The sequence below is a fragment of the Zea mays genome, chromosome 5, assembly GCF_902167145.1.
Source record: "Zea mays cultivar B73 chromosome 5, Zm-B73-REFERENCE-NAM-5.0, whole genome shotgun sequence".
NCBI classification, from domain to species: Eukaryota; Viridiplantae; Streptophyta; class Magnoliopsida; order Poales; family Poaceae; genus Zea; species Zea mays.
Window position 1 is genome coordinate 207,280,225 of NC_050100.1, and position 71,111 is coordinate 207,351,335.

General features: G+C 47.0%; 4 protein-coding genes across 7 annotated transcripts; 2 read left to right on the forward strand and 2 right to left on the reverse strand.

Annotated features, from left to right (window-relative positions):
- The first annotated feature begins 34,294 nt into the window (after positions 1-34,294).
- On the forward strand, positions 34,295-38,173 carry LOC100191236 (uncharacterized). The gene is made up of 6 exons (NM_001136670.1): positions 34,295-34,431; positions 34,701-34,807; positions 36,293-36,804; positions 36,899-37,069; positions 37,283-37,400; positions 37,815-38,173. Exons 1-6 carry the CDS (start codon positions 34,357-34,359, stop codon positions 37,852-37,854), a joined length of 1,023 nt encoding a protein of 340 aa, NP_001130142.1. The 5' UTR covers positions 34,295-34,356; the 3' UTR covers positions 37,855-38,173.
- A 1,138-nt stretch (positions 38,174-39,311) lies between these two features.
- LOC100282255 (uncharacterized) lies at positions 39,312-42,914 on the forward strand. Of its 3 annotated transcripts, NM_001371846.1 has the most exons (5): positions 39,332-39,373; positions 39,585-39,599; positions 39,924-40,447; positions 41,015-41,260; positions 42,198-42,817. In NM_001371846.1, exons 3-5 carry the CDS (start codon positions 39,929-39,931, stop codon positions 42,609-42,611), a joined length of 1,179 nt encoding a protein of 392 aa, NP_001358775.1. In that variant the 5' UTR covers positions 39,332-39,373; positions 39,585-39,599; positions 39,924-39,928; the 3' UTR covers positions 42,612-42,817. The 3 variants fall into 3 exon arrangements, with proteins under 3 accessions (NP_001358776.1, NP_001358775.1, NP_001358777.1); NM_001371847.1 differs by lacking the exon at positions 39,585-39,599 and having other exon boundaries at positions 39,312-39,373; positions 42,198-42,914; NM_001371848.1 differs by having other exon boundaries at positions 39,352-39,599; positions 42,198-42,798.
- Positions 42,915-44,005: 1,091 nt separating this feature from the next.
- Positions 44,006-53,584, reverse strand: LOC103627584 (pentatricopeptide repeat-containing protein At1g31920). Of its 2 annotated transcripts, none has more exons than XM_008647888.4 (4): positions 52,743-53,584; positions 51,318-52,648; positions 51,051-51,175; positions 44,006-44,351 (listed from the first exon to the last, which is right to left on the reverse strand). In XM_008647888.4, exons 1-4 carry the CDS (start codon positions 53,253-53,255, stop codon positions 44,329-44,331), a joined length of 1,992 nt encoding a protein of 663 aa, XP_008646110.1. In that variant the 5' UTR covers positions 53,256-53,584; the 3' UTR covers positions 44,006-44,328. The 2 variants fall into 2 exon arrangements, with proteins under 2 accessions (XP_008646110.1, XP_008646109.1); XM_008647887.3 differs by having other exon boundaries at positions 51,318-52,651.
- LOC109939994 (uncharacterized) lies at positions 46,768-50,816 on the reverse strand. Its single transcript, XM_020538652.3, has one exon. The coding sequence runs from the start codon at positions 50,684-50,686 to the stop codon at positions 47,903-47,905; it is 2,784 nt and encodes a 927-aa protein (XP_020394241.1). The 5' UTR covers positions 50,687-50,816; the 3' UTR covers positions 46,768-47,902.
- Positions 53,585-71,111: the final 17,527 nt, after the last annotated feature.

The following is a 71,111-nucleotide window of genomic DNA, read 5'->3' on the forward strand; positions in this document are numbered from 1 at the left end:
TCTTATGAGGGTTGGCCGCGCGGGGAAGGACGGGACGGCGCTCGCGTGAGGCCGCTCGCTCCCTCCCGCGTGAACGCTTGTAACCCCCTACTGCAAGCGCACCCGACCTGGGCACGGGACAAACACGAAGGCCGCAGGATTCCACCTCTCACGCCCGTCTCCCTCCGGCTTCTTCCCCCCTTCGCGCTCCGTCTCGCGTCGACCCATCTGGGCTGGGGCACGCAACGATAATTTACTCGTCGGTCCAGGGACCCCCCGGGTTCAAAACGCCGACAGTTGGCGCGCCAGGTAGGGGCCTTCTGCGTGTTGACGAACAGCTTCCCGTTAAGCTTCAGATGGGCGGTCTCCAGCAACCTTTCCAGCCCGGGATGGTGCTCCATTTCGGGAGTCTTGAGTTCATGTCCCTCGACGGCAGCTACGAGATGATACTCCTTCCCCCCCGCGTGACAGCGACAATGGCGGCCGACAGCCCGCCCGCCGGCGGCGGAATCGACAACGTCTTCCCCACGTGGCAGAAGAACAACATTCGAGCTCACCCCGTCCCCTCCCCCGCCGACGGAGGAGGAGGCGGGGCAACCAAGGCCAAGCAGGAGGCGGCACCTCGTCGGCTGTCGAGCGAGTCGACGGCGCCGGTGCCCCAACGGGGGACACGTCGGGCATCGACCTCGCGTTTGAGACGAAGACGAGCGCCGTCTCCCCACAACACGCCAACCCCGAGCGAACGGACGACGCCAGCACGCTCGCGAAGGACTTGCTAGGTGTCACCCTCGTACCTGAGACGACGGTGCAGTCAGTCCCTGACGTGACTTCGTCACCGCCCGTCGACCAAGAGGTACCAACCGATTTCCATCTCACGCCTTTTGGATTCAGCCTCGACCCGCCAAGCGACTTCGCTTTTGTGGATGCTCTAGTAGAGGCGAGTCCAAACCCTCTGGGGTATCGTATGCGGTCACCTTGGGACCGACTGGCGGCTGTCTCGACTTACGGGCCCTCGGGGCCCAAGGAAGATGACGAGCCCGACTTCTGTTGGGATTTCTCTGGACTTGGTAACCCCAGCGCCATGCGGGACTTTATGACCGCGTGTGACTACTGCCTTTCCGACTGTTTCGACGGTAGCCGCAGCCTCGGCGACGAGGACTGTGGCCCAAGTCGTGAATGTTTCCACGTCGATCTAGGGGGTCCCGACGAAGGCAACCATCTTGGTATGCCTGAAAGTAGCCTAGAGGGGGGGTGAATATGCTACACCTGAAAATTTTCACTAAAAACTTCGAAATAGGTTAAATTAAAGTTGCACTGGTGCAAACCGGTTCAGTCGATTTCAATCACGACTGAACAAGTTTGAACCCGCTCAACTTAAATTTGATAATCTATTGAACAAATGCGAAGTAGTGAAGAATATAGCTAAAGATTTGCCCTACAAAAAAAACTACTCAAATGAATAATATGAACCAACCACTGAATATAAAGCGCTTGACAAGAACACACAAGAACACGCGATATAACCCGAGGTTCGGCAACCACCACAAAGGTGTCCTACTCCTCGTTGAGGAACCCACAAAGGGTCGGGTCTTTTCCAACCCTAATCCTCCACAAGCCGACCACAAAGGTCAAGGCAATCTCTTCTCAAATCAGCTCAAGGAGAGGGTGATACAAACTTCTTGGGGTCGTCCACAAATTTGGAGACTCCCAACCAACCTCTAACCGTCAAGGAACACGAGGTTCCAAGAGTAACAAATCCGCACACGGTTAAGTTTGCAACGAGCTCAAGAACAAGAGAATGGGAGAATCGAGATGAAATTGACAGCGAGTTCGATCGAGTTCACCTCACACCAAGGGTCCTTCAAATGATTGAAGGAGATGCGATTGCGGGTGTGAAAGGTGAAATGAATGCTCTTGTTTGAAGGTTGGTCAGCCAAGAATTCGTGGGAGAGACCGGAGTAAATGAGAGAGAGAGTGTGAGGGGGTATATAAAGGATCCCCCAAAAGCTGGCAGCCGTTGGGAGAAAATGGGCAAAAACCGGTTGAACCGGTTTTCAGACCGGTTGAACCGGTTTCTACCAGGGGGGTCCCGGTCCACTGAGCTACTCAGCCGGACACTCGACCGGTTTCAAAACCGGCTGAGTAGGGACAAAATTCGGCTCAACCGGTTTCTGAAAAATATCTGCTGCGACTTTTTCTGAAAGCTCTGACTGTCAGATGGGTCAGAGCAGAGGTGGCAGATGAACAGTACCGAAACCGGTTGAACCGGTTTCAGGACCGGTTGAACCGGTATTGGGGGCTGAAACCAAATTTTGAGTATTTTGAGGAGAACAAAAGGGGAGACTTTGTGGGAAGTAAAATTTGTTTTTCTCAAGAGCATTCATGATCTGGGAAAATGATCTCCAAGGAATTTTCAAAAGATTTTGAACTTGGCTCGTTTCACAACTTACTTAACCGTAGCGGATCCCTCTTAATTGTACGGTGATTCCTATGACTCAAGAATTGTAAATTTAGCACCGCCGTTGTTTCTTAGCACTTGGAGCACGCCATTTGATGTGGAATTTTAAATCCGCTGTGCTTTATACTTTTATGCTCGTAAGATCTGTGCTTCTCCTGTCTGTAGAAATACTGTGTACATACTAGGAGCAAACTTGTTAGAATCTTAGTTTGTTTTGTCATTAATCACCAAAACCCTCAATTAGGGTTGATTGCACTTACAATCTCCCCCTTTTTGGTGATTGATGCCAAAACAAACTAGAATGGAAATAAGAATTAAAAGTTACAAGTACTTGCGAGATAAAATCTTTTGTGTATGTGTAGCTCCCCCTAAATATGTGCATGAGTTTTGCGATATTAACATTGACTTGATATGTCAATTTGCAACATATTTAGAGAGGGAGAACAATCAACACCATACACAAAAATGATGAGATATGAAACATAATTGGATAGAAAGAGTAAAAACACATTCAAGCTCATTATTGCATAGCATATGATATGAAAAAAAGTTCTACAGCTATTACAATAATGAGAGCTCGTCTCATCACATCATAAAAGTGTTTATGGCATTCGAGCCATGCATGCATCAAATAGCTATTACAGATCGAGTGTTCATTACAAAAATAAAAGGGGTACTGCATAAAGGGTACTGCATAATAAACGTTCTCCCCCTTTTTGGCATAAGAACCAAAAAGAGAGAGAGAAGCGTCAATCCAATGATCACCAGTGAGGAGGAGGATGATGAGGAGCGAAGAGGTGGTGCGCCAGGTCAGAGGCAAAGTGTTCCTCTCCAGACTGGGCCGGAGGAGGAGCACTGCCAGACGGGTCCTGGGGCGGAGGGTAAGAGGACGATTGTCCCGGATCCCCGTGAGACGGAGGCGGGACAAACTGCTCCGGATCATCAAAATAAGTTTCTTCTTCTTCGACGTCATCAGCTGTTGAAAAAGGCACCCCATATGCCTGCTGGTACCACTCGTTGACATCTGGAGGAGGAGGGTGGAGAGGTACATCAGGAGAACGGGGGGCGAAAGGGAGTACCCAAAGCGGAAGCTTGACGACGTAGGTTGTCGTCGGTCTCCCGCTGACGTCGAGCCACCTCATGGACATCTGCAGCAATATTTCGGCAGATGGAGAAGAAAGCCGCAAACCCGTGGGCCAAGCGGGCACCCATCCCATGACCACGACCTCGACCATGACCACGACCACATGGTGTGGGAGATCCGTGGCTAGGGGAAGGGCGCGAGGCACCAGCAGCACCAGCACCAGCAGACGGACCCGCAGATGTATGAGCACGAGAACTGGAGGGGGCTTTCCTGAGGCGCCCGGCTGGATTGTTGGGATCAATCCAGAAAGGAGTGTATGACTGATGTCGGGTACCTTTGTCAAATCTGAACTGGGTCACGACCTCAATCATCTTCATAATGAATGGAGCATGAAGACACCCCTTCAAAGGAAAGCAGGCGGCATGAATAATTTCCTGCCATATCATGTCAAAGACATTAATCCTTTCTGAGCTGTTGGGTTTCATAAAAGAGAGCAAGACCTTGCTCTCCCCAAGAATGTTCATCTGATTACCCCCTTTTGGAATGAGGGTCATCCTGCAGAGGGAGTTGATATAACGATAATACTTATGAATGTTTGTCGACTCCCAATACTTCCCAGACTCAGAAAGATGAAGGTCCTTGGCTTCATCTCTAGTGGGCTGCCGGAAATCATGAATCTTGATTTTGTCGCCAGATATATCATCGTCAGAAAAACCAAGAATGTGAGCAAATCGACGATAGCTCACCTTATACCAACTACCTTCAATGAAGAAGTTCAGATAGGGGTAGTTGTAATGACTCTCCTCGTCAGCTAGCTTTATCCAAAGGGTGGAGTAGAATTGAGCAATCACTTCATCATTCCAATCATATTGGAATGTCATGATATTCTTCATCTGTTTCCTTTCACAGGCCCTCAATGCATGTGACATTTCTGGATCCCCAATGGCTTCACAACCTTCCCAGTTGATATAACGTTGATGCAGGATAGGTTGATGCTTCTTGGGGAGAATGACGGAATTATAGAAATCCACGTGATGAAGTGTCCAAAAACGATTTCCATCGATCCTGGCATCGCGAATACGCAATACAGGATTTTGGAAACGAAGATCCTGGAGAAGAGCAGAGCCTCCACTGGCAGTGAAGTCAGTGACTGGCTCATTGCCAGCACGCCGAGCCTCTGCCCGGTGGAGGACCAAGCCGCGAATCACAGGAGCGTGGGCCGGGGGAAGATCAACCTCATCGTCCTTCCCGCCATCATCATCACTTGCAGGCTCCCACGTCTGCGGATTCGTCGCAGGTCGAGACCGACCGGAAGGATTCCGGGATGTCCGACCGCGAGCACTTTGAGACTCGGAGGCCTCAGCACCCGACATGACATTGCCGCTTCCGCGCCCTCGCTTGGATCGAGAGCGAGGTGGAGTATCTCCATGGATTTCCTGGTCATCCGAGGAGTCGGATTCGACCACAGATGGGTTCCTTCGACGCACCATTCTAAGAAATAAGAAATAGAACCTATGATGAGCAAGGATCAAACACGTTTGAGTAGAAACGCATAAGATATTGAGCATGCACTTCAACCGTTCATATGAGCGGTTCAACTACAACGAACAATATCAAATCGCTAATCTCAACAATGTTTGTGATAAATGAAGATAATCTAAGTGTTGCAATCACTTAAACTAAAATGTACCCAACGAATGATACATTAGATAATCAAGAACGCGTAGGATCGAGTACAAGGAAATAAAATAGGGCAATACCTCGATCCAGAGATTGGGTCAAGAACTCCCAACGAGATGGAGGAAGATGATGGAAAGCGCCGGGATGGACAGATCTCCAACAGCTCTTCCAAAAGTGTGAGGGCTCGAGAGAGTTTTTGGAGTGGAGTGTGAAGGTGAGAGAGAGGAGAATGAGAGGGCGGTGGCGGCTGTAAAAAGAGACTGAGAAGGGAAGAGGAGAGAGGGAGACATAAAAAGGGGAAGAGTCGGCCGCCAGAAAACCGAAAACCGGTTCAACCGGTTAAAAAACCGGTTCAACCGGTTTCTGGTCAAACTGCGCAGTAAAAGCGCGCAGAAAACGGTGTTGACTGCGCGAAAATCCTGGCAGTCTAACAGCACAGACTGCAAAACTGACAGCGCAGACTGCGCGCTGACTGACGGCGCGACGGCCAAAACCGGTTCAACCGGTTTTTATACCGGTTCAACCGGTTTCCACCAGGGAGAAACCGGTTGAGTGGCCTACTCAGCCGGTTTACTCAACCAGTTTCCAGATATTGCCCGGAAGGGCTTTAATAGCACTTAGCAAATATGACATGAGATATTTTAAAGATAAAAATGATATTTCTCATTTCATATTGCTCAAGCAATCAATTTTCAACCATCAAATTTGATCAAAATTTTAGTTATTAAGTCACGTTTCGAGAATCCAAGATATTCAGTTCACTCCTAAGAAAACAAAACCTAGTCTCATCAAGGGGTTTTGTGAAGATATCGGCTAGTTGATTTTCGGTGCTCACATGAAATAGTTCGATATCTCCTTTGGCTTCGTGGTCTCTCAAGAAATGGTGTCTGATGTCAATATGTTTAGTTCTAGAGTGTTGCACTGGATTGTTTGCAAGTTTTATGGCACTCTCATTGTCACACAAAAGTGGAATTTTGTTAAACTCACAACCAAAATCTCTAAGGGTTTGCTTCATCCATAACAACTGTGCACAACATGCCCCAGCTGCTATGTATTCAGCTTCTGCAGTGGAAAGTGCAACACAATTTTGTTTCTTGGAACTCCATGACACTAAGGACCGCCCAAGGAATTGGCAAGTCCCAGTAGTGCTTTTTCGATCTACTTTGCAACCGACATAATCTGAGTCAGAGTAGCCAAGCAAATCGAAAAGGGAGCCTTTAGGATACCATAATCCTAGGTTTTGGGTGTGGACTAAGTATCTTAGAATTCTCTTAACGGCTACAAGATGGCAATCTTTAGGATTTGCTTGAAAACGTGCACACATGCAAACACTCAACATTATATCAGGCCTAGATGCACATAAGTAAAGCAGTGATCCTATCATTGATCTATATAATTTTTGATCTACAGGTTTACCTTCCTCATTTAGGTCGAGATGTCCATTTGATGACATTGGAGTCTTGGCGTGTTTTGCTTTTTCCATGCCAAACTTCTTGAGCATATCTTGAGTATATTTAGTTTGGCATAGAAAAGTACCTTCCTTGAGTTGTTTGACTTGAAATCCCAGGAAGTATTTAAACTCGCCCATCATAGACATCTCAAACCTGTTCGTCATTACTTTGCTAAACTCTTCATAAAATTTTTCATTAGTACTACCAAATATAATGTCATCAACATATATTTGGCACACAAATAATTCATTGTCAACTTTTCGAGTAAATAAAGTAGAGTCAGCTTTTCCTATTGTAAACCCATTCTTAATTAAAAAATCTTTAAGACAGTCATAGCAAGCTCTAGGGGCTTGTTTAAGCCCGTAGAGTGCCTTGTGAAGTAGATAAACATGATTTGGCTTCTTTGGGTCTTCAAAGCCCGGTGGTTGCTCCACATATACTCTCTCTTGTAGTGGTCCATTTAGAAAAGCGCTCTTGACATCCATTTGATATAGCTTGAAATCATGGTTAGTAGCATAGGCAATTAATATTCTAATTGATTCTAACCTTGCTACCGGCGCATATGTTTCACCAAAATCAAGTCCTTCCACTTGAGTATAGCCTTGGGCAACCAACCGTGCCTTGTTTCTTGTAACCACGCCATGTTCATCTTGCTTGTTCCTAAAGACCCATTTAGTCCCAATCACATTTTGTTTGGGTCTTTGGACTAAGGACCAGACTTCATTCCTAGTGAAGTTGTTCAACTCCTCTTGCATGGCAATTATCCAATCCGGATCACCCAATGCTTCTTCAACCTTAAGTGGCTCAAGAGAGGAAACAAACGAGTAAAATTCACAAAAATTAGCCAAACGAGATCGAGTTGTTACCCCTCTCCTGATGCTACCCAGGATATTGTCCACTGGATGATCCCTTTGAATTGTTTGATGGACTCTAGGATGAGGCACTGATGGATGTCTTTGTATTTGCTCCTCCTCATCTATTACTTGATCAAGAGGCACTTCACCATCAATACTTTCTTGTTCATCTTCTACCACTGTTGGCATTCTTTGATGATTTTCTTCGTGACTTGGATGACTTGAGGTTGATGGGTTTGCTTGGGTGGAGACTTTGTCACTCACCACCCTTGCACCCACATCAACTACCTCATTGGTCATCCATAAGGTTCCTTCTTCATCATCCCTTTCTTGAGGTCTCACCTCACCTATTGCAAGTTTCTTTATGGCCTCACAAGGTAGTTCTTCATTTCCTGCAGTGTCATTAGAAACATGCCCTTGCGAGCCGTTAGACTCATCAAATGTCACGTCTATCGCTATTTCAACAAGACCAGTGGTATTGTTGAAAACACGATATCCATGCGCATTTGATGCATAACCAAGCAAGAAACCCTCGTCCACTCTAGGAGCAAACTTTGAGCTCTTGACTTTCTTGTTAAGAATAAAACATTTACAACCAAATACTCTAAAATAATCAACTTTAGGTTTGTTACCAGTGAGAAGCTCATAAGCAGTCTTTTTGTAGATCTTATGAAGATAGAGACGGTTGATTGCATGACAGGCGGTGTTGACCGCCTCTGCCCAGAAGTTGTCAGGTGTCTTGTATTCATCCAACATGGTTCTTGCAGCTTCAATTAGAGTTCGGTTCTTTCTTTCCACAACACCATTTTGTTGTGGAGTGTAAGGCACCGAGAACTCATGTTTGATTCCCTCTTCTCCTAAGAATTCTTCGACACCTGTGTTCTTGAATTCCGTCCCATTATCGCTTCTCACTTTCTTGATTTTGAGCTCAAATTCATTTTGAGCTCTCCTCATGAATTTCTTCAAAATTTCTTGAGTTTCACCTTTGTCACTCAAAAAGAAAACCCAGGTGAATCGAGAAAAATCATCAACAATGACTAAACCATACTTACTACCACCAATGCTAATGTAGGCCACAGGTCCGAAGAGGTCCATGTGAAGAAGCTCCAATGGCCTCTTTGTTGTGACCACATTCTTTGATTGATGTGGGACTCCATGTTGCTTTCCTGCTTGGCATGCGCCACAAACCCTATCTTTCTCAAATACAACATTTGTTAGTCCAATGATGTGATTATCCTTTTGAAGTTTGGCCAAATTTCTCATACCGACATGGGCTAGCCGGCGATGCCATAGCCAACCCTTGTCGGATTTTGCCACTAAACAAGTCTCAGGCGTCACTTTACTTGTTGTGAAATCAACAAGATAAAGCTTGCCCTTCAAGCGACCGGTAAAGGCAACTGAGGAGTCCTCCCTTCTAAGGATCTTCACATCCACATCCGAAAATAGGCAATTATAACCCATTCCACAAAGTTGTGAAACGGACAACAAATTATAACTTAAAGAATCTACTAATAAAACATTTGAAAGTGATTGTTGGTCAGAGATAGGAATTTTACCAATACCAATCACCTTACTCTTGCCACTATCTTCAAACACAATTTCTTGTGCTTCTTGAGTTAGTTGCAATGTATGAAACATGTCTTTCTCCCCGGTCATGTGATTTGTACATCCACTGTCAAGCACCCAACTTGACCCACCAGAGGAGTAGACCTGCAAAACAAGTTTAGGTTATGCTTTTAGGTACCCAAATTGAATTGGGTCCTACAGTGTTAGTTATAGCCTTGGGTACCCACACACTCCTTTTCATAACTTTTCGTTTAGTGTAGGCACCCACATATTTCACAACCAATTTCCCTAAATCCCAAGTCAACAAATAATCACAAAGATATGAGTGGGAAATGGGAGCATTAGATTTTTGTCCACTTGAGGATCCCACTTCCTTCATCTTACTCTTTGTGGAACTCAAGTTAACCTTTACCTGAGGTGACTTGTCATTTGAGGAGTGAATCCTCCCCAAGGCATCATATAGGGTGGTTCCCTCTATGAACTTGGGGGATCTCCACCCCTTATGCACTGTGCTAGGGTTTTCCTTGGATGAGTTGAACCCAAGCCCCCTTCTTCCATTGTTGGACTTAAGGGACTTGTACTTGGGTTCAACTTTCTTTAACCCATCATTGCTAGAGCATCTTTTCAAAATTTCTTTGACCTTCACCTGTGGGCTATTCTTCCTTGCATGGTTAGTTAGACAACAAGAAGCATGATATTTGGCACAATGTTTGCAAGAATTATCATTAGAGCTAGACTTAGATTCAAATACTAAAGAGGAGGCATTGATGTTCTTGCAATTTTCAAGTTGCACTTGAAGTTCTTGATTTTGAACATTCAAGCTTAACATGCTTGATTCAAGTGCATTCTTTTCATTTGCAAGATTAGCTATATAGGTTTTCATGTTAATTACTTCTTTATCTTTATTTTCTATAGTTATCTTGACTAAAGAGATTTCCTTAGTTAAGACATCTAGCATTTCATCCTTTTTGTGAATCAACTCTTGAAGCTCTAGGTTTCTTTCCTTTTCAAGGATAAGCAAGTCTTCTTGAGCATCAAGAGTTGCTTTTCTTTTATCTAGCTTTTCCATTAATTTGGTGATAACATTGTATCCATTCAAGCCAAATTCTTTAATCATTTTATTTTTCATGGCAATTTGATCATCATCATCATCATTTGAAAAATCATTACTAAATAAGGTTACCTTATCTCCCTTTGCCATGAGGCAAGTTGGAGTGTAGGAGTCGTCTTGTAGGTTGGTGAAGAGTTGCGCGCTTGATGTAGATTGGATGGCCACATTTGCCACCACTTCCTCTTCCTCGGAGCTAGAACTCTCTTCATCGGAGTTCCATTCTTCACCAATATGAGCTTGACCATACTTCTTCTTCTTGAAGTATCCCTTGGTCTTGCCTCCCTTTTTAAACTTGTCCTTCTTGTATTCCTTCTTAGCTTCTTGTTCTTTCTTGTTAGGACAATCCGCTATGAAATGACCGGTTTGGCCACATTCATAGCATGCCCTCTTCTTTCCTTTCCTTTGGAACTTGTCATTCTTCCTTACAAATTTCTTGAATGTTTTGATGAACATAGCTGTGTCTTCATCACTTGAGCTATCTTCATCACTTGAGGTCTCGACCACTTTCTTTGCTTTGTGGTCTTTGTTCTTCTTGAGGTTGTCTTGTTCATTTGTGATCAAGGCATGAGAGTCTCTTGTCTTGATGGGGGCTTCTTCGGACTCATGTTGTTGAATTTTTGCAAATAATTGATGAGGCGTCATATCCTCATAGTCATCACGGTCCCTTATCATCCTAGCAAGACTCTTATCCTTCTCTTTATAAGCTCTCATGAACAATCTTGTGACCTTGGAGTCACTCCAATCTTCACTCCCAAGAACTCTTATTTTGTTGACCAACACCATCAACCGATCAAAGAGTGATTGGAGCGACTCACCCTTTGTCTAATCATATCTTGCAAGCTCACTTTCCAAAGCTTCAACTCTATGTCTTTTGGCTTTGGGATCTCCTTCATGTGACATTTTAAGAATATTCCAAATGTCACGGGCATCTTCTCTTCCTTGAACTTTCCGGTATTCTTCCGGACAAAGACTTCCTTTAATTATGCTCACTGCTTGAGCATTTCGATGAACCTCTTGCATCATTTCCGGAGTCATCTCTTCTCCTTGGGCGGGCTTATACATACCTACATTAACAATCTCCCAAAGACTAGGATGCACACCGATTAAATGCGACTTCATCTTGTCGGCCCACTCATCATAGTTCAACTCACTAAGAGTTGGTAACTTTCCAAGTGGGGCGGAAGAGAAGTTGGGAATATAATTTCTAGAGTAATCGAATTGAACTTTGCTGAAGTCATTACCTTTGCTTTTGGTAGATGATCCTTCGGTGTTGAGACTTACCTTGCTCAATACCTTAGACACCAAAAGATCCACTAGATCGTCATTATAATCAAATGTTCCCTTACCTTTATCTTCTTCGGCCTTTCTTCTTGATTCTTCTTCTTCGGCCTTTTTCTTAGCGTCTTCCTCTTTCATTTTGAGGAACATTCTCTCGACAATCTTCATGGCGAAGTCGAGGACCTTGGGGTCCACTTCCTCACCGGAAGATGTAACGGGGATTTCCTCGAGGAGAGGATCCACATGGTCCCGTTGTGTAGACATGATCGTTTCCTCACGCGGTTAAGCGTAAAACGAGGCACGAAGCTTTGATACCAATTGAAAGTAGCCTAGAGGGGGGTGAATAGGCTACACCTGAAAATTTTCACTAAAAACTTTGAAATAGGTTAAATTAAAGTTGCACTGGTGCAAACCGGTTCAGTCGATTTCAATCACGACTGAACAAGTTTGAACCCGCTCAACTTAAATTTGATAATCTATTGAACAAATGCGAAGTAGTGAAGAATATAGCTAAAGATTTGCCCTACAAAAAAACTACTCAAATGAATAATATGAACCAACCACTGAATATAAAGCGCTTGACAAGAACACACAAGAACACGCGATATAACCCGAGGTTCGGCAACCACCACAAAGGTGTCCTACTCCTCGTTGAGGAACCCACAAAGGGTCGGGTCTTTTCCAACCCTAATCCTCCACAAGCCGACCATAAAGGTCAAGGCAATCTCTTCTCAAATCAGCTCAAGGAGAGGGTGATACAAACTTCTTGGGGTCGTCCACAAATTTGGAGACTCCCAACCAACCTCTAACCGTCAAGGAACACAAGGTTCCAAGAGTAACAAATCCGCACATGGTTAAGTTTGCAACGAGCTCAAGAACAAGAGAATGGGAGAATCGAGATGAAATTGACAGCGAGTTCGATCGAGTTCACCTCACACCAAGGGTCCTTCAAATGATTGAAGGAGATGCGATTGCGGGTGTGAAAGGTGAAATGAATGCTCTTGTTTGAAGGTTGGTCAGCCAAGAATTCGTGGGAGAGACCGGAGTAAATGAGAGAGAGAGTGTGAGGGGGTATATAAAGGATCCCCCAAAAGCTGGCAGCCGTTGGGAGAAAATGGGCAAAAACCGGTTGAACCGGTTTTCAGACCGGTTGAACCGGTTTCTACCAGGGGGGTCCCGGTCCACTGAGCTACTCAGCCAGACACTCGACCGGTTTCAAAACCGGCTGAGTAGGGACAAAATTCGGCTCAACCGGTTTCTGAAAAATATCTGCTGCGACTTTTTCTGAAAGCTCTGACTGTTAGATGGGTCAGAGCAGAGGTGGCAGATGAACAGTACCGAAACCGGTTGAACCGGTTTCAGGACCGGTTGAACCGGTATTGGGGGCTGAAACCAAATTTTGAGTATTTTGAGGAGAACAAAAGGGGAGACTTTGTGGGAAGTAAAATTTGTTTTTCTCAAGAGCATTCATGATCTGGGAAAATGATCTCCAAGGAATTTTCAAAAGATTTTGAACTTGGCTCGTTTCACAACTTACTTAACCGTAGCGGATCCCTCTTAATTGTACGGTGATTCCTATGACTCAAGAATTATAAATTTAGCACCGCCGTTGTTTCTTAGCACTTGGAGCACACCATTTGATGTGGAATTTTAAATCCGCTGTGCTTTATACTTTTATGCTCGTAAGATCTGTGCTTCTCCTGTATGTAGAAATACTGTGTACATACTAGGAGCAAACTTGTTAGAATCTTAGTTTGTTTTGTCATTAATCACCAAAACCCTCAATTAGGGTTGATTGCACTTACAATGCCGGAGAACGGTGATCTCCCTAGGCCTGTGCCTCGCGTTGACATCCTTTGGGAGCTAGCTGTGGTCCCCGTCCCGGCGGGGGGTCATGACCCACAGCTCGAGCAAATCCGCGATATGCAGGCCATGCTCGACGAGGGAGCAGGAACACTTGAGCCGATCTGCCGAGACATCGGGCAGGAGTGGGCGGGCCAACCTCCGGCCGGAGAAGTGCGTCATCTACCCCAGGGTATCCAGCACCGCATCGCCGACGATGTCAGGGTAAGGCTGCCACCCACTTCCAGTGGAGTCGGCCAGAACCTGGCTGCATCGGCAATGCTTCTCCGCGCGATGCCGGAGCCATCAACCACCGAGGGGCGACGAATTCAGGGAGAGCTCAAGAATCTCCTGGAGGATGTCGCGGTCCGACGGGCCGAAAGCTCCGCCTCCCGAAGGCAGGGGTACCCCTCGGAACATCGCGCCGCGACTTCCTGATTCATGCGGGAAGCCTTGGTCCACACCGGGCGCACGCGCAACACAGCGCCTGCGGCCCTGGGTCGCCTCGGCCACGAGCACCATCACCGCAACCGTCGGGCCCACCTCGACGAGAGGGTGTGCCGAGGCTACCACCCCAGGCGTGGGGGACGCTATGACAGCGGGGAGGATCGGAGTCCCTCGCCCGAACCACCCAGTCCGCAGGCTTTCAGCCGCGCCATACGACGGGCGCCGTTCCTGACCCGGTTCCGAACCCCGACTACTATCACAAAGTACTCGGGGGAGACAAGACCGAAACTGTGGCTCGCAGACTATCGGCTGGCCTGCCAACTGGGTGGAACAGACGATGACAACCTCATCATCCGCAACCTCCCTCTGTTCCTCTCCGACACCGCTCGTGCCTGGCTAGAGCACCTGCCTCCGGGGCAGATCTCCAACTGGGACGACCTGGTCCGAGCCTTCGCCGGCAATTTCCAGGGCACGTACGTGTGCCCTGGAAACTCCTGGGACCTCCGAAGCTGCCGCCAGCAGCCGGGAGAGTCTCTCCGGGACTACATCCGGCGATTCTCGAAGCAGCGCACCGAGCTGCCCAACATCACTGATTCGGATGTCATCAGCGCGTTCCTCGCCGGCACCACCTGCCGCGACCTGGTGAGCAAGCTAGGTCGAAAGACCCCCACCAGGGCGAGCGAGTTGATGGACATCGCCACCAAGTTCGCCTCTAGCCAGGAGGCGGTTGAGGCTATCTTCCGGAAGGACAAGCAGCCCCAGGGCCACCCACCGGAAGATGCCCCCGAGGCGTCAACTCAGCGCGGCGCCAAGAAGAAAGGCAAGAAGAAGTCGCAAGCGAAACGCGACGCTGCCGACGCGGACCTTGTCGCCGTCGCCGAGTACAAGAACCCTCGAAAACCTCCCAGAGGTGCCAACCTCTTCGACAAGATGCTCAAGGAGCTGTGCCCCTATCATCAGGGGCCCGTTAAGCACACCCTTGAGGAGTGCGCCATGCTTCAGCGCCACTTTCACAAGGCTGGGCCACCCGCGGAGGGTGGCAGGGCTTGCGACGACGATAAGAAGGAAGATCACCAGGCAGGAGAGTTCCTCGAGGTCCGCGACTGCTTCATGATCTACGGTGGGCAAGTGGCGAACGCCCCGGCTCGACACCGCAAGCAAGAGCACCGGGAGGTCTGTTTGGTAAAGGTGGTGGCGCCAGTCTACCTAGATTGGTTCGACAAGCCCATCACCTTCGACCAAGCCGACCACCCCGACCGCGTGCCGAGCCCGGGAAAATACCCGCTCGTTGTCGACCCCTTCATCGGCAACGTCAAGCTCAACCAAGGTCCTCATGGACGGAGGCAGCAGCCTCAACATCATCTACGCCGAGACCCTTGGGCTCCTGCGTGTCGATCTGTCCTCGGTCCGGGCAGGCGCTGCGCCTTTCCACAGGATCATCCCCGGGAAGCGCGTCCAGCCCCTCGGACGACTCGATCTACCTGTCTGCTTTGGGACGCCCTCCAACTTCTGAAGGGAGACCCTCACATTCGAGGTGGTCGGGTTCCGAGGAACCTACCACGCAGTACTGGGGAGGCCATGCTACGCAAAGTTCATGGTCGTCCCCAACTACACCTACCTCAAGCTCAAGATGTCGGGCCCCAACGGGGTCATCACCGTTGGCCCCACGTACCGACACGCGTACGAATGCGACGTGGAGTGCGTGGAGTACGCCGAGGCCCTCGCCGAATCTGAGGCCCTCATCGCCGACCTGGAGAGCCTCTCTAAGGAGGTGCCATACGTGAAGCGCCACACCGGCAACTTCGAGCCAACGGATACAGTTAAATCCGTCCCCCTCGACCCCAGCAGCGATGCCTCCAAGCAGATCCGGATCGGCTCCGAGCTCGATCCCAAATAGGAAGCAGTGCTCGTTGACTTTCTCCGCGCGAACGCCGACGTTTTCGCGTGGAGTCCCTCGGACATGGCCGGCATACCGAGGGATGTCGCCGAGCACTCGCTGGATATCTGAGCTGGAGCCCGACCCGTGAAGCAGCCTCTGCGCCGATTCGACGAAGAAAAGCGCAGAGCCATAGACGAGGAGATCCACAAGCTAATGGCGGCAGGGTTCATCAAAGAGGTATTCCATCCCGAATGGCTTGCCAACCCTGTGCTTGTGAGAAAGAAAGGAGGGAAATGGTGGATGTGTGTAGACTACACTGGTCTAAACAAAGCATGTCCGAAAGTTCCCTACCCTCTGCCTCGCATCGACCAAATCGTGGATTCCACTGCTGGGTGCGAAACCCTGTCTTTCCTCGATGCCTACTCGGGGTATCACCAAATAAGGATGAAAGAGTCCGACCAGCTCGCGACTTCTTTCATCACACCCTTCGGCATGTACTGCTATGTCACCATGCCGTTTGGTTTGAGGAATGTGGGTGCAACGTACCAACGGTGCATGAACCATGTGTTCGGCGAACACATTGGCCGAACGGTCGAGGCCTACGTCGATGACATCGTAGTCAAGACGAGGAAAGCCTCCGACCTCCTTTCCGACCTTGAAGCGACATTCCGATGTCTCAAGGCGAAAGGCGTGAAGCTCAATCCCGAAAAGTGTGTCTTCTGGGTTCCCCGAGGCATGCTCTTGGGGTTCATCGTCTCCGAGCGGGGCATCGAGGCCAACCCGGAGAAGATCGCGGCCATCACCAGCATGGGGCCCATCAAGGACTTGAAAGGCGTACAGAGAGTCACGGGATGTCTCGCGGCTCTGAGCCATTTCATCTCGCGCCTCGGCGAAAGAGGCCTGCCTCTGTACCACCTCTTAAGGAAGGCTAAGTGCTTCACTTGGACCCCTGAGGCCGAGGAAGCCCTCGGGAACCTGAAGGTGCTCCTCACGAACGCGCCCATCTTGGTGCCCCCCGTTGCCGGAGAAGCCCTCTTGATCTACGTCGCCGCGACCACTCAGGTGGTTAGCGCCGCGATTGTGGTTGAGAGACGAGAAGAGGGGCATACATTGCCCGTCCAGAGGCCAGTCTACTTCATCAGCGAAGTACTGTCTGAGACCAAGATCCGCTACCCACAAATTCAGAAGCTGCTGTACGCGGTGATCCTGACGCGGCGGAAGTTGCGACACTACTTCGAGTCTCATCCAGTAACTGTGGTGTCATTCTTCCCCCTGGGGGAGATCATCCAGTGCCGAGAGGCCTCGGGTAGAATTGCAAAGTGGGCGGTGGAAATCATGGGCGAAACGATCTCGTTCGCCCCTCGGAAGGCCATCAAGTCCCAGGTCTTGGCGGACTTCGTGGCTGAATGGGTTGACACCCAGCTCCCAACAGCTCCGATCCAACAGGAACTCTGGACCATGTTCTTCGATGGGTCGCTGATGAAGACAGGAGCAGGCGCAGGCCTGCTCTTCATCTCACCCCTCGGGAAGCACCTACGCTATGTGCTACGCCTCCATTTCCCGGCATCTAACAATGTGGCCGAGTACGAGGCTCTGGTCAACGGGTTGCGCATCGCCATCGAGCTAGGGGTCCGATGCCTCGACGCTCGCGGTGACTCGCAGCTCGTCATCGACCAAGTCACGAAGAACTCCCACTGCCGCGACCCGAAGATGGAAGCCTAATGCGATGAGGTTCGGCGCCTGGAAGACAAGTTCTACGGGATCGAGCTCAACCACATCGCCCGACACTACAACGAGACTGCGGACGAGCTGGCTAAAATAGCCTCGGGGCGAACAACGGTTCCCCCGGACGTCTTCTCCCGAGACCTGCACCAACCCTCCGTCAAGACCGACGACACGCCCGAGCCCGAGAAGGCCTCGGCCCAGCCCGAGGCACCCTCGGCTCGGTCCGAGGCACCCTCGGCTCGGCCCGAGGCACCCTTGGCTCGGACAGAGGCACCCTCGGCTCGGCCTGAGGCACCCTCGGCCCCCGTCTGCGAGGCACTGCGCATCGAGGAGGAGCGGAGCGGGGTCACGCCTAATCGAAACTGGCAGACCCCATACCTGCAATATCTCCACTGAGGAGAGCTACCCCTTGACCAAGCCGAAGCTCGGCGGTTGGCGCGGCGCGCCAAGTCGTTCGTCTTGCTGGGAGATGGGAAGGAGCTCTACCACCGCAGCCCCTCAGGCATCCTCCAGCGATGCATTTCCATCGCCGAAGGCCAGGAGCTCCTACAAGAGATACACTCGGGGGCTTGTGGCCATCACGCAGCACCTCGAGCCCTTGTTGGAAACGCCTTCCGACAAGGTTTCTACTGGCCGACGATGGTGGCCGACGCCACTAGAATTGTCCGCACCTGCGAAGGGTGTCAGTTCTACGCAAAGCAGACCCACCTGCCTTCTCAGGCCCTGCAGACCATACCCATCACCTGGTCGTTTGCTGTGTGGGGTCTGGACCTAGTCGGCCCCTTGCAGAAGGCACCCGGGGGCTACACGCACCTGTTGGTCGCCATCGACAAATTCTCCAAGTGGATCGAGGTCCGACCCCTAAACAGCATCAGGTCCGAACAGGTGGTGGCGTTCTTCACCAACATCATCCATCGCTTTGGGGTCCCGAACTCCATCATCACCGACAACGGCACCCAGTTCACCGATAGAAAGTTCCTGGACTTCTGCGAGGATCACCACATCTGGGTGGACTGGGCCGCCGTGGCTCACCCCATGACGAATGGGCAAGTAGAGCGTGCCAACGGCATGATCCTGCAAGGACTCAAGCCGCGGATCTACAACGACCTCAACAAGTTCGGCAAGCGATGGATGAAGGAACTCCCCTCGGTGGTCTGGAGTCTGAGGACAACGCCGAGCCGAGCCACGAGCTTCACGCCGTTCTTTCTAGTCTATGGGGCCGAGGTCATCTTGCCCACAGACTTAGAATACGGTTCCCCGAGGACGAGGGCCTACGCCGACCAAAGCAATCAAGCTAATCGAGAAGACTCACTGGACCAGCTGGAAGAGGCTCGGGACATGGCCTTACTACACTTGGCACGGTACCAGCAGTCCCTGCGACGCTACCACGCCTGAGCGGTTCGGTCCCGAGACCTCCAGGTGGGCGACCTGGTGCTTCGGCTACGACAAGATGCCCGAGGACGGCACAAGCTCACGCCTCCCTGGGAAGGGCCGTTCGTCGTCGCCAAGCTGAAGCCCGAAACGTACAAGCTGGCCAACAGTCAAGGCGAGGTCTACAGCAACGCTTGGAACATCCAACAGCTACGTCGTTTCTACCCTTAAGATGCTTTCAAGTCATTCATACGCCTCGTTTACACGCAAAGTTTAGTCATCCAGGAAGGGTCAGCCTTGCCTCGGCAAAGCCCGACCCTCCCTCGGGGGCTAAAAGGGGGGAACCCCCTCTGCGTCAAAATTTTCCTCGGAAAAAGATCTTTTCTGCCAGAATGTCTTTTGTGCTTTCCGACTATTTCGAAAGTGGATCCTGAAAACGACGGAGTACACGTAAGCAGCCAAGGCTGACCGAGCCGAGGGATTCCTACGCCTCCGGGATACGGATACCTCACTCATCACCTTCTGCGATAAGTAACTCGCGCTCGGATAGGTGATTCCGCGGACCAAACAAGTCTTCACGCTCAAAAGCTCCTCTGCCGAAACGATTATTCGGGCCTTCTCGACTGCGTCGGTGACAGAACCCTATGGACGAGTAAGAGTGCGCGTAAGCGGCAAGGCCGATCGAGCTGAGGGATTCCTACGCCTCCGGGATACGGATACCTCACTCATCACCTTCCGTGAAAAGTAACTCTCACTCGCACAAACAATTCTGTTACCAACAAATAAGTCCAGATACTCGAAACAAGGGGAAAAGAAACGCAGCTTTACAACACGACGATGGTGTGTTTGGGCCTCGGCGGCCGCAGAAAACATACACACACTACAAGATAATCCGATCCTACAGGCTCGGATCTTGACAGTTGAAGGGAGCAGCAGCACCCTCGGCGTCAACTACACCTTCGGTGAGGTCTGACCTAGCCTCAGACGGCGACACGGTCGGAGGATCTCCACCCCGAAGGACGACATCAGCACCACGCCCGGGCCATCGCCACCAGAGTCTTCTCCAGGAATCCGGCTCGAGCAGACGGCTCGGCCGGCCACCCCGAAGCCTCAGCCAGCTGTCCCCCGAGGACATCAGCTCGGCCCGTGGCCTCGGCAACTCAACTCCAGCGTCGGTCCCGCCAGTGGACGACCCGGCCAGGCTCTGCTCGACCAAGTCTTCTTTTCGAGCCAACTCCGCCTCTGTCCGCGCTGACACCGCTACCTCCGGCTTCGGCTCATTAGAGAGCGGCCGAGGGTTTCCTTTAACTAAGCAAGAGATGCCTCGGGCAGCAAGGCCGACCGAGCCGAGGGACTCCTACGCCTCCGGAATACGGATACCTCACTCGTCACCTTTGCACGAGGCAACTCACACTTGGTGAAGCGGTTCAGATAGCTGACAGGAGAGTCTTAGTGCTCGAATTGAGGAAAAAACACGGCTCCACGCCAAAAAAACGTACATGTTCAGGCCCCGACAGCCACAATGAACAAGACACCGGCACTCAAGATGCCATTACAAGCGGAACCCCGGTTCCACCTCCGCAGGTACGAACAACCCCATAATGACCGCGTCAAAAAAAGGTACGCCACGTCATTCGATTTCGTATCCTTTTCCTTTTCCTCTTTCTCTCTCTTACAACAGGGACCGGGAAAGGGGGATACCCCGAAAAGGATCCTTCTCCGTGAAGGAAACAGGCCCCGAGCCTCCCTACTGATCAGGGGTTCAAAGGCTAGCCCCTCGGAGGGGTTTAACAGCCGCCTCAGAGCGCTTGGGCTCCGCGCCCACTACTGGTCAGAGGTTCGAAGGCCGGCCCCTCGGAAGGGTTCAACGACCGCCTCAGGCCACTCGGGCTCCGCGCCCACTACTGATCAGGGGTTCGTAGGCTGGCCCTCGAAGGGTTCACAGCCGCCTCAGACACAGAGCGAGGGATGACCCTGGGTACGTTCGATACATAACCAAGGCTCGGGCTACGCTCCCGAGGTACCCTAGGACATTTCCGAGACCAGCGGGAACGATCTTGTAACAGAATCCCATCAGAGGGAGGCATCGAGCCCTCGGACCCCGTCGAAAGGGGACCGGGTCCGACATATCACCCGCAGGTACTTTTGGAGCGCGCCTCCGGGCCTCTAGCCGACCCCTAACAAATGGGGCACGGGCGTCCACTCGGATTACCCGTCAGCAGCTCGCTCGAGACACCATGTTCGGCGCCCTCCAAAGGCAACATGGCACTTTCCCCCCTCCTCCTTGCGGAAAGGCGACGCAGGGGCATATGTAAAAAAGTCGAGTCTGTCCTTGACTGTCCTCTCGCCCTGTGCAGAGGCTCGGGGGCTGCTCTCATAAACCAGGCTCCGGCCAAACCGTTTATAGCGTCAACATACCAGCCCGAGAACTTGGGACCTGACCGTGCACCCGGGCTACGGCCAGCTCGCATGAGGGAACAACCAGACCAGCCGAAGCATTGCGCGAGGCATTAAGACCTCGGAGGAGTCAAACCACTCCTCCGAGGCCTCGGGGGCTACACCCGGCGGGTGCGCTCGCGCGCAACCACCGGAACAAAACGCAACCGAGAAAGGCTGGTCCCCTTGCAAAAAAGTGCGACAAAAGCCTCCAAGCGAGTATTAACACTCCCTTTGAGGCTCGGGGGCTACTGTCGGGGACCATAATTAGGGGTACCCTCAAGGCTCCTAAATCTCAGCTGGTAACCCCATCAGCACAAAGCTGCAAAGGCCTGATGGGTGCGATTAAGTCAAGGATCGGTCCATTCGAGGGACGCGATCACGCCTCGCCCGAGCCCAGCCTCGGGCAAGGGCAGCCGACCCCGGAGGATCTACGTCTCGCCCGAGGACCCCCTCCAGCAACGGACACACCTTCGGCTCGCCCGAGGCCCAGTCTTCACCAAGAAGCAACCTTGGCCAAATCGCCACGCCAACCGACCAAATCGTAGGGGCATTTAATGCAAAGGTGGCCTGACACCTTTATCCTGACGCGCGTCCTCCAGTTGACAGAGCCGAAGTGACCGTAGTCACTTCGCCGCTCCACTGACCGGCCTGACAAGGGGATAGCGCCGCCTGCGCCGCTCTGACTGCTGTGCCACTCGACATACTGAGGCTAACAGCAGCCAAGTCCGGCCCTAGGCGCCATGGGAAACTCCGCTTCGCCCAACCCCAGGGCTCGGACTCGGGCTCAGCCCCGGAAGACGACGAACTCCGCTTCGCCCGACCCCAGGGCTCGGACTCGGGCTCAGCCTCAGAAGACGACGAACTCCGCTTCGCCCGACCCCAGGGCTCGGACTCGGGCTCAGCCCCGAAGGACGACGAACTCCGCTTCGCCCGACCCCAGGGCTCGGACTCAGCCCTGGCATCAGCCGACGGTCTCCGCCTCGCCCGACCCAGGGGCTCGGACTCGACCTCGGCCTTGGAAGACAGACTCGACCTCGACCTCGGAGGAGCCTCTACCTCACCCAACCCAGGGCACGGACCGACCACGTCGACAGGAGGCGCCATCATTACCCTGCCCCAAGCTGACTTAGGCTACGGGGAACAAGACCGGCGTCCCATCTGGCTCGCTCCACTATACGAGTAATGATGGTGCCCCGCACGCTCTATGACGACGGCGGCTCTCAGCCCCCTTACGGAAGCAAGAGGACGTCAGCAAGGACTCGACAGCCCCGACAGCTGTCCTTCCGCCAGGCTCCGGCGCTCCTCCGACGGCCACGACATCACACGAACCGGGTGCCAAAACCTCTCCGGCTGCCACGATGGCATGTACTTAGGGCGCTAGCTCTCCTTCGCTAGACACGTTAGCACACTGCTACACCCCCGTTGTACACCTGGATCCTTTTCTTACGCCTATAAAAGGAAGATCCAGGGCCCTCTTACAAGGGTTGGCCGCGCGGGGAAGGACGGGACGGCGCTCGCTCCCTCCCGCGTGGACGCTTGTAACCCCCTACTGCAAGCGCACCCGACCTGGGCGCGGGACAAACACGAAGGCCGCGGGATTCCACCTCTCACGCCCGTCTCCCTCCGGCTTCTTCCCCCCTTCGCGCTCCGTCTCGCGCCGACCCATCTGGGCTGGGGCACGCGGCGATAATTTACTCGTCGGTCCAGGGAGCCCCCGGGTTCGAAACGCCGACACCTGTAGTCATGCGTGTGCACGTAGATGTGCCATAAAGTATTATCGAAAGAGGACGGTGACAATTTTGCATTGCAGTTGTGGCATGATTTTCTACATTACTTACATATGAACAAGTATTATGACAATATTCAACCTATCTAAAGATGAATCCTCTAAAAACAGGCAGAGCAACTGAAGCTATGCACATTCTGTTTCAAGGTTTCCATACGTAGACCATGAGGCAACCATGTAATGTGTATGGAGAGCAGCTGACGACATTTAGAGAAATAATGACAAAATGTGTTGGACATAGCTAGTTATGTGCCCGTGTGTTGCTACGATTTCTCTCTATCTTACACTTTCATGTAATATTGTTTCGTTGTCGGTACCACACGTACGTACATGTATGATCCTAGTATTAGATACAAAAGGCCTACATCATTGGCCTCTTAGAAGGCCACGGCCGAGTACCTAAACAAGATATGTACACATGTCCCGCCGGTCAAACAGAGAAGGCCTCAGACTATCTTTTTAGCAATCTTCCATAAATTCTACTACATCTGTTCTCGTCTGCTAGTTTATTTTTTAACTAATCCACGGCAATTAAAAAAAAGAACGGAGGGAGTACCCATGTATATCCGACTATTGCAAGTACGCGTGCAGCGACATTGCAATAACACTTGTACGACGACGCAGCTAGCAGCAGGCATGCATGTCAGTTTGGCCATTTAGGGAACATCCCTATGCATGAAATGGATGCGTGCATGCAATTGTCTGCCTCAATCATCAATAGAGAAGAGAAGAGGAGTGGGGGGATTGGAGGGCGAGCAGCACTGCAGCAGACGCGATCGGAAGAAAAGGCGTGCGGCGTGGAGGAAGGAATTGAAGTCAAATCTTTTCAGCGTACGTAGGAAGAGGAGAGGAGGACCCGGCCAGCCACGACCACGAGTCGAAAGAGGTTGGGACGTCGTCGGCCCTGCATGCAGATGCAGCCCGCCATGGCGCCATGCATGGTCGATGGATCAATAGGGTCATGGATGGATGGACGCGCCTGCATGCTCTGCTGATAGAACGACCGACCGACTGAAGTGACCTCTCTTGGAAAGCCCTTGATGCAACCACCACCGTTTACCCTCTTCACTAGCTGCCTACTTTTGTTTCCTACTACTAGCTTTTACCTGGCCCGGGGGGCCCCCACGGATCGATATCCGAGCCCCCCCAGCTCGGCTCCTCCCTCTCGTTTTTTTTACCATTTCGAAACTACTGTGTGTAAGACACTGTACGTACATACGACGTATACTACCAGCAGTAAACCACTGGAGTCTGGAGAGAGCTAGCACTCCAGTGAGTCTCTTACCGATCCCGGCCGCGCGCGGATCAGCCTGCACCTCTCTTGTATTTGCAATGGCTCCGTATCAGGTGCACAAACGACGGCCCGTGCACAAATGCACAAAGCGCATCAAGTCCACACATCCGGCAACCAACGGCAGCTGGTCTTTTTTCAAAGAACCCCCCGCGCAACCATCCCGTGCTCGCCTTCCTTTTTGCAAAAACAGACCCGTGCGCCATCGAGGCTTCTCTTGTACGCCAGCGACTCCTCGCCTACCGCCACCGTCACAGTCGTCGCGCGCCCCTGCTCGGCCCCATCGCGTGCCCCTGTTCAGCCCCATCGTGTGCCGCCACCGCCGCAGTCGTCGCGCGCCGTCGCTCGGCCTCATCGCGTACCGCCGCCGCCGTGGCAAAATCGTGTCCGTAGGGGCATGGAGGAGCCACCGCCACTCTGCCCTAGTGGCAGCTTGATGGCACTCCTCACTGCCATGGACGAGCGAGGGATACCTGGCTCTAGTGGTCTTCAAGACGATGCTCACGTTGAATTCGATGGTCTTAAAGCCGACGCTCACGTACAACCTGCCCATGATCCTGTTGAAGCGGATGCTCCTATCCATAATTCTGTTCAAGCGGAAGCTCCTGTACATGATCATGTTCTAGCAGCAGAACGTGTTGATCCTTCATATGGATTTAGTACACCCAAAAAGGATCAATTCCATTGTACATCGGTGAGGAATTTGTTTTTTTCGTGATCAGTCATTTATTTTTCATGATCAATTTTGTGTACTTTTTGTTTATTATGAGCTGCGTATTTAGACATGATAAGTCATTTATTTTTTTCATGGCAGTCGTCGTCATCGTTTGTACCTGATTGCGAGCATAGTTTGAAACCAGTGATCGGAATGTCATTTGATAGTCTTGATGAATTAGAAGGATTCTACAAGACATATGCACATGAATGTGGGTTTTCGGTTCGTATAGGAGCTCAAGGCAAGAAAAATGATGTGGTTGAGCATAAGAGGTTTGTGTGTTCTAGGGAAGGATTCACAAGGAGATGTGCTGAAGCAAAAAACCAAAAGAAGCACTTTGAAACAAGATGTGGATGCAATGCACGTGTATATGTGAGGTTGGGTCAGGACAAGAGGTATTATATCGCTTCATTTGTAGAGGAGCATAACCATGGTCTAGTCTCACCAGATAAAATTCCTTTTCTCCGATCAAACCGAACAATCTGTCAAAGAGCCAAGACTACTTTATTCACGTGCCATAAAGCAAGTATTGGTACATCACAAGCATATAGACTTTTACAAGTAAGCGATGGTTTCGATAATATTGGATGTATGAAGCGGGATCTTCAGAACTACTATCAGGGACTTAGGGAGAAAATAAAGAATGCAGATGCTCAGTTATTTGTGGCACAGATGGAGAGGAAGAAAGAGGCAAATTCGGCCTTCTTCTATGATTTTGCTGTGGATGAGCATGGAAAGTTAGTGTATATATTCTGGGCTGATGCTACATGTAGAAAGAATTATACTCACTTTGGTGATTTAGTATCGGTTGATGCAACATATAGCACAAACCAATACAATATGAAATTTGCACCTTTTACCGGTGTGAACCATCATATGCAAAGTGTTTTTTTCGGAGCTGCTTTCCTAGCAAATGAGAAGATTGAGTCCTATGAGTGGTTGTTTCGGACTTTCCTGGTGGCAATGGGGGGGAAAGCCCCAAGACTTATCATAACAGATGAAGATGCTAGTATAAAATCAGCAATTAGAACCACTCTCCCAGATACAATTCATAGGCTCTGCATGTGGCACATTATGGAGAAGGTTTCTGAGAAGGTGGGTCATCCAACAAGTCATGACAAGGAGTTTTGGGATGCTTTGAACACTTGTGTATGGGGCTCAGAAACTCCAGAAGAATTTGAGATGCGCTGGAATGCTCTCATGGATGCTTATGGTCTTGAGAGCAATGAATGGTTAGCTAATAGATATAAAATTCGTGAGTCATGGATTCCAGCGTTCTTTATGGATACACCTCTTGCAGGAGTCCTTAGAACTACTTCAAGATCTGAAAGCGCAAATTCATTCTTCAATCGCTTTATACACCGCAAATTATGTTTTGTTGAGTTTTGGCTTAGATTTGATACGGCCTTGGAATGCCAACGACATGAGGAGTTGAAGGCTGATCATATTAGTATACATAGCACACCTGTCTTGCGTACCCCATGGGTGGTAGAGAAACAAGCAAGCATATTGTACACACATAAAGTGTTCAAAATATTTCAGGAAGAGGTGATTGCTGCTAGAGACCATTGCTCTGTTCTAGGAACTACACAACAAGATGCTGTTAAGTTTGTTGTAGTTAGTGATGGGTCTATGAGGGATAGAGTGGTTCAGTGGTGCACATCAAATATTTTTGGACGTTGTTCGTGCAAACTGTTTGAAAAGATAGGAATTCCATGTTGCCATATCATTTTGGCAATGCGAGGTGAAAAGCTATATGAGCTACCTTCATCTTATATTTTGAAGAGATGGGAAACACGATGCAAAAGGTAAAAGTAATAATTTTCACATCCTATTTTACACCCTCTTACTCGATCTTTTTTTACATGTTACTTTAGAGAGTGTGTGTATGATGATGATGGCAACCTATTGGAAGAGAAGCCCGAAGACGCTAATGAAGCGGAAAAAAGGAAAAAGATAACAGTGGTAAGAAACAAGATAGAAGAGGCGATTCAAAGAGCAAAAAGTTCAAATGAAGCCATGGATTTCTTAGTATCAAGTGTGCTGAACATAGGTGAATCTTTGGGACACATTGTATCTAGCATGGTGCAGCCTACACAAGAAGAATATGAGAATTTTATTGGTTGCAAAATTCCAGCAGACATACAAATACACCCTCCAAATGATGTTCGATCAAAGGGTAGGAGTAAAAGAATCAAGAGGGCTAAAGAACTACCGAAGTCTCGCAAAGGAAAGAATGCGAGGAAAGACATGGAGGCACCTCTTTAGATTAATTTGATGTGGTTTGCTACCAAAGTCTGAATTTTGCTTCTGAATGTATCCTGAATGTTGCCTCTGTATTTTGCTACAAAGTCTGAATTTTGCTTCTGAATGTTCAGTAAGCTGTATGTTCTGTTTCTGTATAAAAAAGAGGCTAGAAGAATAACCACTGGGATAGCAAGTAAAGTCAGTAATTTTGGGAAGATGAATCTGGGCAATACACAAATTTCATGCCTTGCTAGAGGAATAACCACTGAGAGTCTGAGAGTTACAATTGTCAGATGAATCTGAGCAATACACAAATTTCATGCCTTGCTCAAAAGCTTTTTTTATAAGCATGAACACAATTCATGAACTTGTATTTACAAGCACCACCAGAATCCATGAACCTTTATTTACAAGCATCACTGGCATCCATGAACCAACACACAAAACACAGCATATGTGGACAAGCCCAGAAATCCTTGAGGGAACGCAGTGGAGTCGCAGAGGATGGCCGTCGCAGTTGAGGAGCGTTGTCAGTTGGAGAGCCGTCGCAGGCCTAAACACCATAGTAATCCTAGCCAACTGTCACGGCGACGGTGCGCGGCGGTCGGCGTGGGCGGAGCTTGGCGGCGTGAGCAGCAGTCAGCTGGGCGGAGGTCGGCGTGGGCGCCAGTCGGCTGGGTCGTCCGCGTGGGCGGCGGTCGGAGGAGCGATGGTCGTCGGAGGGGCGGCGGTCGGCGGGGGCGCCGGTCGGCGGTCGGCCGTGGCGGAGCGGCGGTGGCCCCAGCTTTTGGGATGGCTCGACCGCTCGATGCGTACAAGAGAAGCCTCGATGGCGCGCGGGTCTGTTTTTGAAAAAAGGAAGGCGAGCACGTACGGGATGGTTGCGCGGGGGTTCTTTGAAAAAAGACCAGCTGCCGTTGGTTGCCGGATGTGTGGACTTGATGCGCTTTGTGCATTTGTGCACGGGCCGTCGTTTGTGCACCTGATACGGAGCCATTTGCAATACATACAAACTAACGTTAACGACGCGTGCCCGGCCAAAGATGAAAGACTGAAAGATGGTGAGTCGTCGTCCATGAGACATGAGAGCATCAGAGCATGCAATGCTTCGTACGCACTGACGATGTTGCATGCACGAAGCACAAGCTTCGGTGTGGCCGGCAACCCGTACTACTGCAACTGCAAGGCAAGCAGCACAAGGCAACGCAGCGTATAGCGCGCGCGCGCGGGCGCAGAGTGTGCAGAGCTAGCGAGCTTGCGTGGTTGATCGCGTCGCGACCGACCCGACGCCCATGCGGCCATGCCCATGCAATGGAAGACACCGAAACGAACGGGGGGGAGAAGAATCCAGGCAGCGTCGCGTGATTTCCGCGGGATCCATGCATGCCCGCGCGCCAAACCCACCCACCCCACCCGTGCATGCGAACTCGCGCAAGTGCAATGCAAGAGGGCCCCCCGCTCTCTCGGCCTGCATCGGTCGCGGGTGTGTGTGTGTGGACTGCACAGCGGAAGCGCAGGGGACGCTTGGCTTTCTCTCTCTCTGCTCTGGTCTGGTCAGCTCGCACGTACGTACGTACAACGCCATATAGTAGTAGTACGTGTGTGTCCGTGACGGACGGGACGGGTCCCCCGTCCCCGGCCGCGCCCCCACTTGCACCGCCCCCGTTGCCTTGCTCCGCCTGCGTTCGAATTCGCACTGACTTTGAAGCATTGCATCAAAAGGCAGAAGCTACTACCACCGCTAGCGTTTTTTTTAAACTTTTGCGTCCGCAGACGCAGCACGTGGTCTTATCAGTCTGTCTGTCAGCCATTCCCTCGCGCGCGCGACCGATGCAGCACACCAGTCGTCGGACTGCCCTTGACTCGACTGCCCCCCATGCATGCGTGCCTGCCTGCCTCTTTGCATTGCATCTATCTATACCATGCACTGTTACGGCAACAAATTTGTTTTAGATAGTTTGGCAAGATTAAACTAACGGGTAGAGTACTACTCTGTTTGTTTTTTTATATATAAGCATATCAGCACATGAACAATATTCCAGAAAGCAAGTTGAGGTGGTTACGGCAGCTGGCGGTTCTTTTTTTTCGGCCTGTTGATGAGAAAGCAGAAGCAGAAGCCCAACTGCTCCTCTTCAAGCAGTCAAGCTGGGAGGAAGAATCTGTGGGCGACGGGCGGGCGGGCGGTTGGCTCAGACTGCACGCAGGCCGAGGAGGAGAAAGGCTTTGAGCGCAGCACAGAGAGAAGAAGAGGAGGAAATGAATGATGAGGCACTCCATTACGCTATGATTGGGGGGCGCCCCAAGGAGAAGCAACAAGCGATCGAGTAGGCGCAGCAGCAACTGCTGGCTGCCTGGCTGCTACTGCTAGCTAGCCTGCCTGCTACCTAGGGGCAGCAGCAGGGCGCAGTGTGGCCGGAGAGAGAGAGAGAGAGAGGGAGAGAGAGGACGGAGGAGGACTCAGGTCTCATCACGTCAAGCGAACGCGACGCGGGCAGAGTGCCGGGCCGTGCATGGGAACGAAGGATGGGAGCGGGGGCAGCGGGCGCTGTGGCCTCGATCGCGGCAATTGAAGGCGGCAGCAGGGCGCGCAGGCGCAGCGTTGCCGCCCAATGCGGATACGACCGATCCCTCCTCCGTCCTACGCCCTGACGGCGACCAGACGTGGCTGCATGCTGCATCCACCCGCCCGGCATTCAAGGCGCCAACCCCTGTCCTTCTTTTCTGCTCTCATGCATCTGCCACAGCCCATAGGACACTGGACACCCCTCTCCCTCTTCCCCTCTCTCTAGCACTTGAACTTTTGCAGTAGAGTAGAAAATCTTCTTCTGCCTTTTCCATCCACGGCTAATAGTAATACATACTCCCTCCTTACACAAATGTTTATCGCTATGATATTAATAGTATTAATGTCGGTCAATCTTTCTTAAAATTGACTAGATTTATAAAATATATTAGCAATATTTCTATATTCGAATAATTTTACTATAAAAATACATTCAAATATCTATATAATGATATAAATTATGTACAATAAATATTAATATTTTTATATAAATATAATCAAACTTAAAAAATATTTGACTCCTCGAAAATCGAGAAAGACTAATATTTATGGACGGAGGGAGTACAATAAAATGTCGCCTATAGCTAGTAGTGGTAATGACTTTTGCGCAGTACATATAAAACTATATACCAGCCTAATGTGTAAGCTTTATTTGGAAACCAGATGAACAAACCGTACCACATGCTACTGCTACTCGCAGTTCTGGACAACGCAATGCTTCCACATAAGAAACAGAAGCTAACAAAACACATAAGCAACGAGTGACGTGAGATTGAGCAACCGACTAACCATCATCCAACTCTGTTTGGAAACTGATCGTCGCCCATTTCCGGCGCTGCACGGACGCACGCCCGTGCTCGCATGCAGCCATCCATGCACGAGAGAGGAACAAGGAGGCCAACAGGCAGCCGTGCATGGACCATGGATGCGACGTGACCTTCGCGTCGTGCTCGCCTCTCCTCCTTTTTTTTCTCGCACGCCACCGTGACACGACGCGTTGCTCCGTCCCTTGCTTCTGCAAGTATTATTCTTTTCTTTCTTTTGCCTTTTGGTTTTTGAGGCATTCTTTTCTCTGGTGCCATCGGGACTAGTCGCGAAGTCACAGACACACACACACTCACTGACTCACAAGGCCACAGGAACCACAGGCCTCGCCCGGGTTATCAGTGGGCCGTTACGGGTATGTTTGGTTGCTTGGCCTTGGGCACAACTAGGCCCATTTGAACCAACGTCTCAATGTTTGGTTTTGTGGCCCAGCGCACGAGCCTATCTCAAACGAGCGCACAGCTCCCAATTCGAACGCTGAAAATTTGCTTCGCAAGTGAGCCTGGCCACTCGCAGCCGCCGCGGCTCTAGGGTTTTCTCCTCTCGCCACTCTCCTCTCGCTCTCGTCTTCAGACTCCTCGCAGCCGCCGCCGCGGCTCTAGGGTTCTCTCCTCTCGCCACTCTCCTCTCGGGTTCTCTCGCCACTCGCAGCCACCGCCGCGGCTCTCGCCTCTCTCTAGGGTTCACTCGCTCTCGCCTCTCGGGTTCACTCGCTCTCGCCTCTCAGGTTCACTCGCAGTCGCCGTGCTCACGGGCTCGCCGCCGTCATCTCTCTCCACCCGTGGTGACAACACCGCGCCCGCGGACGAGCTCGATCTGTCGATCTACTTTCATCTGCTTCGCAAGGTTAGCCCCTTTCTTGGCTGCTCATCTACTTCGCAAGGTTAGCCCCTTTCTTGGCTTCTCATTTGATTTCATCTGCTTCGCAAGGATCGCTCTCCGACGACCTCGATCGGTTTTCAGCTGCGAGCGAACCCTAGCCGTGTGGTCTCCCTCTTCTCAGGTTAGATCGATCTCCTACGACCTCGATCGGTTCTCAGCTGCGAGTGAACCCTAGCTGTGTCGTCTCCCTCTTCTCAGGTTAGTACCCTTCTAGATCTTCTCTTCTCGTTTGTCCTCCTAGTTTCCTCCATTACTGATCTGTGATCTTCTCGTTTGTCGTAAAGTTCTTGTCTTTGTTTATATATCTGATTAGTATACTTGCCTTGCTGATCTGTTGTCTAGTACCAAACTCTTGTCTTTGTTTATATATTTGATTAGTATATCTGATTAGTATTCCTCGTTAAATTCTTGTCTAGATCTGTTTACAGAATAAATAGAATGTGATGTTTTACTGGCAATAGAATGTGATCTTTTACTGGCAACAGAATCTGATTAAATAGAATGTGATGTTTTACAGAATAAATAGAATCTGATTACAGAATAAGTTCTTGTCATTGTTTCTAAAGCAATAGAATGTGATCTTTTACTGGCAAAGTGCAAGGCTGCTTGTGATGTTTTACTGGCAAGTAATCACTGACAATAGTCTGGAATTATGGATGATATTGCTTGTCCATTGGATAATGGTTAGAGAAATTGTTTAAGTAGCATGTTGTTCAATTATAACTGAACTTTTCAATTATAACTGAACTTAACTGAACTTAACTGAACTTTTCAGTGATGTGTTTATTTATTGACTTAACTGAATTTAACTGAACTTTTCAGTGATGTGTTTATTTATTGACTTAACTAAATTTAACATGTTTGTCATGCTTGTCTTGTTTAATTTAATAGATTATGCAACTAGCATAATATGTATATTATATTAAGTAGCTAGTTGTTCCTCTTTTCTTCTCCCCTCTTACCTTCATCTATTCCTGTTTTCCTCTTCTCCCCCTCTGTAGCCTCCTGTCTTGTTTAATTTAATGGATTAATGCATTATATTATGGGAGGTTGACTTACTGTTTGTTTTCCTTGCTCTTGGTTTTATTTTTGGGTCAGGCAACCAAACATACTCTCTATCCTTTAAGCAAATGTTCTCCCATGTATGGTCATATGATGTGTTTATTCATACAAAACTGAGGCAATCTATTGTATTACTCTCATGAGTTGATCAAGTGATTTTAATTGATAATAATTTCTGAGGCAAACACTTTTCATGAGAAATTGGTGTTACTGTTTCAGTTTTTGTTTCAGGTCTCATGGTATTTAATTCTGTTTATGCAATTTATGTTCTTTCTTCTCTTCTCAAGTTGTTTCTGAAATCACCGTTTCAGTTAATTGATCTCCTTTAGCTGGGTCTCCAGTTGACTGTGCATGTCATTATTAGTGGAGAGCTGAAGGTTCAGATCAGCAATGTTGTTTTGATGGTGTTTGTTTTCTTCTCTTAATTTCACCAGCTCTTGTTGCAGACTCTCTTCAAGAGATTGCTTTTCCTTCAAGTTCTCTTCAAGAGATTGCTTTTCCTTCAAGCTCTCTTCAAGTTTAGCTTCGTATTCTGCAGTCTGTTCTTCAATTTTCTTCTTTTCTTCAGTTATTTGGCTCAATGACTCCATAGTTCTTTTCTTCAAGTTTAGCTGGGGTCTGCGGATCATAGCTGAATTCAGATTCGGCTCGGATCGATTGTTCGCTCTTGATTATTCATGAAATGATCAAGAGAGCTCCTTCTCTTTCTCACTAAATAAGCTCCTTCTCTTAAATCATGTGGATCGATTGTTCTCTTAAATAAGCTCCTTCTCTTAAACTGTGGATCGATTGTTCTCTTAAATCCTGATCCACAGTTGACTGTGCATGAAATAAGCTCCTTCTCTTTCTCACTTGCTGCTTCCACCACACGGTTGACTGTGCACACGGTTGACTGTTAAGCATCACTGCAGATTAATTTTTATATGTCTGATAAGCTTCTAGATCATCAGATGTAATTCTGTTAATTCTGTTAATGTAATTCTGTTAATTCTGTTTATGTTTGTTCTCTTCTCAAGTTGTTGCTGTCAAATGGATCAGGGTTTGTAGGATCAAAATCATATTTTTAGTTCAAATATGTTGCTGTTCGGTTGTATGGATCTGTTTAATTCAGATTATTGTAAATGATATTTAGATGATTGCAATTAGTTCAATTTATGGGTCAAAATCATATTTTTAGTTCAATTCTGTTGTAATCACATCTATTGGATTTCAACGCTTCAGTCTGATTGCAAGAATCACAGCGAGATTTTGAGTTCAAATCTGTTGTAAACATATTTTTAGTTCAAATCTGCTGTAATTAGTTCATATTTAGATGATTGCAATTAGTTCGATTTTGAAATTTGGCGGGAGCTGTATTTTAAACATCAAAACTGAAAACTGGCGGCAACCCAATTGGGCCAAGCTAAAAAAAATGAGAACCAAACAATGTGCCATATGGGCCTAGCTCATTTTGACCAGGCAACCAAATATTTTGAACCGTCTCTATAGATACGGGCTCTCTTGAGCCTGGTTCTTTCAATGAGCCTGACTCAGGCTGGGCCAAGCAACCAAACAAATCCTACGTGTCCCGGCAGATAACGTGGTGGACAAAGGTCCAGGAGACTCGATGGGCCGACGTGCTCTGCTGGACCAACCCATGGGCCTACTGATGGGCACAAACACGGGCTGGCCTTCTGGTTGCGGATGGGCGTCTGCAGCTGTGCTGTTCCTTTTTCCTCTGGTGAGACTTCGCGATTCGTGAATGCGCCTTTCCGTTCCAAGAGAAGGAAGAGAAGCCGCAGCCTCCGCGAGGGCGAGACAGCTCGGCGGCGTGGTTCGGGGATGGGCAAGGGCGCCGAACTGTGGGACGACTCCGCGCTGGTGGACGCCTTCGACCGCGCCATGTTCAGCATGAAAGTATGCCTGCTTGTCTATGGCTTCTATGACTTCCCGGACCACTGCGCCTCGCCGCCGCAGCTGCTAGGGTTTTGGGTTTTGGGGGGGCTTTGACAGGCGACTGTCGGTCTCATCGATGGCTAGGCGCGGTGGGCGCAGGGGGTTTTGGATTCGGGGATGGAGAGCTCAGATTACACCTCATCGCATCGTGATGGGAGATTTATGTAAATTCGTCCGCCTTTTTGCAAAAAATGTTTGTTTGCATCTGGCTAATTGTTGATGTTTGGCAGGAAATGCATTGCAAGAGCAAGCGAGCAACGCCAAGCGAGGATGGGAAGACCGAACTTGCTGCTGCTACTGCAGAAGAGGAGCCAATTACTGCTGGAGCAGCGGATGTGTAAGTATACATGATGTTTTCAGCTTGATTCAGTGGTGGACTATGCTATCCAAAGCAAATGTAGCGGTTTACATGTTTAGAATTACAGTTGGGACGGGTAGAAAAAAGGGTAGCCTGTTGAGAAATAGCTGTTTGCTGCTTTTCCGGTATTTATTTCAACTGTTCAGTTTGGAACTCACATTTTAATTAAGGGATAATATCCGGTGCACATATAGAATCCTGGCCTTCATTTTTTTATAGGGTACAAGGATGCCACGAACTCACACCACTACACACACCACACATGACACCACACGCACACACACTCGTGCACGTCCAATATACACATTAGAAAAGGATTGAAAGGCCTAGACCTCTAGTGTGTAGGAAACACGCAGTACCACTGAATGCACCCGTGTGTGTAAAACCCTACCGGCAAAAAACCCAACCCACGCCTGTCTTCTCGCACACCTGGCGAACGAACCTACTGGGCTACAACCCAGTCCTCCTGGCCCAGGGGCGAAGCTAGGATTTGGGGATGAGGGGGCAAGCTTACCTCAAGCAACCAAGCCAGCGAGGGCACAAGATAAAAATGACAAGAAAATTACATCTCATTTATATCGTGGTGAGTGGATGATCCAAATGTATATAAAAATAAACGGGGTCTATTTCATTTTTTTACCTTTGTCACGAGACACAAGTAAGCAACCCAGACTTGACTATCGCCTTGCGCCCTTGCCGGTTGTCGCGTCCGCCCGTGAGAAGTGAGAACAGCTCGCTGCCAGCAATGCCTCCAACCTCCACATGCGCGTCCACAATTACCTGGGTCAAGCGAGAGGAGGCGTCGTCCCGTACTCCCGTGGAGCTCCACGATGGCGCAGCGGCAGTGCCCCGTGCAGCCGTCATCCGTAGACGACGAGATACGAATATATGACAGGCCACCAAATAATATATTGGCTGCAAGCTACCAGGTTTCGGGAAACGGGAAGGACTTTCAGTATATAATAATGTGGTTGGAGGGAGCCAGGTCCACTCTGGCGCCCCCGGTCTCTTCGCCACTGTCCTGGCCTTCAAAATTAGAACTAACGATGTGCAATTGTCTTGTCCCCCCCCCATCACCAAAAAAATGGCTAGTTACTTTTGTAGAAGCCCACTTGATATCGTGCACCGTTAGATCTGATTTTAAAGGATATGGTTTTTATATGTGCATATGTACACCAGTCCATGTGCACTAGATGCCATCCCTTTAGTTAATGGAGTCAAATAAAGCTTCAGGATGACAATTTCATGTGTTCATCAATCAATCATGCAATTTGTAGGTACTTTAACCCTATAGATTTTTCTTTAAGGCCATCTGCTATTTTGTCTTGCCGGTATTCCCAATGATTTGGCCATGCTCATTTGTCCTTTATGTATCCATATTTAAATTTGTGTGCTATTGTCTTGGCGCTACATTCCTGGAAGACATGTTCAATTTCAATTTCATTTCATTTGTGCATTTTAAAGGTGCGGAGAGGAAGATGCCAACTGTGACAGCACACACTGTGATCTGTCAGAGTTACAACAACAGCCCTATGAAGACAGACAGACAATTGAGCATGCTCCTCTTCAAGAAACTGATCCAGGCAAAGAGACACATGTTTCAGAGGCTAAGACGCTCTCCACCGATGCTTCTACTAATGCTGGTGGAAATTGGAGCTCAAGCCAGCAAACTGGGCAGTACAATGAATTGCTGAGACAATACTATGAACTTGAGGAGAAGAGTCGGAACATTCTTGAGCAACTCCAACAAACAAACTATTCAAATTATCAAGCATCAGGATATGCTTCTACGGCCCAACAGCAGCAAGTTCCTGTCTATAGTGCCACAGTACCAGATCCTTACTCTTCCACCACTCAATCCTCATGCTGCAATTGGAACGTTCCCCTGGTATCTGTCTCCTGCTGTTCAGCAGGCCAACCAAGTGGAGGCTCTGCTTGTACGCCACCTACTGCTGGCTGCAGCGTATCATTGACTTGTAGGTGCCTAAATTGTGCCTTCTTCATCTGTTCATATGTATTGTGCCTATTCCATTGCATGTAATATAGACTACATAATACAACCCTTTTCAGGTGATCAATGCCCAGGTGCAACTACTGCATACCCTAGTGTTTCAAACTTCATGCAGGTCCCAACGATGGTATCTACCAATGATGATCAAGTTGATAAGGCTGCAATGATGACTGCTGAAGCTGCCTTTAATTTTATGAGAAGTACGATATCTGGACAGCCTAGCACACAAGGTAAGTAACTTATTTGAATTAGTGGCGTTCTTATGCAAGCGTCTTAAAATATGTTTACAAGAATAGCTAGTTCTATGTACGGACTGCACATTACACATAAGAAGAAATGAAAAACTCACATCCCTTTCAATACCAATTGCGTGGAGGTGGAGTTGCGTCAGGTAGTGTACATATATACTTCGTCTCGCTACTCACCTTTTGTCCTCGATATAGGAAGCAAATCTGATACTGGAAAGGAGGAAAGCACAAATATGGGCATGAACCCAAATCTTGACAGTGATCTTGCTGCTCTCTTAAATTCATGGTATGCTGCTGGGTTCTACACTTGCAGGTAATCCTTATCCCTTGAACGTTGGGTTTCCAGATTGCAGTGTTGCCTTGTTCTTATGGGATCTCTGCATTAATTTCTTTGCTAACAATCTTTCACACGTCTCAGCACTTGTAGTTGTCCCCACATTTTGGGTTGGTATGCATTCACTTGTCTCCATTATCGTATAAGTCAGCTCTTGCTTTTATTTCATAAATAAAAGAGATGACTTATTCGCTCTTACTAATCGAATTGTCTGATTTGCCTAAATTGGTTTGGAACGTTAGAGCTCCAAGACCATAAAGTCCAGGTTTAGAAAACTGCACTGCACCTGTAATTCTATCATTTAATATTATATTCAGTATATGACTCTTGATTCTTGATGCGCGCGTATGACACTATATGTTAGCATCATGAATCTGAAATGTCTGTTCACAGGTACCTCATGCTGCAATCTACAAAGAATTCCAGACCGTAGTGTAGTAGGCCATGGCCGTCTTGAGATAGATGTCCGAGAAGAAGCAGGTTGAAGCATCGCTGGGTGCCTTCATGTATGTGAATCTGCTGGAGTTGTGTCTGTGCTGTGCCTTGCTTGTCACTGCTATTTCTAGCTAGACTTTCGGTACGCTCGTATGTGAATCTGTTGATGTCAGGCAGAAAATTGGGTAAAATTGTTGCATTAACCGATCTGGTATTCGTTGTATATATAGCGCTGACATCAGTAACCTATTTTTCCAGGCTGGTTTCGGCAGGATAACATTTGTGCTAACACGAGTAGATTCGCTTATTCCCGTTCCGTTTGGCAGCTTTCAACCCCAGTTGTTCATTGCAGTATTAAGCAGCGCGACTAGAAAGTTTTGGTGCTTGTGGGTTGTCCGTGGCGCCATGTGTGAGTTCTTTACTTCTTTTAAGCCGGAGCTGTTGGGAACTTGGGATATTGCCAGCCGACCGGCCTGCCTGCCCCTGCGCGTCGTGATGTTTGGCGGTGGTGGTGGGTACACGGCACCTTTATAAAAAGTCGTGGCATGTGTGACCGCTCTACGTCGGTGTACGCCTTGCGCCGTTGACCCTGCTTATGCGTCCTCTCTGAGCTGCAAGTGGGAGTCTGCCGTAAACGGCGAATCACAGTTCATTTTCATAGGGAAAATGTAGGAAATGAGAAAAAAGCCCGTATTCCAAAGAGGCCTCAAAATGTTCTACCAGCCTTTGAAAGTGCAGTATTTGGCGAAGCAGTCAGCTTGAATTAATTTGAAAGTGCTGCTGCTTAAGCATGTTCAACAAGGACTTCGAGGTGGATGTTTGCAATTTTTGTATTCATTTCTTATTGATTAAAAATTACACACCTGTCAAAAAAATGTTCGAACGGGAAAATCTTTTAAAGCGCTAGTTTTGTGCGTCAGATGTAAAACATGTAGATCTGTTCTTTTCATACACTTCTCGCCTACTAATAGACCGTTATAGATGAACCGTTACACCATAATTAGATCATAAGTAAACATATAAGCTCAACACGACACAAAGCTACACACATGATATAACACATTGTTTTCGCATAGTACCATCTCGTTTTCATATAGTACCATCTCGCTAGCTGAATTAAGATGAACAACTGAACGAACTATTAAAAAGGGTTCAACTTCTTTTTAACTCATATATTTCTCGTTCTTTTAGTTAAGATACGGTATAATATTTATTTTTATTGATTTAATATCTAATACGTGAATCATAGTTTATTTAAATATTAAATTTATTTTTATAAATATTAAATATGATTGCATCGTAATTGGTATAGATTGAGGACGGAGAGTGACGGTGGGGTTTGGGTTGGTCTAGAAGCAATAACCGGGGTGGCAGAAAAGAGGCCGCAACTGCAAGGCACCGCAGGAGAGAAGAAGATCACCAGCAACACCAAGCAACTACTCGTACGCGGAAAGAGAAACCCAGAAGCCGGTCTTGTTGGATTATTCCGTTCGTCAGTTCCGTCCGGAGCGGCGGAGGTACGTCTACGCCCCTCAACCCCGGCTCCTAATCTGCATCTCCTGCTTCCCCAAAAATTCCATGTCCTGATCTTCTCTGCCGCTGCCCCCAATTTCCCTCTCATCTCTTGCTGTCTCTTCCGCCGCCGCCGCACGTCTTCCTTCCCATCGCTCTCTACTGGTGCTGGACTGCCGTGGGGTGGAGATCGGCTTGGACCAACTCATATTTTAGGCTCTGTTGGTGGTGGTGAGTAACCCTAGCCTGCTCGGTCGGGATCTCCTAGGAGTTTGCTTTGCGGATTTGCTAATTGAAACTATGTAGACGCTCGAAGTAGGTTTTTCTTCCTTATTAGCTCACAACGTTAGTCTACCCAAGGTGCACTTTACTTTCCAGAATTCGGGGTTGTGCAATTTAGTTTGCAGAATTCGGGGTTGTGTAATTTAGTTGCAGAATTCGGGGTTTTCAACGCCCGCGTGAAGTTTGACGTGAGATTTTTTACTAATCACCACGTCAACGTGTTATCTAACTGTGGCATGCCCATTTTCTCGACTAATTCGGAGTTTTCTGCAGCAAAAATGAGTGACAACCTGATGGACAAGGTTAGCGCCTTTGGTGAGCGCTTGAAGATCACCGGGACAGAAGTCAGCAAAAAGATGACTGCCGGAATGAGCTCCATGAGTTTCAAGATGAAGGAGTTGTTCCAGGGGCAGACTCCAGCTGACAAGATTGTTGAGGGTGCCACCTCAGAGGATCTGGACGGGCCTGACTGGAACTCAAACTTGGAGATTTGCGACATGATCAACACAGAGAAGGTTGACAGTGTGGAACTCATCCGTGGGATCAAGAAGAGGATCATGCTGAAGGATGCGAGGGTCCAGTACCTCTCCTTGGTCCTGCTTGAGACCATTGTCAAGAACTGTGACAAGGCCTTCTCGGAAGTTGCGGCCGAGCGGGTTCTTGATGAGATGGTCAGGTTGATTGATGATCCTCAAACCGTGGTTAATAACAGGAACAAGGCCCTTATGCTCATTGAAGCATGGGGGGAGTCTGGTGATGAACTCCGTTATCTGCCAGTCTATGAGGAAACATACAAGGTTTGCAAACACAAGCCTTCATTCTGTTTACCATTGTTTCAACCAAACCAACTGCACAATTCTTATCTTGTTCCAGTTGACTCATACTACCATACTGCAGCAGTTTGTTTTCTTTTGCTAGTTCATGGCTTCATGCCAAAAGATAGAAGTACAATAGTCTGTTTTGTTCCATGATGCAAGTATAAGAAACAATCTGATTTAGGAGCAACATGTTGAACCATGTTTGCTTTAGAGCAGTGACTGAACTATCCATGCTTTTGTAGTTCATAATTTACTAACATTTTTATTGTTATAATTTTGTACAACCTGCTGAACTCTCCAAGTACTTGAAAACAACGCCTTAGGCAGCAGTAATGTCATTCCTATGGTTGTAGATTTTTATTATATTAATTTACTAGTTGTTTTGATTTGAGATTTGATGGAAGTACATGCTCTACTTGACTATTTTAGACATCAAATGTCTACGGATGTACTTGTGAGAACATGTCCTTGCACAGAATGTTTTTGTACTTTAGTAACCAAGTTCCTGAAATTTACATTGTATAACATGGTCATTTCTATGTATAGAGCTTGAAATCAAGAGGAGTGCGGTTTCCTGGACGTGACAATGAGAGCTTGGCTCCTATATTTACTCCCGCGCGATCAGTTGCTGAAGCTGATGTTGATGCAAGCTTGCCCCAGCAGGTGTTCGAGGACGTCCATGTTCATACATATACTGCTGAAGAAACAAAAGAAGCATTTGATGTAGCTCGTAACAGCGTAGAACTTCTTTCAACTGTTCTTTCCTCTTCTCCTGAGCAGGATGCTTTGCAGGTGCTGTGTCATTTAATTTAACTTTCCATTTGCTCTGTCAAGTTCCTTACCATCATGAGGTGATTAGCTATTTGCACACATGAGATTTTTTATGGATCTTTTGCACTAAAAGATATTTCTTATTGTGTCATGTTGCTGATTAAAAAAATACTCAGGGCAGCCGCGTTTATGGTGATTAAGTGATACAGTACATTGCATGTAGCGAAATATTTTGCTGTTCATGTTGATTGTTAACTTGATATAATGCATGCTCTATACAGTTGTTTTTGAATCAGAATGATTGAAAATGTACTTGTTGTTTTGTTGAGCATAGTTGGCTAACTTCTTCCCTGTTAACAATAACATTCGCTGCATCCCGAAGTTATAGTAATTGCAACTTTTGATGGATTGGGGTGCATATATTTCAATTATTTACACCTTTGCTGTTGTTTGCATCCTGAAGTATATGATTTTGCACTATTCGTTAACATAGCCAACTGTCTTCTTGCTAATTGGGAGCTTTAATAAGAGCAACTCCAGTGATTCTCTAAAAGATTTCCTAAATCAATAATTTAGGTAATTAATATAAAAACTATTCTCCAACAGTTCTCTAAATGAACTTTCTAAATTTAACAACTTGTCATCTAAGCTCATTTTCTCTCTACATTTGGCAACCATTTAACAACTCCCTAAAAAAAATGTTGACTGCATTATATAGTTTTTGTGACTTATTTTTTATGTGGATAAATACAAAACAAAATTACAACCTATATTTAGAGAACTATTGGAGAACTCACATTTTTTACTCCAAAAGTCATTTAACAACTTCTTAAATCTATAATTTAGAGAGCTAAAATTTACATAACTATTGGAGTTGCTCTAAGTGTGTTCTTTGTTAAGCTAGCACAAATCAACTTATCCAAAGATTCTTGTCTGGCTACTTTTGCTATTACCACAGGATGACTTGACAACCACTCTTGTGCAACAATGCTACCAATCTCAGCACACTATCCAGATGATTATTGAGACCGTTGGAGACAATGAAGCTGTGCTCTTTGAGGCCTTGAGCGTGAACGATGAGATCCAGAAAGTATTATCGAAGTACGAGGAGATGAAGCAGCCCAGGGCCTCCGAGCATGCAGAACATGTACCAGTTGTCATACCGATTGCTGCGGAGCATGAAGATTTGAATGCTGTTGGCAATGAAGACGCCCTTGTCAGAAAACCAGCTGCCGCGAGAGCAACGTCAGGTGGAGATGATGACATCCTTGATGATCTCGACGAGATGATATTTGGCAAGAAGGGAGGTAGCAGCTCCCAGGAAGGTCCGAAAAAGCCAGATCCGAAGAAGGATGACCTGATCAGCTTTTAATTACCTTTCCATAATCGCAGCCAGTACTTGCTATTGTCTGGTGCTGTACCCACTCGGTAGATTGAAGATTTTTATTCGCATACGATTCATACCGGTTTGTTCAGTTAAGTCGCTACACTTTGTCAATCTTGTTTCATGGCTGGGTCCCATGACCATGAATGTATTGTATTGGATGGTGGATTATGCGAGACGGCGGGAAAGTGTCCAATGTGGGTGAATCTTTATTCTTCGCTACAGTAGCCATTTTTTTTAAACTCATATCTTATGCTTCGGCTAATCAAGTAGATCTCTTATAATGCCGCATATCATTGATCTCGCTATGTGATCTCGCTATGTCAGCCTGTGAACTGTGATACTATGAGGACAACTGTGACGGCACACTTGGGAGAAAGAATGTTGTAGTGACGCAAGCTAGAGATAGGGTGGGCGGGACGGAAGAGGATCGTGTTGGGACCATGCTTCGTCGTCGAAGGTCCTGCAGAAAGAGACAACTTTGGCTGAAGCTGCTCGTACATGACGTCGAAGGTATCATTCATGGAGCTTCGGTATTACAACATATCCGAAGGTAAGGGTCGAACCGACTTAAGGATAAAATGACCTTTTAGTCCATAAAGGTCTGAGTCAATGTTGTAAACTTTTATGAGGGGCATGATTGTAATTCCTCACAGGCTGTGTCCTGTGGCTATAAATAGTGAACAATATTCCTTTACTGTTCACGCATTCCTGTAATTGCAATCGCATCACTCGAAAATTATTCTTTGCCAAGACAGAGGTATAAATGTATATAATATTTGAATACATCAAGTTTATATAATATGAAAATAATATTGTTCATTTATAATTCACTTGTTTTTAATGCTTCATATCGCATATTGTTGTATATAATTTCTGAGAGTTCAATTACGAAGATTCTACCTTCGTAATTGTACCGTTTTTGACCTTCGTCCGAAGTTCATTAAATCCTTGAGGAAATAATGCTTGAGCGAACGAAGGGCATTAACATTTAACATTTTTATATTGCCTTGTTCTTAATTCATAGCATTTGAGAACAAGTTCCCAACAGATCGCACACGAAATTTTTTGCAGGCTTCCACTAGAGCCCACCCTAATACTGTATGAACTATGCTAGAGCTCGTTGATATTGGCGTTGCTAATTACTAGCTATATCTCTTCAAGTCTCAACACAAATGGCATCAAACATAGAAACCTCAGCCTTTGAAGTGTCTTCAAACATTTTTGTCGAAGATGTGTACCATGTATTCCATTCACAGCAAAGGAATCATACATTTTTTTTGAAACGAGATTTTACTCTGCTTTTAAGAAAGCATATAACAATGTTCAAACACATACTGGGGATACCAGTTTACAATCATCAGACCACCAACCACCAGAACTAAAGAAACCTATAGACTAGCATAGCCAAGATTCAATCAGTGAACCGATCAGCTAGAAGTAATATTGACAGCACACAGGAGCCATGAACTCCTCCAAAAAGAAAAAGAAAAACCTCCAGAATTTTTCCTCCCAGCAAAGTTGAACCACCAGCTAAGAGTAGAACACTCTGAAACACTCCAGAAAGCGTTGAGAAATCTCTAACAAAGTTTTTCTAATACTTCAAATCACTACTATGTCGCTTCCCCCTCCATCAACACTCTTGAAGCTGAAGATCCAAGACTGCACCTCTTCTACCTTCTTCTCTAGCATGCTTTGGTCATCTTCAGATAGCAACACCTTCCATTTCTGCAAAAACGAAACAGCATCACGGAAGATTACAAAAGGGCTGCAGGGGAACTCTCTCTCGAACACCATTTTATTTCTATTACGCCATAAGGCCCAAACCATGCCTGCAAGCAGAAATAAACGAAAAAGAGAAGTCCACTTAGGTTTCACTTCACTCCTGCAACAGAACATCTCTTCCACTGAGCTGGGAATATTGTTCCTTCCAAATACCTGCCTCAAACAACTCCACACAAAATATGCCAAGGAGCACTGAAAGAATATATGATCCACAGTTTCTTGCTTTTGACATAAAGCACAACGATCACTACCCTTCCAACCTTTTCTTTTAAGCACCACGCCTGCCTGAATTTTCCGGTTACATAATTGCCACAAAAAAACTTTAATCCGCAAGGGCACCTTGGACTTCCAAATATTTTTATATATATCTTTTCTAATCCCTCCATCAGTCATAAACCTATACAAAGACTGAGTAGTGAAAGTTTTAGATTTGTCCAGTACCCATACCACCTCATCTCTCCCATGAGTGAGCTCCTGATCGACAAGCTTAGTAACAAGTTCATCCCAAACCTGAAAATCAGCAATCGTCAGGGGCCGCTTGAGGTTGATATGCCACTCCCCTTCCTCATAATAATCTACAACTCTGGCATTTTTGTCCATGCATATGTCAAAGAATCTGGGATATACTAATTTTAGGGGCACATCCCCCCACCAGGTATCTTTCCAAAAGAGGGTACCTTCCCCGTCCCTAACTTTATTAATAGCACCCCATTTGAATAGGTGTTTAACCTTGTGCAACCCTTTCCAAAATTGAGACGCATCTCTATCCGATGACAGGAAAAAATTTCCTTTGGTCATGTATTTTCCTTTGATAAGTTTGAACCAAGTATCATTAGACCCCTGAACAATTTTCCATATCCATTTTACCAGCAAACATTCATTCATCAATCTGCTATCAAGGATGCCAAGACCACCTTGGTCTTTTGGCCTAGTTACCATCTCCCATTTGGCCATGTGATAGCATTTTTACTTTTCAGCTCCTTGCCAAAAGAAGTTAGATCTAATTGAATTCATTTTATAATGAAACTCTTTAGGGAGAAGATAAAAACCCATGCAATACATAGGTAGACTACTGAGACAGGAGTTAATTAGAATTAATCTCCCACCAGAAGAGAGGTGCTTGCCCTTCCATGGGTCTAGCCTTTTCCTCATTTTCTCCAAAATAGGCTCCGAGATTACTGAGTTAATGTTATGATCAGAGATAGATATACCTAGATATTTCATCGGAAAGGATCCCAGGGAACAGTTAAGCATATTGGCTATCTCTTTTTCCTCCTGGTCATCAGCTCCAAACACAAAGACCTCGTTTTTATGAAAATTTATTTTCAGCCCTGATAACCATTCAAAGCAATACAAAATTAATTTCAGATTTAAAATTGATTTTTTTGACCCATCAATCATAATCACTGTGTCATCTGCGTATTGTATATGTGAAATACCTCCTGGTAGAACATCGTTCAAAACTCCAGAGATGTGCCCTTTGGCAATCCCTACATCCAACAGCACACTAAGGGCATCAGCCACCAAATTGAAAAGTAAAGGGGAGAGAGGGTCGCCCTGCCTAAGACCCCTAAAAGTCTTAAAATATTTACTCCTCTCACCATTAATGTTCACACACACTTTCCCATTCTCCACTGTTCTCAACCATATTGGTCCATCTGTCCGGGAACTTCTTCAATTTTAAGACCTCAGCTAAAAAATTCCATCTAACCTTATCATAGGCTTTCTCAAAATCAATCTTCAGAATCAGACCTCTCTGCTTTTTTAATTTCAAATCATGAATTACCTCATGAAGTATCACTACTCCTTCAAGAATGTTTCTGTTTTTTATGAAGCCTGTTTGATTGCCCCCAACAGCCACCTTGGCTACCTGGGCAAGCCTACTAGAAAGGACTTTGGTGAAAATTTTGAAATCAACGTTAAGAAGATAAATTGGACGATATTGCTTAATCGAGGTGGCATCTTTAATTTTTGGAACCAAGGAGATGACCCCATAATTCAGCCTCTGAATATCTAAATTTCCTCCATGGAAATCTCTAAACATTTTCATAAGATCTCCTTTGATTATATGCCAAAAGTTTTTGAAGAAGGCCACTCCAAACCCATTTGGACCCGGGGCAGAGTCAACATGCATAAGGTCAATCGCCTGTTTTATCTCCTCTTCATCAAAAGGCCTAATCAGGTGAATGGCCTCCTCAATTGATAATTCACTTCTACCTTCCCAGAAATTCTCGCGTAACTTCATCGCACAAGGAGTAGATGGTCCAAAAAGCTGTTTATAAAAATCAACCACGTGATTGCTAATATCTTTCTGGTCCACCAAGGTACAAGAATCTGCCACCAACTGTAGAATATTATTTTTCCTCCTCCTACCGTTAGCAAACAGGTGGAAAAAACTAGAATTAGAGTCACCTTTGAGAATCCAGTTTTTTCCGGCCCGTTGTTGCCAATACACTTCTTCCATATGATACACATGCTCTAATTCTTTCTCAACTCTATATCTTTCGTTCCAATTTTGGGGAAGATTGTCCTTCATAACCAAACCATCATCCAAGCCTTTTAGTTTTAATAACAGATCTTGTTTAATCTTATTTTGATCACCTCTTTTTTGTCTGTTCCACCCTCTTAAGAATCTTCTGATAGAAACCATGCTCCCATGCCACCCATCCATCGAGTAGGAACCTTCAGGCCTACGATCCTTAAGATCAGACCATTTTTGCGAAATCAAAGCCCTAAAGTCTTGTTGGAGAAGCCAGTTATTCTCAAAGAAAAAATAATGAGATTTATTAGGATTATTCTCACCAGAGTCAAGCACAATAGGACAATGATCAGACCCCACTCTAGTTAATCCTTTAGAAAAGCAAAGAGGGAATCTCTCCTCCCACTCAGTAGAAACAAGGAACCTGTCCAACTTAACTAGCACCGGATTAACTTGATTATTAGTCCAAGTATACTGAGGGCCCCCCCTGGCAATTTCTCGAAGCTTGTAGAGATTAATAAATTCATTGAACATGTTCATGAGGCTCTGATCGATATTATGGGAATTCTTCTCTTGCCTATTCCTTATTAAATTAAAATCACCCCCAACACCACAGGAAGGGTCTCCCTTTCACATATCTCCGACAGCTCTTGCAGAAAACTAGCAGACTGGTGGTGCTGAGCAGGCCCGTAAACACACAACACCACCCAACGGTAATTGCTGAATTTGTTTCTGACCGTAGCCTTAATAGCAAAATTGAAGTTTTCCCAATTTTCCACCTCGAGAGAGTCTTCCTTGACCCCTAGTAAAATACCACCAGAATGACCTCTCGCGGGAATCCAATTCCATTGGAAACAACCATTAGAGGAGATCCAGTTAAGCTCTCTAACCGAAAATTCTTGCTTAATGGTTTCTTGGATCCCAATTATGTCCACTTTTTCTTGAGTCAGAAATTCCCTAAGTTGATTGATTCTCCCTAACTGACCCATTCCCCTAATATTCCAACTAAGAAATTTCATTTATCCTTTTTTAGACTGTTTCTCAGGTCTCCCTTTCTTTTTATTTTTCTCAGGTTCAGCCCCTCTGGGCCTTCCTGGGAAATTAAAGGAGCCTCCAATCTCTCTTTATTTGTTATAGCCTCCATGGCTAATTCTTGCAGGTCCTCCTTAGTTTGAGGGGCATTTTTACTGTTAATTTTATCCACATATTTGTTATAGTTAGCTTCAGCTATAGTGGCTCTAACCCGCTCTTCAGCTTTGAACAAATCTATTTGATTGTCATAATTTTCTAGAACAATGCATATATCTTTCATAACAGTAGACAGGTTTTCATTAGATTCATTATTCAGAATGAGAAAAGGATTTGGACGTGAAGTACCTTGTAGCTGATTTTTCTCACGAGCTCTTTTGGTGGTTTTCTCAAGTATGGGAATTCCATCTCTGGCAATTCTCGAGCTGGCTCTTGTAGCTATCACTGGAAAGTTCCTTCTACTTTTTTTCTTCCCTTTCTTGCTTAGTGCCTTCTCCCATTCCTGTTCACCATCTTCTTCTGTGTGATAAAGCTCAACTTGCTCCATTATGTTCCCATGCCAATCTTCCTCATTGTCCTCTGTTGGAAAGTCATCGAGCATGAGCTTCAAATCCTGATCCCTTTTCTCCTGGTTAGCAAGTTGAAGGTTAATTCTTCCCCCAAAATGATTCATACCAACCAGCCCAATACTGTTTCTGTTGACCCGACTGTTTGTAATTGTATTAATCTCTTTGTTTGAGCAGAAAGTCTGATCATCCACTCTCTGTTTCATCATTTCAATCTGAGATTTCTCTGGAGCCACCTTGGCCCGATCATCCACCGAACCTTCATTATCCAGCACATCAGAAAGTTGACTATCAGAGAAGATTTTTTGTTCTATTTCCTTATTAAGCATCAAGACTTCAAATGAGTTCACCGTATCAGTGTGATCTTCAACTTTTTTTAGATCGGATGAAAAGAATCCTTTTGTGGGATGAAACGCCGCAATGGGTATCTCATCATAAATCTCTTGCAGTGTCCCCTCCACCCCAGCATCTTCCTCCATGTCCTCCTGAGATTCTCCAAAACTACAATCTTGATTTTTCTCTAACTCCTTCCCTTTCCTCTCAAATTTCCCCCCTTTTTTCTCATCATTCCTCCCAGGTCTGTTCCTGTCTTTATCTTGATCTTTATCATCTTGTTTTCCAGATCCACTCGTCCCTGACAAGTAAGGAGATCGAGTACGAACTCCCTCAGCCACAATCTTCAGCTCATATCCCACTTTGTTGAAGAAGACTTCAATGAAACCTTTAATTCGAGAGGGGTCCCGACAATCCACTTTGACTCTAACTGGTCCCTCCTTGATAATACTTAGCTCATCGACCACCACTGGCTTACCCACTAGGCTTGCTACTTCTCTTATAATCCCCTCCTCGCGCGCAATGTCCGGCAGGTTGTAAATTTTGATCCAAACACACTGAAGCACCGATGAAGCCATCAGATCTGAGTTGGCTTTGGTAACTTGAACTCTGTAACTGTATAAAGGCAACTCAAGACTGCTCAGTTTAGCATATGATTCCAGCGAGCTTTTGTCCGGAAAGGAGGCACTAAAATCATGTTTGTCCATCCTCCTAACCCTGAAATCCCAGTTAGCTTGCACCAGATTTTTAAGCTCTCTGTCCAATTTCTCTTCTGTGGGTTCCCCCTCAAGAATGTGAATAACAGCATTCAACATATTCACCTGCACTTTTTTCTCAGGAATATCAAAACCAAAGAAGCCCTGCTCCGGAATTCCAAATCCAAACAACCTAAGTTTCTTGTTATTTTGGCATTCCGCCGCCATATGCCCAGACTCTTTACATTTGTAGCATAGAGGGTCATTCGGGCAGTCAGCTTGATGGTGTCCAGATTGAGAGCAACGGAAGCATCTAATCTCCTTGACCAGACCTTCCTGGATTTTAGAATCCCTGCCCTGCTGCATGCCAACTCCAAAACCAGAAGGTCTTCCCCTCTCTGAACATGGCTGAGAGCCTTGTTCCCTATCACGATTTTCTTGGTTTTTGCTTCCCCTACCCCCTGTCTCATTCCTATCAACAGAGCGAAAACCCCCAAAGCCACCCCTGGCTGGCACAAAATTCCCACGCCCTCTCCAGAAACCACCCCTCCGAGGAATTTTGTTACCTGTAAAGCTTCCTTGACGATGATGCCCCATATCTTGCTGATCCTGCTCAGTGTGTTCCCCTGGGGCCCTCTGGAGCTTGGATCGTAGGTCTTCCTCCCTGCTGAACTCCGAATCCAGTAAGTCATCCTCTTCCATCCAATCCTTTGGGGGTCGCTTCCAGCTATTTCCCCCTGATTCTCTTCTCCACGCCATCCTTCCCTCTTTAACCACCTGAGAAAAGGATCGCACAAATGGCGTCGGTGTCTCAACTCTCTTGATACGTCTAGCCCTTTGCCCTAGCCGGCGAACCTCTTCTGGTCTTGCCTGGTATCCTTTACCTGAGAGAATGTTGGACCTGGGCACCCATAACCATTTCGGGTTAATGGGCCTCCAGGAATGTCTGAACACCTGGGCCAGGGAGAGGCCCAAACAACCTTGCTTCTCCTTCCCAACTTCCAAACGACCATCCCTGGTGGTAGAACCGACTTCCATCTTGGAAATCGTTAGGCCATGTTGAGCATCCTTGCATGAATGGCCTATATCAGTTTTTGGCTTTGCCATCATTCTCACCCTTGAGAATGTGAAATCCAAATCGTCATCAACCTTGTCATCTTCAGGCCCAAACTCCATCTCCCAACCCCTAACGGCAGCCACCGCTACCCAGCTCCAAGGACCCCTCAGCAGCGCCCAAGGAGACAACGGACCCCAAAACTTACCAATGGGGGAAAAGGCAGAGCGCTACCCACCCACAGTTATGCCAGCAGCGACGCCCAATCCCCCACGACCTCGCCGACTTCCTTGTTCGCCCTAGCGGCTATGGCGAATGGGGGCGGAAGCCACTTGGGGAAGCAACAACGACGAGCAGTGGGCGGCAGGAGCGAGCCCACCGAACAGCGCGGGAACGGGAGACGTCGGGGGGGGGGGGGGGGAGCGGTAGGAGGTGGGGCAGAGCGCAGACGGGGAGAAGCACATGTGAGAGTCTGGGGGACCGAACCTCGACGAAGCGCGGGTGCTTTCGCTACGGCGCCGGCGTCGCTGAGCTCGTCGATGGCGTCGCCTTGGTTTCGCCTTGGTTTCGTCCGGGTTGGGCTGCTTGGTGGTGGTTCGACCTGAGGCCTACTGTATTTGGCCGCAAAGGAATCATACATACACTCAATCGCGAGAACAAAGACATAAAAGGCCGTTGATATTTACACCATCGATCACAGATTCACACTAACGAAACTGTTACCAGTAGTCTCTGCAACTGCAGGTACCGCACCTGAACCGGTGGAGCCGGTTCCTGTCCCTGATGACGATGTCCCGCCCGAAGATCTCCGAGATCAGGGCGCTGTACGCGTGGCATTCCTTGCTCATCCGGAGGTTGGTCACGACCCTCACCGGCGCCCCCTCCGGCGTGCTGAGCAGGCCGAACGCCATGGCCAGCTTCTGGCTGTGCGCCGCGACCACGCGCCCCTTCTCCTCTTCGCCCGCGTCCAGCGCCACCTCCGACGTGTCAGGTTTGTAGCCATCGAACCGCAGCTGCCACTCCATCTGGTGGAGCATCTCGTAGATGTCGCGCGTCCGCGGGTGCGCCATGTCCTGCGACACGAACCGGTGCAGCTCCCCGCGCACCTCCACGGCGCTGAACCCGAGGGACTGCGCGAGGCCCGAGTCCACCGCCTCTGTCCGGAGCGCGGCGGCAGCGGTCCAATTCTTGGCCCTGGCGTGCATGTCCGCGACGATAACGTAGTCGCCGGCGTTGGCGGCGCCGAGGCGCCTGAGCTCCTGAAGGGCGTGCCAGGCGAGATCCAGGTCGCCGTGGATCCGGCACGCGTTCAGCAGGCTTCGCCAGGCCGTGTCCGTCGGCCCCGTGGGCATGGTCCCGATGAGCGCGCGCGCGTCGTCCAGCCTCCCGGCGCGGGCCATCAGGTCCACCATGCAGCCGTAGTGCAGCGCGTTGGGCGCGACCTTGTGCTCCAGCCGCATGCGGTCGAAGCACCTCAGGCCGTCCTCGAGCAGCCCGGCGCGGCTGCAGGCGTTCAGCACGCCGACGTACGCGGCCGCGTCGGGCGCGTGGCCCTCCCGGACCATCGCGTCGAACACCTGCAGCGCCTTCCGCCCGTCCCCGTGCAGCGCCAGGCCGGATAGCATGGCGCTGTACGCCCACGCGCTCTTGTCATCCATCGCGTCGAACGCCGCCGCGGCCTTCTCGATGCTGCCGCACTTGGCGTACATGTCCAGCAGGGACGTCAGCATGATGGTGTTCAGCCTCGCGGTGTTCCTCAGCAGCGCGCAGTGGACGCTCCGCCCGGCGTCGAAGGATCCTAGGTGCGCGCACGCCGAGAGCGCGCTGACCATGGAGCTCTCGTCGGGCCTCCACCCATCGAGCATCATCGAGCCGAACGACGCGAGACATTCGCCCCACAGCCCTGCCTTCGTGTACGCCGCGAGGAGTGCGCTCCAGGAAACCGTCGTTCGCTCCTCGGCCTCCACCCGGTCAAACGCCAGACGAGCCATCGCCGGCGCGCCGCACTTGCCGTAGAAGCTGATCAGGCTGTTCTGCACGTGCTCGTCGTGCTGGAACCCGAGCTTCACGATGTGCGCCTGCAACTGCTAATGGAAACAAAAAGAAATGTCATGTCCCAGTCAACGATTGCAGAAGAGCACAGTGTTTGGTTGAGTGCGTGCGAGCTGAAGCTGTCACCTGCCTCCCTTCTTGCAATGCCGCCAACTGCGCGCACGCCTTGAGCACGAACGGGAACGTGTAGCTGTCAGGGCTGACGCCCGCCTCCAGCCCGTCAATGTACAGGCGCAGCGCGGCCGCCGGATCGCGGTCGCCACCGCCGCCGCTGACGTGGCCGCGCATCAGGGTGTTGTAATCGAAGGCCTCCGGCTCGACGAGCGACTCGAAGATGGACGCCGCGAGCTCCATGCCGCCCGGCCAGCCCGAGACCGCGCACGCCGCGAGCAGCGGCCGCGCATACCGCGGGCACCGGTCGAGGCCCAGCTTGATGTGCCGCGCGTGCACCTTCCTGACCTCGTCCAAACTCGGCGCCGAGACCGAGACGGCCGCAGCCGCCGCCACTGTGCCGCATGGCTGCGCCTGGTCCCTCGGCCTCTTCTCCAACGCCTGAGCCGGCGCCGGCGCCGGTGCGGCGGTTCTTGGCGTGGCGGCCTGGTGCGTCTGCGCCTGGGACAGAACTAGACCTCCTACCATGCTAGCACCATGGGCGAGCGGTGGAGCAGAGGTCAGAGGAAGTGTGACGAAACTACCATTGCCGAACCGTGGCCGGTGGCCGCATGGAGCTCTTGCGTTTACAAGAATCGGTTACCGCGAAGAGTAAAAATCGCGCGTCTCTATCGCCACCGTGGTCGCCTTGCTCGCCCCCACTGTGTGCAGCGTTGGCGGTTGCAGTGGACACCGCGTTATTGGGCCCCACGTGCAAGCGATTTGTGGCTGGGGAGGAGCGCTGGGATTTTCTTGAGCTGTTGAATGCCATCCAGGAGTTGCAGCGGGCAGATGGCAGCTGGGCGGAGGCGATGCCGTGATAAACCAATTAGGCACAGGATAAGTTTGGGTCCTACGGGGCAGCCACCAAACAGTCCAATTCCAGACTGGATACGGACAACATAGGCCCACCTACCAGTGTTAGTCTCTGAATATGTTTCCAGGGAAGAAAAAAAAGTTCTATGTATCGGTGATGCAAAAACATCTTTTTACAGCCCTTCGTATCCATCACCAGTAGATCCACACGAACAGAAGAAAAAAAAATAACCAAGCAATCAAGTGGCATGTTTCGATTTCTGTTGGTGTGGGTCCGCTGATAATGGATATAAGTGGTTGTGAAGTGACGATTTTGTATTCTGAATACAAAGATTTTTTTTTCGTTTCCGGTTGTTGCGATGGAAAGCTTCATGTTCCTTTTTTCGCTGCGACTTTTGCCTAGCTCCTAAGCCATGTTTGGGAAGCCGGTAACAGGACAAACCGGTCAGTTACCACCAGCGAGACAATACCTGCACTTTATTTGTCCCCGTCTGGTGCTGCCCGGTGGGGCTTGGGTGTCCTGTGCTCGTTTGGAAACGACGAGTATTTTTCAAATAGCTGTCGATACTTACTCAAAAGCAGACTGAACAAACGCTGAGACATACAAATAAAATACAAATTCAAAAATATACTGAACAAAAGCCACCAACCATTCTAAAAATGTTTCGATTTTGAACAAAAGCCACCATACTCAAAAGGCACCAGCCATTCTGAACAAAACCCACCAAACTTAAAAAGCAAACTTTGAATACTGAAAACAAACCGAGTATTCTCTACACAGAAGAACATACTACATATAAAATGTCACAACTTAGTTTTGCAACATATCTATTTGGTAGTGCAGTTGGTGGGGTTGAAACACCATAGTTGTCGAAGACAGGTTCCAAAGTAGTCGTTGATCCTTCATGCAGAAAGGCAGGAAGCAGAAGCCTGCGAGAAACCACATACAACACAAATTACCTATGTTTGCGAGAAACCATATACAACACAAATTCGATAGGATGCTAAAACACCAAACCGACGATGTCTTAGTCATGTTCAGTCTTGATAAAACTATCTTGCTCAATCTTGTTAGAACTTCTGTATAACAGTCAAAGTCACTACCAACTTGTTTGGTTTTATTTTATAGGTAAAAAAGCAGCACCAATTTTATAAATCTCTAGAAAATGGAAACATAATTATCTGAATCAGCCGGGAATCAAAGCCATAATCAAAAGTATTTGATTTTTTTTTCTTTTACCAGGGGTTTAGAAATGTCATAAACATACTTATGTTTGCACCAAAGCCTCACACCTTGTCCATCTCTTAGGTAGATGCAATCCTACTGAAATTAGAAAACAATTAGATACATAAGGTTTTGTTCTGAATCTAGAACTGTTTTCAGAAAGGATAGGAGGTTGTAGATATACACGTACCTTATCTTCCTCTGAAGCCAAATCAGGCGCGTGTTTAGATTTTTGGCCTCACAAGCATCTCCTGATTCAATACATTCTCGAACACGTCTGCCGCAATGACCTTCTCCTCATCCATCAACTCCTCCATATCATCAACTATGTCGACACACCTATCAATAGAGTACTCCTCTTACAACTCTTCTTCTCAAGTAACGCCTCCGCAATCTTCTATTTTTGCTTCTTCTTGTTATCCAAATAGTCTTCCAGAACACTTGTAACTTGACTTTTCACAAAAAATGATAGCGACACTTCACAAAAAGAAGACATGTTATTGCAATAACTAATTGCCAATTTCGTTCTATATGATAGTATGCATCAAGTGATGTGGTGTAACATCCCGTCCACTCCTAGCCGGCGGTACTTACTCATGGCAGCTCTCTAGCATCATATATTGTCCCCACAGACTAAGACGAGCTTTTTGTGCGCACTTTGTCCTCACTTATGCGCACCCGAGAAAACTTTTCGGTCGGTCACTCATCCCAAATTACTCCAAGCCAAGCACACTTAACTTGGAGGTTCTTACGAGATAGACTTTCGAAAAAGAAGATGCACCTTATTGGCTTGATTACACTATTAATTATATTAAGCCTTAGGCCAGGATATCACCGTCGATACCACAATCCACCCCCTTAGAAGGTCGACATCCTCGTCGGTCAACCCCAATCCAGGAACCTCCTCTCTTAGCCATGTCTGTGTGTCTAGTGTCATCATATACCATGCCATGCGACCACTCTGGGCCCACATGCGCTATATACCCGAACCCCTAACCCACACACGCTCGTGAAACCACGAGGGTCGGCTCTGATACCACTTGTAACACCACATACACTCCTGATCGACGATACTTTCTACTTGCAGCTCTTTAGCATCATATATTGTCCCCACAGACCAACACGAGTCTTTTGTGCGCACTTTGTCCTCACTCATGCGCACCCGAGAAAACTTCCCGGTCGGTCACCCATCCCAAATTGCTCCAAGATGAGCACGCTTAACTTGGAGGTTCTTACGAGATAGGCTTCCGAAAAAGAAGATGCACCTTGTTGGCATGATTACACTATTAATTATATTAAGCCTTGGGTCAGGATATCACCATCACAAGGGCCAGGATATCACATGTGGCTCTGCAGTTTAGAACAATCAGTAGAAAGAAAGATTAGGAGGAAATTTTGCTTAATGCACTTGCTATTGATATTTGTTTATTTGTGATGCTAACAGGACTTCACAAACACTAACAATCAAACTACACCCTGATATTATTCTCTTGTTTTTGCGGACAATACACCAAGAGGAGGTGTTAGCGTTAACACATGTAATTGATTTGCTCCAAAAGGGATTCAGGTAAGTAATTGTGTTTCATATACTGTAAAAAAACATAATCAACTTTGCACAATGACTTATTTTGTGAACTAGAGTAAAATTTATTTTTTGTATGTTGCATGCTTTTGCAAACTCATAAAAAACTTATTTGTGAGTAGCTAAACATGTTCCTTACATCAATTCATATTTCTTCTATTTTGTAAAACTCATACAAAACCAACACCATTATACAACTGCATAAACTTTGGAGAGGACACAATTTCTTACTTATATTTATGTTCCAACGACTTACCAATATGAGCTAGTGGGTCATGTTGGACTATCAAGAATCCACAAATCACAAGAAACTACTCTAGTGTTTGGTAAACATTTATATCATCGATTGTAGGACCCATGACAGATCTAAGAACATCTAGTGTTTGGAAAAAATACAAGGCATCAGGCAAACAAATTAAATTGTGTGCAAGAAGTACATAAATGGGATATAAATATTAGGTGCATCAAGTACATAAATAATGATACAAGTTCTGTCGTAGCGACACCCATAGTGAAGCAAATGTAGAATTACAAATGGATAAAGTCGGTTATATCTTTACATAAAAAAGAGAGGGTATTGCTGTAATAGATATTTCAAGCCAACAACTACTACTTCCTAAAAAAGAAGAGAGGGTTCATACTCCATATAAATACTAGCTCCAACTCGCGTCTGATGATGATATAATCCGATTTTTATACTTTCTGTTGTACGAGAATATTTGCTAGAAATATGTGACCTATATAATTCCTGTACTTGAATAATTTGATTCAGAGGATCAAATCTTGTGCATTCGCCTATCAAATTTGGAGCAAGATGCAAGACAACGGTGTTGCGCGCTCACTAGTGGCTTCACGTCTTCTTGCTCAACATCAATGTGTCGATAAGTGAAGGTGGCAACTGAATCTAGAGGAGGCTCAATGGGGGCGGTGACTGCAAAAGAGGCTCGAGCGAGTGACGGCCTTGGCTGGATCTAGAGTGCTGGTGGACGAACGAGGTGGAGGCGACGATAGATCTGGAGGGGTGACAAATCCGGAGGAGGACGAGACGAGATGGGGAGGGGACTGCGTGTCCAGCCTTCTGACGAGCGTTTTTTGTCCCCGTGAAACCGGACTGAACCGGGGTCACACTTTCTCGTTGGTTGGCTTCCAAACGCCAAAATAGCTACACTGGTATTTTCTTGCACGAGGGCGATATAACTTGGGTGAAGGCTGAAAAACCCACGTGGTTTTTGGGCTCCCAAACGAACCCTAAAGGGTTTCCCTGGATGATATGGTCATCTAAGATCCGATACGCAAAAAGTAAGGCACCATCGTTTTTATTCTAAATAAGCATATGCTCCTCTATTAAGCATCAAGTCGATCATTTGGATCACATATATACTTAATTAATCCCTCGACGCACAAGAAATTGCATCCTGGTTGGCAGCAACGAAGACTAAACTCACCGATCGATTCACACTTTTATGAAGTTTGTAGTAAGCTATGTGGCCCAGATAGAGATTTTAGCGAAGAATTCTCTATCAAGGCTTGTTCAGTTGCATCGAATAGGATTAAGGGGATTAAAATCCCTTTTTATTTAACTTTGATTAGTTGATTAGGAAGGGATGAGAGCACCTAGAGTGGGTGAATAGGTGATCTTGTAAAAACACAACTTCAAACATAAACTTGGTCTAAAATAGGAGTTAGTGTAAAACTAAACTAGTTTGAAGTGAGAAGAAGAGAGAAAGTTCTCTTCTTCACTTGATTGCTCTTTCAAGATATAAAATAGATCAAGAGCAATATTACAAGTGACTTTAGAGAACTCAGAAAGAGGGAGAAAAAATCATAAAAAATCAAGCACACAAAACACGGTGATTTTCCCGTGGTTCTGATTAAGTCCCAAATGCTTGCCTACTTCACGTTGTGGTATCACAACAGACAAAGGTTGCATTCCAGGGGCGAAGCCAGACATCAAACTTATTAGGGTCATCTCTACTAATTATCATCTAGATATATTAGCTAATAATACATTTATATAGGATTTGCCAAGATTTATAGGGGTCAGCTAACCCCAGTAAGTCCATGTAGCTCCGCCCCTCTTGCACTCAACCCCTCTCAAGTGACCCTATGATCAACTTGAGTGCCACGTTGTGGGATCCGACTGCCGTCTTCCATCTCGGGCGCTCATCGGACCGATCTGATGGGCCATCATACCAAGGTCCACGCCAGGTACTCGTTGGGCTAGTCGACATGCTGTCAAGTAGCCATTGGCCTAAGGCAGTCTGATGCACCAGACCAACCGGTGAATTTTTAACTAAATTTCAGACGGTTCGTGCGCTAGGTCGCCCAGAACAGCCAAGTGAGGTTTTTTAGCCTAACTTTTTCAAACCTTTTTTATTGTTCTTGGGAGCTTCACTACAACTTAGGCAATCATAATTAGCACATAATCTAACTGGCTAAGTGTAGACAACTCACCTTTTACTTGGTCTTCGCCAGGTTTTGTATTTTGGCTCAAACTAAGTCTTGTAAGCACTTAAACCTCATGGTTTGACATTTAATCACCAAAACTAGTTAGTCCATGTTGGTGTGTTTGACACTTAATCACACAAAGAACTTATCTAAGTACTCAAACATCAAACCATGAGGTTTGACACTTAATCACCAAAACTAGTTAGTCCATGGACAACTTATCTAATTACTCAAACCTTATGGTTTTACCATTTTAACCAAAGTTGCACGTTTTAGCCCTCATTTTAGCTCTTTAGAATCTAGTGCCTTCAAATTGCCTTAAATGGACTTGTGCTCATACTCATATAAAACTAGTTAGTCAATGTTAGTATGTTTGACACTTAATCACCAAAATATGTAGAAATGACTATCTAGCACATTTTCCTTTCAAATGATTCAATTATCTTCTATACTTTTCAATCCATTCCTAACCGAACATGTCTTTAAAGATTGATGCCATTTTCACCTCCACTTATTTCATTAGATATCACTTTTTTCCTATCTTCATACTTGGTGGGGAATTAAAACCCGCAAAGATTCCTCATTCACACTGTTGGTGCCTTTTTCGGGCGCCAATCACTAAACAAGAACCGCGACGGTGCTCTCAACACAGGAGTGGACGGTCCGCGGCCAGGGGCCGGACGGTCCGCGACCTGGCGCAGGGCTTAGGTTTTCCTGCCTGACGACCAGACGGTCCGCGCACTGGGACCGGACGGTCCGCGCGTGTGCATGGGCGGCGGAAATCACCGGCAACGCCTGGATCTCGCTCCCGGGAGTGACCCCGTCGGGGAGGAGAGATCCTAGGTGTTGTCTAGGCTCGGCAGGCCGACCTAGACTCCTCTAATCGATGTAGAGTAGAATAGAAGCGGAGAATTTGGGGATTGGAAGACTAAACTAAAACTAGACTAGAACTACTCCTAAGATAAAAACGTAAATTGTATTGATTGTAGGTTCGATTGATTATTCTAAATCGGTCGTATTCCTCTGTTTTTATAGAGGAGGGGGGTTGGACCCATTACAAACAAACTCCCCGAGCTAATTCCATGAATTTCATCAACAAACACAGCAAGAAACTCAGAACCCTAATCTGTTCGGTGTGCGCGCGGACCGTCCGGCCCATAGGCGCCGACCGTCCGATGGCTCAATTTGGTGCCCAACATATGCCCCCTGCCTTTTGGTGGAGCTGAGCAAACCAAAAGCAACTAACTCGATGTAATTACATCGGTTTACTTAAGCATCATGCCACATACTAGGATGATATTGCTTGAGGAAACGACCATTCAAAGCTTTGGGCAAATCTTTGCCTAGTAATGTTTGCAATAAATAGGCGTTACCACATATTACATGTTTTACTTTGTATGGACCCTCCAAGCTTGGCGATCATTTCCCAAACTTTCGGTCTTTGTTTCTTAGAGGCAGGATGGTCTTCCACACTAGGTCCCCTACCTGAAATGACTTAGCTTTGACCTTCTTATTGTAGGCCTTGGCTACCATGATTTTGTCCTTTTCTATTTCTCCTAAGGTTGTCACCCTCTTGTCAGTTACTTCATCAATATTGTCTATCATTGAATTATAATAATCACCGATAGTAAGATAATTTTGCCTAGCGAACCTGACGGCATTTAAACTTATTTCTACAGGCAACACTGCTTCCTGCCCATAGACAAGCTCAAAAGGAGATACTTTAGTAGCACTGTGTTTAGATATTATGTGAGCCCACAAAGCTTCAGACAAAATCCTATGCCAATGCTTAGGATTATCATATATCTTCTTTTTTATCAAGTTAATAAATGTTCTATTACTAGACTCGGTCTGTCCATTGGCCTGAGCATAATATAAAGATGAATTGAGCAACTTAATTCTATATAATTCAGCAAACTCACGTACCTCCTTTGACATAAAAGAAGTCCCTTGATCTGTAGTCAAGGTCTGGGGAATGCCAAATCTATGAATAATATGTTCAGTTATGAACTCACTTACCTCCATGTGTGTCATGTGAAAGGGAAATAGGCTTACATCTTTTCCTAATTGATTTTGGTGGTTGAATTGCTCAACACAAATAATTGGACTAACTAGTTTGCTCTAGATTATGAGTTCTACAGGTGCCAAAGGTTCACAACAAACCAATAAAAAGACCAAGAAAGGGTTCAAATAAAAGGAGCAAAAGACAACCGAAGTGTGCCATGGTCTGGCGCACCGGACTGTCCGGTGCACCAGGGAACCCGACTCCAAACTTGCCACCTTCGGGAATTCTGGAAGTCGCTCCCCTATAATTCACCGGATTGTCCGGTGCGCTAGCGGAGCAACGGCTACTTCGCGCCAACGGTCATCTGCAGAGAGCAGTTAATGCGCTACAGTGCGCGCAGAAGTCAGAGCAGAGCCAGAAGGCGCACCGGACACTCTACAGGACCTGTCTGGTGCACCACCGGACTGTCTGGTGGCCCAGATGTCAGAAGGTCCAACGGTCAGAATCTAACGGCCGGGTGACGTGGCTGGCGCACCGGACAGTGTCCGGTGCGCCATGCGACAGAAGCCCTCACCAACGGTTCTCTTGGTGGCTGGGGCTATAAATACCCCCCAACCACCACACTTCATTGCATCCAAGTTTTCAGCCTTCACACCTCATACAAGAGCTATAACATTCAATACAAGACACTACCAAAGAGATCAAATCCTCTTCCAAGTCCAAAGACAATTCCATTCAAATAGTGACTAGTGAGAGAGAGATACTTGTGTTCATTTGAGCTCTTGCGCTTGGATTGCTTTTCTTCTTCCTTCTTTCTTGATTCCAACTCAATTGTAACCAAGACAAGAGACACCAATTATGTGGTGGTCCTTGTGGGGACTTAGTGTCTCGTTTGATTGAGAAGAGAAGCTCACTCGGTCTAAGTGACCGTTTGAGAGAGGGAAAGGGTTGAAAGAGACCCGGTCTTTGTGACCACCTCAACGGGGAGTAGGTTTGCAAGAACCGAACCTCGGTAAAACAAATCACCGTGTCATCCGCCTTATTTGCTTGTGATTTGTTTTCGCCCTCTCTTTGGACTCGTTTATATTTCTAACGCTAACTTCGTCTTGTAGTTGTGCTTAAAGTTTGTAAATTTCAGATTCGCCCTATTCACCCCCCTCTAGGCGACTTTCAATTGGTATCAGAGCCCGTTACTTCATTAGAGCCTAACCGCTCGAAGTGATGTCAGGAGATCACGCCAAGAAGGAGATGGTGACCGGCGAGAAGCCCGCCATAAGCCACGGGAAGGCTCCATCAAGGGTGTCCGACAACAAAAAGAAGGAGGGATCCCCTTCACGCATTAGGACGCACAAGAGTGGCGAGAAGAAGAAGAAAATGAAGAAAGTGGTCTACTACGAGACCGACTCTTCATCGCCCTCTACATCAGGATCCGACGCCGCGTCCATCACTTCTAAGTGCCAAGAGCGCAAGAAGTATAGTAAGATCCCCTTACGCTATCCTCGCATTCCTAAACATACTCCATTACTTTCTGTCCCATTAGGCAAACCACCGACGTTTGACGGTGAAGATTATTCTAGGTGGAGTGATATGATGAGATATCACCTAACCTCACTCCACAAAAGCATATGGGATGTTGTTGAGTTTGGAGTACAGGTACCATCCGTAGGGGATGAAGATTATGATGAGGACGAGGTGGCCCAAATCGAGCACTTCAACTCTCAAGCAACTACTATACTCCTCACCTCTCTAAGTCGAGAGGAGTATAATAAGGTGCAAGGGTTGAAGAGCGCCAAAGAGATTTGGGACATACTCAAGACCGCGCACAAAGGAGATGAGGTGACCAAAATCACCAAGCGGGAAACGATCGAGGGGGAGCTCGGTCGCTTTATGCTCAACCAAGGAGAAGAGCTGCAAGCCATGTACAACCGGCTAAAAACCTTAGTGAACCAAGTGCGCAACCTCGGGATCTCCAAGTGGGATGACCATGAAATGGTCAAGGTTATTCTTAGATCACTCGTTTTTCTTAACCCCACTCAAGTTCAATTAATTCGTGGTGATCCAAGATACAAACTAATGTCTCCCGAGGAAGTGATAGGAAAATTTGTGAGCTTTGAGTTGATGATCAAAGGCTTCAAGAAAATCATCGAGCAAGGCGCCTCCTCCTCACCCGATGTGCAACCCGTTGCATTCAAGGCAACGGAGGATAAAAAAGAAGACTCTACACCTAGTAGGGTCCCCATCGATGCCTCCAAGCTCGACAATGAGGAGATGGCGCTCATCATCAAGAGCTTCCGCCAAATCCTTAAGCAAAGGAGGGGGAAAGACTATAATCCTGCATCAAGAAGGTTTGCTACAAGTGTGGTAAGCCCGGTCATTTTGTCGCTAAATGTCCTTTATCTAGTGATAGTGACAGGGATAACGACAAGAGGGGGAAGAAAAAGGAGAAGAAAAGATATTACAAGAAGAAGGGCGACGATGCCCATGTTTGCCGGGAGTGGGACTCCGACGAGAGCTCCACCGACTCCTCCTCTGACGAGGACGCCGCAAACATCGCCGTTACCAAAGGCCTCCTCTTCCCCAACGTCGGCCACAAGTGTCTCATGGCAAAGGACGGCAAAAGGAAGAAGGTAAAATCTAGAGCTTTCACTAAATATGCAACTTCTAGTGATGAGGCTAGCTCTAGTGATGATGAGGATGATTTGCTCACCCTTTTTGCCAACTTGAACATGCAACAAAAAGAAAAATTAAATGAATTGATTAGTGCTATTCATGAGAAGGATGAACTCTTGGATAGCCAAGAGGACTTCCTAATTAAAGAAAACAAAAAGCATGTTAAGGTTAAAAATGTTTATGCTCTAGAGGTAGAAAAAAGTGAAAAATTATCTAGTGAGCTAAGCACTTGCCATGATGTTATTTCCAACCTTAGAAATGAAAATGCCAAATTAATTGCTAGGGTTGAGGAATCAAATGTTTGTGATGATTCAATTGACAATCTAAGAAATGATAATGCTAGTTCAATTGCTAAGATTGAAAGATTGAATGCCTCTCTTGCTAGCCTTAGAAATGAGAATGAAAAATTAATTGCTAAGGCTAAGGAATTGGATGTTTGCAATATTTCTATTTCCAATCTTAGAGATGAGAATGACATTTTACATGCTAAGATTGTTGAACTAAATTCTTGCAAACCCTCTACATCTACCATTGAGCATGTCACTATTTGCACTAGATGTAGAGATGTTAACATTGATGCTATTCATGATCACATTGATATGATTAAACAACAAAATGATCATATAGCAAAATTAGATGCTAAAATTGCCGAGCATGAGTTAGAAAATAAAAAATTTAAATTTGCCCGTAATATGCTCTATAGTGGGAGACGCCCTGGCATTAAGGATGACATTGGCTTCCAACAGGGAGGCAATGTCAAACTCAATGCCCCTCCTAAAAGATTATCTAACTTTGTTAAGGGCAAGGCTCCCATGCCTCAGGATAACGAGGGTTACATTTTGTACCCGACCGGTTATCCCGAGCACAAAATTAGGAGAATTCACTCTAGGAAGTCTCACTCTGGCTCTAATCATGCTTTTATGTATAAGAGTGAGGCATCTAGCTCTAGGCAATCAACCCGTGCTAAATTGCCTAAGAAGAAAACTCCTATTACATCAAATGATCATAACATTTCATTTAAGACTTTTGATGCTTCCTATGTGCTAACTAACAAATCAGGCAAAGTAGTTGCCAAATATGTTGGGGGCAAACAATGGGGTCAAAGACTTGTGTTTGGGTACCCAAGGTGCTTGTTTCTAATGTGAAAGGACCCAAGACCATTTGGGTACCTAAGAACAAGGCCTAAACTTGTTTTGTAGGTTTATGCATCCGGGGGCTCAAGTTGGATCATCGATAGCGGGTGCACAAACCACATGATAGGGAGAAGAAGATGTTGTCCTCCTACGAGAAAAACCAAGATCCCCAACAAGCTATCACATTCGGGGATGGAAATCAAGGTTTGGTCAAAGGACTTGGTAAAATTGCTATATCTTCTGACCACTCTATTTCCAATGTTTTTCTTGTAGATTCTTTAGATTACAATTTGCTTTTTGTTTCTCAATTATGTAAAATGGGCTACAACTGTCTTTTTACGGATATAGGTGTTACTGTCTTTAGAAGAAGTGATGATTTAGTAGCATTTAAGGGAGTGTTAGAGGGTCAGCTATACTTAGTAGATTTTGATAGAGCTGAACTCGACACTTGCTTAATTGCTAAGACTAACATGGGTTGGCTCTGGCATCGCCGACTAGCCCATATTGGGATGAAGAATCTTCATAAGCTTCTAAAGGGAGAACACATTTTGGGACTAACCAATGTTCATTTTGAGAAAGACAGGGTTTGTAGCGCATGTCAAGCAGGGAAGCAAATTGGAGCCCATCATCCACACAAGAACATCATGACGACCGACAGGCCGCTTGAGCTACTCCACATGGATCTATTCGGCCCGATCGCTTACATAAGCATCGGCGGGAGTAAGTATTGTCTTGTAATTGTGAATGATTATTCTCGCTTCACTTGGGTGTTCTTTTTGCAGGAAAAATCCCAAACCCAAGAGACCTTAAAGGGATTCTTGAGACGAGTTCAAAATGAGTTCGGCTTAAGGATCAAGAAGATTAGAAGCGACAATGGGATGGAGTTCAAGAACTCACAAATCGAAGGCTTCCTTGAGGAGGAGGGCATCAAGCACGAGTTCTCTTCTCCCTACACGCCACAACAAAAAGGTGTAGTGGAGAGGAAGAATAGAACTCTATTGGACATGGCAAGGACCATGCTTGATGAGTACAAGACTTCGGATCGGTTTTGGGCCGAGGCGGTCAACACCGCTTGCTACACCATCAACCAGTTATATCTTCACCGAAACCTCAAGAAGACATCTTATGAACTTCTAACCGGTAAAAAGCCCAATGTTTCATATTTTAGAGTCTTTGGTAGCAAATGCTTTATTCTTGTTAAAAGAGGTAGAAAATCTAAATTTGCTCCTAAGGTTGTAGAAGGCTTTTTACTTGGTTATGATTTAAACACAAGGCATATAGAGTCTTTAACAAGTCCACTGGACTAGTTGAAGTTTCTTGTGACATTTTGTTTGATGAGACTAACGGCTCTCAAGTAGAGCAAGTTGATCTTGATGAGCTAGATGATGAAGAGGCTCCATGCGTCGCGCTAAGGAACATGTCCATTGAGGATGTGTGTCCTAAGGAATCCAAAGAGCCTCCACATGCACAAGATCAACCATCTTCCTCCATGCAAGCATCTCCACCAACCCAAGATGAGGATCAAGCTCAAGATGATGAAGATGAGGATCAATAAGATGAGCCACCTCAAGAGGAGAGCAATGATCAAGGGGGAGATGCCCATGATCAAGACAAGGAAGATGATGACGGTCCAAGACCGCCACACCCAAGAATCCACCAAGCAATACAACGAGATCACCCCGTGAACACCATCCTCGGCGATATTCATAAGGGGGTAACCACTCGATCTCGTGTTGCTCATTTTTGTGAACATTACTCTTTTGTTTCCTCTATTGAGCCACATAGGGTAGAGGAAGCACTTCGAGATTCAGATTGGGTGCTGGCGATGCAAGAGGAGCTCAACAACTTCACGAGGAATGAGGTATGACACTTAGTTCCACGTCCTAACCAAAATGTTGTAGGAACCAAGTGGGTCTTCCACAACAAGCAAGATGAGCATGGTATGGTGACAAGGAACAAAGCCCGACTTGTGGCCAAGGGTTATTCACAAGTCGAAGGCTTGGATTTCGGTAAAACCTATGCACCCGTAGCTAGGCTTGAGTCAATTCGTATATTACTTGCCTATGTTACTTACCATGGCTTCAAGCTTTATCAAATGGACATGAAGAGTGCCTTCCTTAATGGACCAATCAAGGAGGAGGTCTATGTTGAGCAACCTCCCGGCTTTGAAGATAGTGAGTACCCTAACCATGTATATAGACTCTCTAAGGCGCTTTATGGGCTCAAGCAAGCCCCAAGAGCATGGTATGAATGCCTAAGAGTTTTTCTTATCACTAATGGTTTCAAAGTCGGAAAAGCCGATCCTACTCTCTTTACTAAAACACTTGCAAATGATTTGTTTGTATGCCAAATTTATGTTGATGATATCATATTTGGGTCTACTAACAAATCTACATGTGAAGAGTTAGTAGGATCATGACTCAAAAATTCGAGATGTCTATGATGGGGGAGTTGAAGTATTTCTTAGGATTTCAAGTGAAGCAACTCCAAGAGGGCACCTTCATTAGCCAAATGAAGTACATTCAAGACATACTCACAAAGTTTGGGATGAAGGATGCCAAGCCCATCAAGACACCCATGGGAACTAATGGGCATCTCGACCTCGACATGGGAGGTAAATCCGTAGTTCAAAAGGTATACCAGTCGATGATAGGTTCTTTACTCTATTTATGTGCTTCACGACCGGAAGCATAAGGACCGCACCACCACCAATTTCAAAAAATATAGTCTTTCAAATGTGTGTTAAGAAAAGATTTTTCAATTGGTGATTTTTCAATCGGTATCTCATTTGTAATACAATTTCAAATTGGTATACCCCTTTCAAAATTAATATCTAAAACCCTCTTGAACACTAAGAGGAGGATCTCATTAAGGAGGAGTTCTGTTTAGTCAAAGAAAAAGCATTTGAAACAGGGAAAGAAAATTTCAAATCTTGAAAATGCTTCTCAAAATCTTATTCATATACCTTTGACTATTTGCAAAAAGACTTTGAAAAGAACTTCCAAAACTTTGCAAAACAAAACAAGTGGTGCAAGCATGGTCCAAAATTTTAAATTAGAATAAAGCCATCCGTGCATATCTAATAGAAATAATTATTGGTTTCATTGCAAGCAAACTTTGCACTTACTTAGGCAAACTAGTTCAATTCTACACTCTTATATTTGCTTTGGTTTGTGTTGGCATCAATCACCAAAAAGGGGGAGATTGAAAGGGAAATAGGCTTACACCTTTTCCTAATTGATTTTGGTGGTTGAATTGCTCAACACAAATAATTGGACTAACTAGTTTGCTCTATATTATGAGTTCTACAGGTGCCAAAGGTTCACAACAAACCAATAAAAAGACCAAGAAAGGGTTCAAATAAAAGGAGCAAAAGACAACCGAAGTGTGCCCTGGTCTGGCGCACCGGACTGTCCGGTGCACCAGGGAACCCGACTCCAAACTTGCCACCTTCGAGAATTCTGGAAGCCGCTCCCCTATAACTCACCGGACTGTCCGGTGTGTCAGCGGAGCAACGGTTACTTCGCGCCAACGGTCGTCTGCAGAGAGCAGCTAATGCGCTACAGTGCGCGCATAAGTCAGAGCAGAGCCAGAAGGCGCACCGGACACTCTACAGGACCTGTCCAGTGCACCACCAGACTGACCGGTGGCCCAGATGTCAAAAGCTCCAACGGTCAGAATCCAACGGCCGGGTGATGTGGCTGGCGCACCGGACAGTGTCCGGTGCGCCATGCGACAGAAGCCCTCACCAACGGTTCTCTTGGTGGTTGGGGCTATAAATACCCCCAACCACCACACTTCATTGCATCCAAGTTTTTAGCCTTCACACCTCATACAAGAGCTATATCATTCAATACAAGACACAACCAAAGAGATCAAATCCTCTCCCAAGTCCAAAGACAATTCCAATCAAATAGTGACTAGTGAGAGAGAGATACTTGTGTTCATTTGAGCTCTTGCGCTTGGATTGCTTTTCTTCTTCCTTCTTTCTTGATTCCAACTCGATTGTAACCAAGACAAGAGACACCAATTGTGTGGTGGTCCTTGTGGGGACTTAGTGTCCCGTTTGATTGAGAAGAGAAGCTCACTCGGTCTAAGTGACCGTTTGAGAGAGGGAAAGGGTTGAAAGAGACCCGGTCTTTGTGACCACCTCAACGGGGAGTAGGTTTGCAAGAACCGAACCTCGGTAAAACAAATCATCGTGTCATCCTCCTTATTTGCTTGTGATTTGTTTTTGCCCTCTCTTTGGACTCGTTTATATTTCTAACGCTAACCCCGGCTTGTAGTTGTGCTTAAAGTTTGTAAATTTCAGATTCGCCCTATTCACCCCCCTCTAGGTGACTTTCATCATGTTTTTCAGAGCAACGACTTCAGTCCACTTGGTAAAGTAGTCAGTGGCAACTACCACGAACCGATGCCCTTTTGATGATGAAGGATGAATCTCTCCTATAAAGTCCAATCCCCATCCTCTGAAAGGCCAAGGCTTGATGATAGAATGTAATTCGGCTGCAGGGACTAGCTGTAAGTCGCCGAATTTTTTACATACTTGGCATCCTTTGTAGTACTTGAAACAATCAGCTATCATGTTAGACCAATAGAAGCCAGAACTTCGCAACAACCACTTCATCTTTGGAGCCGATTGATGGGTACCACAAATCCCTTCATGTACTTCGGTCATGGCTAATATAGCATCATTTGGGCCCAAGCACTTAAGCAGGACATCATTGACTGTCCGGCGGTAGAGTTCATCACTCATTAAAACATACTTGTAAGTTGTACGCTGAATGTTCTTATCCGTCCTAATATTGGGATTTCGTAAATAATTAATTATGGGTGTCCTCCAATCACTTGCATCGGCTTCATTATTAGCTAAATCGATTAGGAGGACTTTCCTAGCAATCCCGGACAGTCCGGAGTCTTCACTCGGACGCTCCGCGACCTGAGGGCTTGTGAGAGCACCTAGAGGGGGGATGAATAGGTGATCCTGTAAAACTAAACACTAAATGGCCACAAACTTGATTATCAAGGTGTTAGTGAAATCAAGTGGCTAAGGAAAGCGCTCGTGCGAACAAAGTAATCACAATAAGCAACACACGAGACACACAATTTTTATCCCGTGGTTCGGCCAAGTAACACTTGCCTACTTCCACGTTGTGGCGTCCCAATGGACGAGGGTTGCACTGAACCCCTTTCAAGCGATCCAATGATAAACTCGAATACCACAGTCTTTTCCTTCAGAGTATTTTTCCCGTTTGCGAGGAATCTCCACAATTTGGAGTCTCTCGCCCTTACAATTGAGATCATAAAGAAAGCACAGAGTAAGGTTGGGGAGAGCAACACACACAAGACTCAAATCTACAGCACAACCACGCACACAAGTGAGAAGGTGAGCACACAAACACAACGTGAGGGGTTTACAACTCGAATAGTGCTCAAATCTCAAGAACGATGATCTGATTGCGTGAAAGCAGAGTCTAGATGTCTTAGGATGTTTCTTATAAGCTTGGTGTGCTCCTCCATGCGCCTAGGGGTCCCTTTTATAGCCCCAAGGCAGCTAGGAGCCGTTGGAGGCCAACTTGGAAGGCCAAACTTGCCTTCTGTCGGGTGGTGCACCAGACAGTCACTGTAGCTGTCCGGTGCGCGATCTCCTTCCATATCTAGTGCATCCGACCGTTGGTCCTCGGGGTCGGTTGGCGCACCGGACAGTCCGGTGTGCCCAATCGGCCGTTGCTGTGGGCCACGCGTTGCCCGCGGATTACGCAGCCGACCATTGGCGCTGGCAACCGTTGGCTCACCGGACAGTCTGGTGCACCACCAGACAGTCCGGTGAATTATAGCCGTACGCCTCTGTGTTTTCCCGAGAGCAGTCGGTTCACCGCCGGCCAGCCTGGCGCACCGGACACTGTCCGGTGCACCACCGGACAGTCCGGTGTGCCATGCCCGAGCAGATACTTCACTGTTCACAGCCAAGTCTTTTCTGATGCTTTTCTTCTTTTGTTGGTCCTGTTTCTAGCACTTAGACAAACACATTAGTATACAAAATAATATACTAAGTCTAGAAACATACCTTTGTCTCTGATTTTGCACTTCTCACATATTTAGCATATAAGAAGTCAATTAATGTGTTGGGCATCTAATCACCAAAATACTTATAGAAATGGCCCAAGGATACATTTCCCTTTCAATCTCCTCCTTTTTGGTGATTCATGCCGACACATCAAAAAGCAACCAAAGAAGTGCAACATCAATGCAATTGAAGACCAAATTATTTTTGCTAATGATTTTGGCATATTTGGATCACTCTTTGCCACCACTTGGTTTGTTTTTGCAAACCAGATACTTTTTCCTACCTCTAAGTCAAACACATTTGTTTGGACAAATCGAGAGATATTCCAAGAGAAAAATTTATCAAGTGCCAAAAACTCCCCCTTTTCCCCATAATCAAAATTCTCCATCATAAGAGACC

Coding starts and splice junctions, on each gene's coding strand:
- LOC103627584 (XM_008647887.3), bottom strand. CDS start 53,255: ATGGTAGGAGGTCTAGTTCTGTCCCAGGCGCAGACGCACCAGGCCGCC. Junction 52,652..52,742: donor CATTGCAAGAAGGGAGGCAG/GTGACAGCTTCA, acceptor TGTTTCCATTAG/CAGTTGCAGGCGCACATCGT. Junction 51,176..51,317: donor AACCGGCTCCACCGGTTCAG/GTGCGGTACCTG, acceptor GGCCAAATACAG/TAGGCCTCAGGTCGAACCAC.
- LOC100282255 (NM_001371847.1), top strand. CDS start 39,929: ATGAGTGACAACCTGATGGACAAGGTTAGCGCCTTTGGTGAGCGCTTG. Junction 40,448..41,014: donor TCTATGAGGAAACATACAAG/GTTTGCAAACAC, acceptor TTCTATGTATAG/AGCTTGAAATCAAGAGGAGT. Junction 41,261..42,197: donor CTGAGCAGGATGCTTTGCAG/GTGCTGTGTCAT, acceptor CTATTACCACAG/GATGACTTGACAACCACTCT.
- LOC100191236 (NM_001136670.1), top strand. CDS start 34,357: ATGGGCAAGGGCGCCGAACTGTGGGACGACTCCGCGCTGGTGGACGCC. Junction 36,805..36,898: donor CTGCAGCGTATCATTGACTT/GTAGGTGCCTAA, acceptor AACCCTTTTCAG/GTGATCAATGCCCAGGTGCA. Junction 37,401..37,814: donor GCTGGGTTCTACACTTGCAG/GTAATCCTTATC, acceptor GTCTGTTCACAG/GTACCTCATGCTGCAATCTA.
- LOC109939994 (XM_020538652.3), bottom strand. CDS start 50,686: ATGGAGTTTGGGCCTGAAGATGACAAGGTTGATGACGATTTGGATTTC.